The sequence below is a fragment of the Acomys minous genome, assembly GCF_964271855.1.
Source record: "Acomys minous genome assembly, chromosome: 5".
Classification (NCBI taxonomy): Eukaryota; Metazoa; Chordata; class Mammalia; order Rodentia; family Muridae; genus Acomys; species Acomys minous.
This window is the reverse complement of record NC_140494.1, coordinates 89267648-89338521: the sequence shown is the minus strand read 5'-3', so window position 1 is coordinate 89338521 and position 70874 is coordinate 89267648. Positions and strand designations below refer to the sequence as shown.

The 70874-nt window shown below is 50.0% G+C and overlaps 1 protein-coding gene and 1 long non-coding RNA gene across 10 annotated transcripts; one reads left to right on the top strand and one right to left on the bottom strand.

Annotated features, from left to right (window-relative positions):
- Positions 1-19599: 19599 nt before the first annotated feature.
- Positions 19600-24478, top strand: LOC311598088. Its single transcript, XR_014779475.1, has 3 exons — positions 19600-19734; positions 21328-21598; positions 22835-24478. It is a non-coding gene; the product is annotated as an uncharacterized lncRNA (long non-coding RNA).
- On the bottom strand, positions 19728-66899 carry IGSF9B (immunoglobulin superfamily member 9B). 9 transcript variants are annotated; one of them, XM_084782941.1, is made up of 21 exons: positions 66609-66899; positions 56172-56369; positions 54102-54248; positions 48947-49098; positions 48509-48626; positions 47336-47477; positions 46993-47138; positions 44454-44596; positions 44027-44167; positions 43825-43941; positions 43423-43573; positions 42402-42525; positions 40167-40342; positions 38533-38759; positions 37642-37726; positions 35436-35597; positions 34751-34796; positions 32552-34204; positions 31870-31959; positions 31136-31181; positions 21374-21391 (listed from the first exon to the last, which is right to left on the bottom strand). In XM_084782941.1, exons 1-20 carry the CDS (start codon positions 66670-66672, stop codon positions 31136-31138), a joined length of 4128 nt encoding a protein of 1375 aa, XP_084639067.1. In that variant the 5' UTR covers positions 66673-66899; the 3' UTR covers positions 21374-21391. The 9 variants fall into 9 exon arrangements, with proteins under 9 accessions (XP_084639063.1, XP_084639064.1, XP_084639068.1 ...); XM_084782940.1 differs by lacking the exon at positions 21374-21391 and adding an exon at positions 24506-24613; XM_084782937.1 differs by lacking the exons at positions 31136-31181; positions 31870-31959 and adding an exon at positions 24492-24613 and having other exon boundaries at positions 19728-21391.
- Between the last annotated feature and the right edge of the window lie 3975 nt (positions 66900-70874).

Below are 70874 nucleotides of genomic sequence, written 5' to 3'. Positions count from 1 at the left end.
TTGCCTAGGTTCCACCGAGATCAATTTTCAATAAGGTTGCCATTGGTTCTAAACCAACATCTAACATGCCGTATGACGCTCATATTTCATGTGACTAATATGTTAACTAGGCATAAAGCTAAGTCAGATGGTCTGTAGGAAGGTTATGTTTATGCTGCTATCTTCTTGTTCTCTCCGAAGAACCACTTCCCATTGTTTCCCTCCCCTCTTTCTGCCACTACATGGGACACATCGCTGGACTCCTGTGCTTTGTGGCTTTCGTAGGCTTCCATGTGCAGGAATCCTGGGCTGGGGACTGAAAGGGGGAGGAGCAATGAGATCAAAGAGCTTGTCAGACATCTGTGGGGTCGACTGGGGCTGTCATGCATGTTATACCTCCTTTCAACATGTCCTGCAATATGGGACTTTTCTTTCCCAATTGTGGCAAGTTCTTCTCCCATTTTAATCTTCAAGCCTAACTGTTACTCCTGGTTAGCTATTTGACAGAATTAGAATCACCTGGAAAATGAGGCGCTCAGAATGCCTTTGAAGAATTATCTTGTTAGGTCATCTGGTGTAGTAGTGGAGCCCGCCTTTAATCCTAGCACTCAGGAGGCAGAGGCAGGCAGATCTCTGTGAGTTCGAGGCCAGCCTGGTCTACACAGTGAGTCTAGGATAGCCAGGGCTATTACCCAGAGAAACTCTGTCTGGAAAAAAAAATTATGGGTGGGAACCATTCCCTGGGCAAAGGATCCTGGGAAGTACAGAGTAGAGCAAATAAGCTGAGCATCAAACTTGCATCTGCTGCCCTCTAATTCTTGACTTTGGATGCAATGTGACTGGCTGTCTTCAGCTCCTGCACTGTTGACTTCTCTACAGTGATAGACTGTGATCCTCAACAGTGAGCTATAATACAATCTTTCTCCATTAAGTTGCCTTTGTCAGGGTATTCTCTCGTAGTAACAGGAAAAGAAATTAAGAACAGTGATGACATCTAGGCACTAATTACCCCTGGTTCTGGCTCTAACAACACAGTCTCCCTGCGCCCTGCCACATCTATGAAAACAGTCTCTTTACAAGCAAATTGTCCTATGATTATTTGTTTCCTATTAAAACCCCAGCTTACATAGTGTTGTCTCATTCACTCTAGTATATCCACTTGTGTTTAACCTTGGAAGCTACTCCTTTTAGACATCGACTAAAATTCAGTAAGGTACACCAAAGTAGAAGGAAGGAAAAGGGAGAAAAATCTTAATCATTAGTCTTTGAGAGTCTAGGAATTGAATGTCCCGACAGTAAACAAACAACCTCATCAAACAGCAAGAGCTGGGACTCTGTGTAAGCAGTGTGTGGCACTCCGAAGCCTGTGAAGCATAGTGCTGGCATTTGCATCCTTCCACATTTGAATGCGCTGATCTCTATTGCATTGGCAACAGCATGAGCAGGAGAGATCCTTAGCTACATTGTAGAATCTTTGAGCTGGATAGCCTCAAAGCTTGGATTCTAGCTTGCATTCTAAGAAGCCACCGCAGAACTGCTTCTGTAACTCGCTGCAATGAGGCTGAGAAGCAGAAGAATGAAGAACCTTAGAAAAATCACACCTTCTATTTAGCAAACAGGATACAAGGACAACTAAGGACACAATGATGACGTTTACAGGACTCTCGTCAGATCTGGCCCTGCTGAGCATTCCCGGCTTTCCCTGATTCTCATCTTTCTGACCCATCTTTCTTCAGGACCCTCTCCTCTGCCTGCTCCTTAGACACCAGCATCTCCCAAGATCCTCTCCTTGGCACCATCCGTCTCTTTCTCCACGTTCTCATAAGCAAACACAACTTGGTTCGTGGCTCCGCCTGCGGCTCCATCTGCTCTTTCTCTGTAGCATACTGAATTAGCAAAATGAGTTTGGAAAACCCCAAGGCCAAACAAGGAACACAGCAAACCCAGGAGGAGTCCTAGCGTGCGGAGATACTGACCTGCAGGGGAGGCCATTACAGTCCACTGGTCTATAGCTGCTTTCTCAGTACTCCATGGAGCAGAGAAGCTGAGCAAGGCAGATGGGTCTTCTTTCCCCTGGTAACATGAAGTTGCTGCTACAATTGCTCACATAAGGGGCCAAGGTGATAGTCAGAAGAGCATAGTTCATTCCCTTTGCTACTAAAGACCCTGTCTCAGAAAACAACTGGGTAGGAGACTTTAGTCTCAAAAAAATAAATAATAAAAACCACAGAATTTAAGATGGATGAGAAAGGAAGAGCAAACAGAGAGTACCGAACACGTGGAGACTGGTGCCTGAGTGCTTGTGGTCACAGAGACCATTTCCTGCACCATTAGCTGCACACTGAGTCTGCAATCTAAGACATAATTCTTGTGGATGGAGAGGTGATTCTGCAGCTAAGAGTACGTGCTGCTCTTGCACAGGACCCAGGTTCAGTTCCCAGCAGCCCATGACAGCTCACAACTCTCTATAACTCCAGTTCTAAGAGATCTGAAACCTTTGACCTCCACAGGTATGAGACACGCACATGTTACATTTGCATAAATGCAGTCAAAACACTCATGAACATTAAATAAATAAATACTTAAAGAAAAATAATTTTGAAATTAGAAATACCCGCATAAGCAGGTTTCACTCTAATCATAGCTTAAAAGAAAGACCCTACACTCTCGCCAAAGCTGAGACTAAGATGAAGAGGTAAAGTAAACATGACCAAAGTGTTTTTGTCATGTTTTTGACATAATGAAGGTAAAGAAAGAGAAAAGAGCACTCCGTCACAGTCTAGGTAGAGGGAGCAGTCAGCTCATTGTGTCCTGGTAGAAGAAGAGTTGGCGTTTGTTGCCATTTAATAGTGGCAAAGGACATATGGTACTGACTGAGTGCTTGGAAATGAAGCATAATCATTATTGGAATGAAAATGATGCTTAAGCTCCCAAATTTAATAAGGAAGTAAACAAGCAATAAATATCAATTGAAAATAAACAGCACAAAATAGAAAAAAAATGTAAAAGGAGAAAAACCAAGAGACTTTCAAATAAAGTGAGCTAACTGTATGCCCCTTTGCAAAGCAGACACCACTAGATTTCCTTCGTGTGAAGAAGACACACAAGGCTAGCCTTATAACCCACATCTTTAATCTCAGTACTGGGAACAATGAAGCAAGAGGATCAAGAGATCAAGGACGTGCTGTACCACATAGAAAGGTCCTATCTTTTAACAACATAAATCAAGGCTGAGGAGACGGCTCTGCACCTAAGAGCACTTGTTGGTCTTGCAGAAGATACAGATTCACTTCCCAGCATCCACATGGCCACTTACAGACACCTGTAACTGCAGATCCAGGGCATCTGATACCTTTTTATTTCCACAGGCTCCTGCATATACATGATGTACATATATACATTCAAGCACACACATGCATTAGATAGATAGATAGATAGATAGATAGATAGATAGATAGATGATAGATATTAGATAAATAGATGACAGATGATAAATGATTGATTATAGATGATAAATAGATATAGATAAATGATAGATTAGATTAAATGATAGATAAATATATGATTGATAGATGATGAGGATGAAGATAGATGATGATAGATGAAAGATATACCGATGATAGATAGATAGATAGATAGATAGATAGATAGATAGAAAGATAGATGATAGGCAGATGGATATTTTCAAAATGTACAAAACAACCAAATGAAAGCATACTTCAGAGACAAAGAAAGGTTAGAGGCTTCCAGTGTTGGTAACAAGCCAATGCCATCATTTAAAAGTCTCCTGAACTCTGCAAGCTAGATGAGCTGTGACAGACTTCTGAGCTGAGCTGAGTGTGTTAATTGCCATTAACCAAAAATAAAGATGGAGCTGATGCTCCGGTTGACCTGAGCAGAGGGAGACAACAGGAGAAAGAGGAAGGCCCAAGACTGTAAAGGAAGATCTTTGCTTTTGGCACCTGGAGCAGAGTGTTAAACACACAGGCTGGTCCACAGCAGAGCTTTGGTCCTCACAGAGCCCTAACAAAAGGAACAAAACAGAGAGACAGGATGCTCCTTCTGCTTAGCTTTGATCTGACCTCCTCCACACTTATGTCTTTTCTTACATTTATTTCTCCCTTAAATTCTACCATTTGCCTGTTGTTGTCATTGTGTTTGGTTGTTTTTTTTTTTAATAGTTTGTTGTCTTCACTATTACAAAGTTACCTCATTTGTGTTGTGGTTGTTATTGCTGTTGTTGTCATTGTTGACATTAGTTTTTGAGACAGTGTTTTACTCAGTAGCCCAGGCTAGCCTGAAACTAATGATCATCCTTCTTAGCTTCCCATGTGTTGGGATAAACGGCATGTATAGCTAAATTTACCTTTTAAAATACCTATTTTTAAGCTGAGCACGGTGATACATGTTTGTAATCCCAGCAATGGAGAAGTAAAGTCAGGCTGGTTTCTATGGTTTCATTCAGCTTGTCCTGCTTTGAGAGTCTCAGGCTAGTGAGACCCTGAGGATGATACCAAGGCTGCCCTCTGACCTCACATAGCTACACCTTTATACACACATGAATATAAACAAAATACATATACATCCAGAGAAAATAAACAAAACACTCGGTCTGTTGATAAGGTAGTGTTTATATTATTAACAACTTTCCTTGGCTCAACAAACTTTCCATGGTCTCTCACTATTTCTAATAGTTCATTGTAGCTTCTGTCCTTATTAGGTTTAATTTGACACAGCCTAGGGTCATCTGAAAGCAGAACCTCACCTGAGGAATTGCTGAGATCAAATTGGCCAGTGGGTATGTCTGTGGGGGAATAGTCTAGTTTGTTAATTGATGGAGGAGAGCTCAGCCTACTGTGGGCAAAACCATTCCCGGTCAAGCGGTCTTTGGCTGTAAAGAAAGTTAGCTAAACATGAGCCTATGAGTGAGCCAATGAGCATTGTGGAGGCACGGTTCCTGCTGTAGTGAGTTCCTTGGCCAAATGTTGTGCTCTGAAAGAGAAATGCCCCTCTGTAGTCTTATGCATTTAATCATGTGGTCCCCAATTGATGACACTGTTTGAGAAGGGTTAGGAAGTATGACATTGCCAGAGGAAGGAGGTCACTCGGGGTGGGCTCTTACGCTCTTTCAGTTCATTCTGTCCACGCCACACCGGTGGTTCAAGATGTGGAGCTCTTGGGCTCCTGTTCCAGCTGCCTTGCCTACTGCTTACTGTAGCTCCTCCTCTACATGACAGAAACCTACCCCTCTAGAGTCATAAGTTCAAGTGAGCTCTTCCTTCCACGGTTTGCTTCAGATCATGGTATTTTCTCACGGCAACAGAAATGTAACTAATACAGACGTGATTCTGTACGGAGTGGTAAATATGCCCGCCTTGAGTTCTTATCTTGACATCCCTCAAGGAAGAACTATAACCTAGAAGTGTAACCCAATTTACCCTTCCCTCCTACCCCCAAATTGCTTTTGGCCATGGTGTTTCTCATAGCAACAAAAAGCTAGAGAAGATCTTAGAGATTTTTTAAATATTGTTATTCATGTTGTTCGAAGATAATGAAAGTTTTGTTTTACTTTCCAAATGTCAAACCTTTCCTCTTGTGGAAGGTTAGTCACGAGCACTAAGTATACCCATTAGACTCTTAGTACACTATCTCTTTTCTTCTTGCTTTGGACTTTAAGTGGAATGCTGCTCATTTCACCACTGATGATTTGTATGATTTAATAGGTGTCCAGATTTGAAACAGCATGTTAATCTCTCAGTCCCACGCTCTGGAAGATAACCACAGCTATGCTTCTTCTCTAGGCTGGGGCCATCTTCCTAATTCACCCCTTTCTTGGTGAATGGGTGATCCACTATCCCAGCCAGAAAAACCTAGCAAGCTGTTGAGTTGTCTGGATTATTTTTAGAATAGAACCACTTTATTGTGCCTACCTCTCTATGCTTTTTGATGCCCCTGTTCACAGAATGCACTGGAATTCTAACATGTGTTTTGCGGGGGGGGCCATCACTCTCATCAAGACTCACAGGACCTTTTGGCAGCTATTGGAACTGCCTTCCAGAGACAAGACTGATAAGGCCTGCATCATGGAAAGACGGAGCTTTGCAATCTAGTTCCTTGATCCCGCAGCCTCCCGACTTACCTGCTAACTGGCCCACGCTTTTGTTCCTGGGAACACCCTTTCTCTAGTATCTCTTAAGTATATGTCTTTGCCTGTACCCTGCCTCAGTTCCACAGAGGTGACAATCTCAGCAACTGCACTGTTAAGGCATGTCAGGAGCCACTGCAACTGGACATAGAACTGTGCCAATGTCCTCTTGCCAGCCAGCTTCTGTGAGACCCACCTTGCGTTCCATCCTTAGGGCCCTCTTGCCAGCATATCTTAGAATGGGTTTCTTATACGCAAAGGCTGAGACGGGCAGTTGGGGGAGGGGGTTTGTATGCTGAATTGTGGGAACACTCATTCCTTAAGGGAAAAGTACTTAAAGGGATAGGAAAGCTAGACAGGATTTAGGGATGTGAATACTAATGCCATCTCAGGGAAGTTGCAGGCTTGGCCTAATCTAGAAGATCATGATCGAGGTGCCTTCCTCTAAGGCCAATGCGTGGCCTTTGTTCCTGAACCAGAAGGTCACAATGGGGCAGGCTATGTAACCTCTTAGGCAAGGAGGCTTGTGTCAACGGAGCCACATGTCAGCAATGGAACCTGTGAGGCACTGGCCACCAGGATCCAAAGGATTTGGAGACTTGGCATACTCAAGAAAGGGGGTCCGGTGAGCTGCTGTTATACTTACTGTGCCCCCAAACCCTAAAGCAGGATCTCGAGAAATGTCTAGTCTGGTCTGCAGACCCCCTCATCTGCCTTTTAGCCCTGAATTTAGCTACCATCTCAACTTTCGCCTCAACCCAGTGGAGCTGGAATCGCTGTCCTCACTACTCTACTGAGACTGCCCTTGTCGAAAGCAACTGCCTCCACTGTGCAGCCCACACAGGGAGCCACTCCTCGTCCTTCACTGGGGGCTTTTCCACACCCCATCCTTCGAGACCCTGCCTCTCTACATAGGTTTTTAAAACCCACCTCCAGGCTCTCACTAGAATTCCAGGCTTGGCATTCCAGTGGCATCTGCCCTGGAAGTCTATTATTTCAAACTTGATGCCTGGATTTCCATCCTCCTTCATCTTTCCTCTTCTCCCTTGTCATCTTCTCTAGGCTGGCAGATAAACACCTGAGTTTGGGTTTTTTTTTTGTTTTTTTTGTTTTGTTTTGTTTTGTTTTGTTTTGGTTGGTTGGTTTTGGTTTTTTGTTTGTTTGTTTTGTTTTCTTTCTTTCATGATTCACCTTCCTACACCTCTAATGGCAAGTCTCTCAGCAAGTGTGGTAACACTCCCTTATAAGTATGTCTGCCATGGCCTGACCTCTCTTTATTGCCACCATAGCTTTTCCATTTAAAAGCTATGTCCTTAACTTGGGATCTAATTAGTGGTCTTTTCACTGGCCCCCTCCGCAAACAGTCTACCCCTAAAACAAAACTGTCTCTGTTTGCAAAGCCCATAACGTTTGCTGTCACATGATCTCCACCTCGCCCTACTGTTATCACAGTAATTAATCTGAATTTCCATGAATAGAAGCATCAGATTGCTCAATACTGTTGGCCTCCCAGGAGACACATGACCTAATTTGGGGAACACAGGTGTCCTTAGATTGTGTCATGTCTGAAGGAGGTCCAAGCAAAAAAAAAGTGCTAGGGTCTCACTTCTGGTTTTGCAGACATCAAAGCTGCTGTGAAATGGCAAGGACAGCAAGGAGTAAAGAGGCTGACCGAGGAACGGGGGAAAGGGAACACGAGGCCACCGACAAGTTCACTCACAGCTTGAGAGATGATAAAGATACATTTTGCTTAGCCCACGAGGTTACTGTGAGCTCAAAAATGAAACACATCTGGAAGATCTTATAAAGTATGGAGTTAGGGGAACTTAAAAAAAAAAAAAGAATAGGTTAAAAAGCTGGAGAAATGGTTCAGACATAAGAGCACTTGCTGCTTTCGCAGAGGACTCAAGCTCGGTCCTGAGCATCCACGTGGAAGCTCACAGCTGTCTGTAATTCCTGTTCCGGGACATCTGGCATCCTCTTCTCACCTCAGACTTCTGTTCCTGAATGCACACGGCACACATAAAAACATGCAGGCAAACACTTATACAGAGGTATTTCAAGAGTTTTTTTTTTTTTTTTTAAATCCCATAAACACTATTTGACACAGAAAAGATCCTCTTGGATACGTTCATTTATATAAAAAGGCAGAAAGTAACTGTGTATCTTATCTTAAAAAAAAATAAAACCAATGCATATAGAAATATCAAAACATTTTCACTAAGCCCTGCCAAGAAAGAAAAGAGAGGCCAGGGGACATGGAAAGCAAGGAGGAATGAGAAATGCAGCAGATTGTTGAGACAAAGGACAGTCGTCCGGGTGTAAGACTCCCACCTCATTGCTTATGTGTAAACTTTTTAAACTATAGCAGAAGGTTGTGAATTTATAGATGAACCCCTGTGTGGGGACCGGTTGGCCGGTGTGGAGGCTTGGAAGCATCCCTTAAAGGGCCTGCACGATAACAGCTTTGTCCTCAGCCTGGCTTGTTTTTTAGAACAGAACCACTTTATTTTGCCTACCTCTCTATGCCTTTGGACACCCTTATTCACAGAATGCACTGGAGTGCTAGCTTCCATTCTGTGTGGAGACAGGAGATCCTTTAGGTTGTAGGACTTATGGGAATATTGCAACCTTTCCCCTGCCATAGACTGAAGGAGCTGACACCATGAGCTAACGTAGCCTTCCTTACTTTAATCTTCTTGGTATTTTGTCACACTGTTGAGACGGTGACTGATAGTTGTTTGTTGCCCTCACCTAAAACAATAGGCACAAATTTTTTAAAGCTCATATTTTGGTATTTGCTCTCCACTAAGTCCCAGATATAGTTTAAAAGGCAGGACAGTTTTGAGTTCAAGACTAGCCTAGGCTACAGAGCAAGCTTCTGTCTCAAAACACAAAAACAAACCCTGGAGATGAATTTAAGAGGCCCAAGCCTGCTGGTCCCTGAGCCTCTGCTGGTCCCTGAGCCTCTCATAGTGGGATAAACAAGCCTCTCAGAAACCAGAAAGTGACCCTTGGCTCATGGGATTTCAGGCAGAAGTGAAAGAGGCATATGGGTCTTTGGCAGAGCTAAAGCGTCGTATTACTTCTTGTTCAAATGTCATCTTCCTTGTGAGGCCTCTGAAAACCTTTGTGACCCTTTCCTTCTCCACTGGAGTTGCACCTCTCCCCACATTTCCCATCATACTGACGCCCATTTTCTCCAGTCACTAGCCACTCAACGACATCCTGTGCAGTTCTTACTGCTGTCGTTGCTGCCTGTACACCGCTACAGCTTGAGCTCCTCAACCTCGAGGACAGGGACCCTGTCCTGCTTTTACCCAGGGTGGTTGAAGTGCACACTTCAGTGACTTACACAGAACATGCCCTCAGAACACAACTGCCTGGCTGACTGGAGGCAGATGGGGACCAACGGTTCAGTGTCATGTTGAGATGTGAGTTAAAATGAGCTGATGTGGGAAATGTAGGGCCAGATACGAAAGAACGAAAGAAAGAAAGAAAGAAAGAAAGAAAGAAGGAAGGAAAGAAAAAGAAAGAGAGGGAAGCAAACTTTTTTAAGCAAATTTTTATTTATATCAAAATACAAAACATTTCTGAAGCAGGGTAAAGTTACATGAGGAGCAATTAAATACTAAATGTTTTGTAATCAGCTTAGCTTGCAATGTTCTGGGGTGGGGGTGGGGGGCGGCTACCTTCACTGGCTACACATCTAGCTGTTGGATGTGCTTTCTTTCTCTCTCTTTTCCTATGTTTGCTTATGTACTGTTGTGTGTTTGCGGATATGAACATGCAGTGTTAATGGTGATGAGTTGGTTAGTTTCAGGAAGCCTGAAAGAACCAGCAGGTGGAGCCTGGAGTCGCAGTCTAGGCCAAGGCGGACTGCAGATATCCTCCCCAATACACTTGGGCTGGTGCTCAACTTTACACTGACAAGTCTAAGGCCAAAGGAATCGCTGTCCTCAGCAGCCAGGGCAGACGTTGTTGATTAAGACCACGGAGCAGGTACAGCTATGGGTCAGCCACAGTGAGGCCTTCTCAATGGGCTAAGAAGCCCACCCAGGCCAAGGACCAGGAGATACGGAGATCCCCAGAGGAACCTTTGTCCTCAAGGAGCTAGGCAAGAGTAAGAGAGAAAAAAGGTTCCTCTCAGCCTTAGGCATTAGGATTTGGTAGCTGAGGTGCCTGTCCCATGGACAGGCCCTTCACAGATAGATACTTAGTTTGGAGATTTTGACTTGGGGAAGCACCTGTTTGAGAGGGTAGCTGTTTCTGATACACCTCCACTACTAACCTAGAAGGGGAAATGGGAAACAGGAAGGGGCATGCCCCACACTCCCACAGCCACCCCACACGCAGGCCAACTGGGTCTCCCTGTCAATCCCCAGGTAGTGCGTTCACTTTGGCACTATGCACTGGTGAGATCAGGCACGCTTGCATGCATGCACGCACACATGCACACACACACACACACACACACACCAACACCCAGTTTCCCTTCCGTATCTGCTCAGGCAGAAAGTGGGTACCCCACCTCTACCATCATCTTCTGCTCCCAAGAGTCCCCTTGGCCCATGGGTCCCCAGGACCCAGCCCCTGGCATTGACACACACTGGCATTCCCAGGCTTTTGACAAGACTAGTAAAGTAGGGAGCTCCCCAGAGACAGGATATACAGAGTGTAGAATATGTCATAAGGCTTTGGTACAGCACCAATTTAATGTTCGTATACTTTGATTTTTAAGTTATCTTTTAGAAGAAGAAAAAAAAAAGCTTACTGAAAAAATAGTGTTTTTATTTACTTTTCAGTTACATACCTGAAGTTCAAAAGTATGCCTCTACTTGCCAACCAAATTCACACTCGTAGATGCTCTATGTGCAGGTATACAGTGTGTGGTTTAACTGGAATTTGGAATCAAAGTCAGCTACCCATGAGAACTGACTTTAACCAATCCATACATACATACAGAGAGGAAGAGGAAGAAGGAGAAAGAGGAGGAGAGAGAGAGAGAACACAAAAACTACCCACCTAAATCTCCCACCCCAACCCCCTAGGGGGAAAAAAAACATCAAATAGAGACAAAATACAGAAGATCTAAGGAACCAGTGAGACGAAGCTGACTGATTCTGTCCAGCTGGCCTCCTCAGGAGCAGCACCATGAAGCACCCTAGCAGTGATGTAATACTCAACATTCAAGAAATGGAGATGAGGTCTGAGTGTTCTTCGTGAGAAGACCAGGCGTGGTTGGGAAGAGCCCCAAAGAAAGTCAAAGGAAGAATACAAGTTTGAAATGAGAGCAAGAAATCTCATGGCAATATCGATAGTCACGTCCAGATATGTTAAAACTAACAGGCAAGAGGTTGCCAGGTCCGAGAGGTGTGCAGTCTGTGAGGGACTCCGGCAGGGAGCACCGGGTCCCTTCGCCACACCACTTCTGTGTGTCTACACACTATGGGGTAACAGGAGGAAAGGAATTCATACAAAAACTCCCTTTAGGTGAGTGAGGGCAGAAATATGTCCAAGATGATACAGTTCCTCCTCATGAAAGACAGAAAGGTGGCAATAAAGGGGCCACAGAGTTGCTGACCAAAGCAGGACACCATCTGCTCACTCAGGAGCTGTGTCAGGACAGGTAACTTGATAAATTATGCCCCATCCCTGCCCTCAGTCTCCAGCCCCACAAATGGCAGCAGTGAGGAAATGAAATCTGAATGGAGCTTTAAGATTTTTCTGACAGTGTGCATGGGACTCAGTGAACAGAGCACTGGTCCGTGGCTCCTTTTGCGGTCCCTCGGTCTCAAGTCGCGGCAACAAGATTGTGCTCTGGAACACCTCCTTCCAGTCACTTCCTCCTAGCAACAGAAACCCCTACTCCAATATTGTGACCCACCCCTCACCCACAAGAGAGGGGCTAAGACCCGCCCCCTCCCCACCTCATACTCTTTTACTGCCCAAGATGGTTCCCCCTATAGCACAAGGTGAGGAGTGATGGATGTTTGCCCCTTTCCCCCGGGCTCCTGGTTGAGGACAGTAGGGAAAGGACCGAGTTGCACCGAGCCTTGGGAGAGCAAGTCCCAGATCTGTTTCCACATTCGTTCCATACAGCAGACAGAGGTAGAGGAACTAAATCTCTTTAGACTCCCCCTATCTCCTACCAAAAGGGAAGAGCATCACAATTCAACAAAACTCCCATGGCCTAAGGACCAAGGTGAATCCCAAGTACACAAAACAGTTCCTGATCCTGGCATTGGTTTTATCAGAGCATTAGATATCCATCAGTCCCATTTCCTGAGAGATTACAGGATAAGACAACTTGCCTTTCTGATATATAACCAGACCTGGACCCCCTTTGCCATGTTCCCTGTGGAAAGCTGGCTCTTCTACAGAGTAGGTGACAGATGTTGGGCCACCTCCCCTTTGTCCTCCAATGTGCACCTTACACCATCCTACTGAGGTCTGGGTCATAGAAAGGACAAAGGTAACGTTTTTTTCCCAAGCCTTAAAGCTTCAAGGTGAGGGGCTTGTCCATCTTCCCATTTCCACAGAAGGGTCCAATTGCACACATGAAATAGGATGGCAATCTCATGCACCTTGATGCTGCTGAGGTGTTTAAGGAACAAGCCTTTGGCTCAACGTGTAAAGAGCCAAGTGTCAATAGCACACATGGGCTTCATGGAGTATGAGCCCTGAGATGCTAAAATGATTAACTCGGCTGCTATCTTATGAGCAGAACTGAGAAAGAGTCTACATGCAAAGAGAAGAGGTGGGCTCTAAGAACCAAAAAAAAAAAATAGTAATAGAAACCCCTCTTTGGTAAGTGAGGAGGGGCTCAAGCTAGGAAGGGACAAAGAATTTGTTGTTCTTCCTCTTGCTCAATCTCTCAGGAATTTACCAGAAACAGCTGTCTGCATCCTCCCTTGGCCTCCTGACGAGGCTGCAGGTAAGGCCAGATACGCTGCCAGTTAAACCCAGCACTAGAGTCCAGCCAGTACTACATGGACAGAGCTCACTTCCCACAATATCCTTGGGAAATTTTGAATATTTTGAGCAGATCATCAAGGGAATCATAAGGTCTTCATAAGGGTCAGGAGTTAGGTTCAAGCTCCACTCTATGCTACTCTGCCTAGCACCACTTCTCCCTCCAAATAAAAAATAAAAAGCCCTTCCCATGGTCAAGGCATCTGGGATAAGAGCTCGTGGCTAGCATCATGGTTTGCTTGGGCAGAGGGAATACTTTAGCCTTTTCTTAAGGGAGTCGCAGGAAGACTAGAAAGACTACAGCCCTGGGCCTCTCTTAGCTTCTGCATCAGCCTCAAGCACATCACTCCGATCATACTTGGCACATGAGAAGAAAGAGCGAGCACCAGAAGATGCCAGCTAAGGCTGCAAGGCACGTGGGCCTTACAGCATACGTGAGGTCTTGAATTCTCAAAGAGGTATTCTTCAGAGCACGCGGTTTCCTGCCCAAACACAAGTAAGCTCCTCCCCAAAAATCTCCCGTCCACACCACATTCTTCCGACATGTTGGTTAGTTTCCGAGTCCCAGGCTGGAGTATCAGAAGGAAGCAATGGGGCTCACCCTTCAGCCCTGCCCAAAACCAGTCTCTCATTCCTGATCTTCCATTCAGTGCTTGGGGACTAGACTACCCCCATTTCCGACAACAGTTTATTTTCCAATTAAAAATAAATGAAAAAGCACAGATGCTATATTTATACTAGATATCACATTCACACTGGTTCCCAGAATCTGCAGCAATAATTACCAGGGTGTATCTTCTCCAAGACTCAGCCCACGCAGTCAGCTTCAAAATCTCACCGCCACCTTCTGCAGGGGCTGCTTGAGCCCAGGTGCTATGAAGCAGGACAGGTGTTGCCATAAGACCGAGAGAATCTGAACTCCTACCGTCCAAGATGCTGAGCTAGACTGTTTCCAAATAACTGGGTACCAACCCTTAGCCACAGGGACACGGGTTCTTGCTGACTCCCCATCATCCCTTCTACAGTGAGCACCTCTACCAAATAGCATGGGTTAGGGAGCCCCCCTGGCAGGAGACAGGCCCAGAAGCTCCACGCCTTCAGCTCACTTGTCCTTTCTGCACGTGTGACTTTCGTTTTTCTACATATACACATTTCTATCAGAACGACTCAAGCAGCTTCAAACAGACGGTCTGTCTCAGGGAGGATGGAGAAGTAGGTTGGCATCAAGGCATGAGCTAGCACCCCGGACCACCTGGGGGAGGTGATACTGCTCAAAGTGTCTCTAAGCACAAGTATAAAAATAAAGCAAACTATGACTTCATATAGATATATAGATATATAGATATGCTAGATAGATAGCTTTATATAGGTTCTCTTTATATTTACACATATGTATGTGTGTGTGTGTGTGTGTGTGTGTTGCAGAGGGCACGAGCCCCTGCACCAGCTTACATCTCTTCCCCACCCACTCCCCCCACTCCCCACGTGGACAACTTACCTGAAGCTCCCACTGTTAGTCACCACTATTGCATCTGATTCTTGCCCTCCCCCTAGTAAGTCTCCTTTCGCCTTAAAATAGAACAAGTTATATATATATATTTATATAATTTTACATACAATCTCCATAAAAAATACACTCAAGATGGTATACTGTGAGTATGATCCTCCTACCAAAACAGAAGTTCATCTAACAAAGAGAGTCAGCCATAACTAGGCCTGATGCTACCCAGGCAAAGTGGTGTCTCTACAGTTCCCTCATATCCACACTCACAGAAAACACACACACACACACACACACACGGCGCACATGCACCCAGCACACACAGGTGCCATGCACACATCACACTCACTCACACCCGCCTAACACACTTACTTCTGAACATTGGAATAAATAGTTGGCTTGGGGTTCATATTCAGGCGGATAATCTGACACCTGCAAAGAAACAGCTGAGACCATTGCATTTCTCTGACCCAGCCAGGGCAATGTCAACCCATGACAGACTGCTCAGTTGTTCTCAGTGGGCGGTGGGACTACTCGGTGCTAGAAGGAATAAGGAATACGCTTCCCCTCCATGGTTTGCAGGGTTTGCACCTGTGAGGAGGCTTGTTCTCCTCCACCAATTAGAATAGATTCCTAAGCCAAAAAGAAGCCGAGTGCTCCCCGAGTCCCCACCTCCCATCCAAGGATCAACAGGCATTTTCCCTAACCATTCTTTATGTGAAAATCCCCACCCCCCCAGCGGTCACCCCAAAGCATGCTTAGAGTATTTTAGGGTGGAAAATGCAAATCCCCTTCCCCAAACCAACCCCTACACCCTCCCCAGTTCTCTCGCTAAGCCAACCACCTCCCTAGTGTAAGCCATGCACAAGCCTGAGATCCTGGAGCCACGCACAAGTTGGGGGGCTAAGGGGGGCGGGCGGCAAGGAAAGAAGGAAACAGCCTGAATGGTGTGAGCATGGGTCGGGGGAGAGCTTGCTGTACTTCCTTAGAACATATCCAGGAAATCAACGCCAGTGGGAAATGGGATTGGTGGGATACGTTTCTTCAAGACACAAAGAACAGCAAGCCTAATCGTCCATGTTGCCATGGAGTTAGGTTGGGTGGGAAAGGTAGGCAGCCAAGGCCCTGGCTGCGGGGAGCTTGCATTTCTTGTGCTGCTTTGGTCAAACTTCCTAGGCAGCAGTGCACAGCGGATCGCTGTTCACCAGAGCCCTTCAGTACCCCAAACTGCTGCGGAAGCGAATGTCCCAGTGACTCAATCAATGGCTGGATGCTGATCTACCCAACCATTTAGCAGTTAAGACACCCCCAACTCTTCCCCCTCCTAAGGCACGGCCAGCCACTAAAAAGATTTGCACTTACACATTTTTTTTTTTTTTTTAGTTCACACAGAAATCCCTATGATCTAGGATTGTCTTTGATCAGACTCGATGGATTAGGGATTATTGTTATTATTATTATTATTTTAAATGAGGTCATGAAAAAAAAAAGTCTACCCTTTTGGCAATCCAAGACCAACACCAAACATATGGTGCAGACAGTGTATTTGTTCCTGAAAGGCTTACTTGGAAGTAGAGACTGGGGCCCAGACATAAGGCCCATGCCGATTCAGCATCAAAGGAGAAGCAGCCGCCCCCCCCCCCCCCACACACACACACACATCAAGTTGCATGAATTGGTAAGACTCACTGGAGTCCAACCAGAGCTTTGACTGATTTCTCTTAAAGAGATCTTCCGTCCTTCCTCTTGATCTAAGAGGAAGTTAGACACAGTAAGGAGTATATAATAGATGGTCTCTGATTTCAGATAAAAATCATTTCACTCTCTTAGCTACCGTGTGGTATCTTTAACCTATCAAAGGGCGAGAAATTGAAGACCAGGCCTCTAGTCTCAAGGCCACTGTGTAGCCTCCAGGATGAAGGAATTCTCCACAGCTCAAGAAGAAAGACTGACAAGTCTAGAGGCCCCCGCCTCTTCTCCGCCATCAGCACCAGTGTCCAGTGAGCACGTTTCAGACACCGCCTGCCACTGCTGCTGGGGAAATGAGCACAACGCTCGAGAACAACCTTTCCCTCTCTACCGACAAGGAGCTGGCCCCCCCCCCCCCATCTCCCAGTTTGCCCTAGAGAAGCTCCACAAACAGAAGAAAACTAAAGAAGTGTGTGTTCAGTACTCAGCGTCAGAGGCCAGGTCTACAAGCAGAAAAGCCCTACCTTAAGCAAGATTTCTTTTGAGAAACTGTCTGGGCCTGCTTACCAAGCCCTGCTCACAAGGTGTTCTCGGTGGCTGCATCCCTTCCACAGCAGAGGCGCCTGCCTCTCACTGCCCTCCCTGGCAGCCACTCATTTCCCTGTGATGGCCCTCAGACCGTCTGCACTGTCTGGGCTGGTAGGAGAGCCCCCAAAGAGAAAAGGAAGCTTGGTGTCCTATGTGAGTTTTAACCTCGTCATCCCAGGATTCCCACACTCTCTACAACTGACTTACTGCTCTACCCCTTTAAATCTCACATACCTGACCAAAATCGGGCCATTTCTCCATGTTCCAACCCTCTGACTTCCCTTCCTGAGTCACCCCTGCCCTACCAACTCAATGCAGAATGGCCAAGAAGCCACATCCTGAGGCTGTTCCCAAAGAGACAAAGGTACTTAGGAAGACCCTGGGCCCCCATTGTATTGGGGCCTGCATAAAGGGGAGAGCCAAGGCAAAAAGCACTAGTGACCCCCAGGGACAACAATTAGTAAGAGCTCCCATGCCCCCCATCTCTGCCCTTGACTCTGTCCTCCAATTCCCATGGCCTGCAGCACCCCCCAAAGCACCATTACATGCAAGCAAAGCAAGCCCAAAGCATTAGCTTTTTACTTCCTAGAGTGCTTCTCTACATACTAATAAAATGTTCTTATCTATAATTCTCCCAGCCCACCCCCAAGCCCTCTAAGGGGTTTTTCTACCACAATCAGAAGAAATGGCTCAAACTACCATACCTCAGCCTCAGATTCATTCAGTTCCTAGGAAGCAACTAAGATGCCCTAATGTTCTGGGGGTGATTCCCCTGAAGCTACTGTGTGCCAGTCTCACCAGGAGGGGGAAACAAATGCAACCCACTCTCAACACTACCCAGTTTCTTCTGCATAAAAAGGGCAGAAGAATAAACAAATAAAATCTGTTGAACACCAAATAGTTTAGATCACTGTGCAAAAATAAAAAGAGAAAACACTTGGGAAAATACTAATACGTAACTGTTCTAACCCACCCTGCTCAAACCTCCCCCAAATGCAGAACCCAGGGCCCTGGAGACAGAATACAGATCCTGCTCACCCTATGTGATGCGCTACCCTTCCTGCTGAGAAAGGATCTTCCAAGGCTGCTTCTCTCCTGCCCTAGTTCCCCTAAGAAATCTGAGAAGCAGTCAGGCTGGCCGTGAGGTAACCAACACCCACCAATAACCAAGGGTACACAGAGCTCCTCTCAGGGCCTTGAAGCGAAGCCACCAAGTCAAGAGACAAGAGTCACTTCTTATTTTTCATCTTTTCCCCCCAAATAATTGCAATCTTTCTGGGCCCCTGGAGGACCAGCTTACTCTCTTTCTGGGCTGCTAGCTTAAACACTGAGATAGCATTTCCCGTTAAGAAGCAGAAGGATAAGATAGGAAAAAAAAAATGACTGAGTACAGAAATAGGTTTTTGAACTGGGTTACTTCTGCAAAGCTACTGGACCCAAAGGGGAGGTTTGGAAGACATGATCTCCCACAACAAGAAGAGTGAAAGCCCTAGGAAGCTCAATAGTGCTCACTGTCAAGTTCAGAGAAAGAGTGTAAAAGTCATTGGTCCCTAGAAATGGATACACCCCAACATTGCTCATTTCTAAGCAGGCTGTTAAACATGTGCCATGCCCAGCACTTGAGAGCATGTATGACACCCTAGTCATCCCATTGACCATGGGGGTTGCATCCTGACAGTTTCCTTTGCAGTCATCAAAGGAAGGGCTGATACAATTTTCTGATGTACAGGAATGTCTCTGGCCTCCAAGAAAAGCCACAAAGAAGGAAGACCTCTTAGGAGCAGAATGCATCAGAGGCCACTTTGAGATGGGTAGACCTTGTGCCCATTCTGAGCCCAGGGGGCACAATAGCACAGCTGTCACCACCCAGTGGCCAGTCAAAAGCAGTTTCCACCATTTGGTCAGCTAGGCAGAGGTAAGGGGCCCTGCCAGAGGCAAGAAGAGGAAGGAGTCAGCACCTTTGTTAGCACAGCCTGCAAGCACAGCCATGGACTGAGGCATCTCAGCCCACAAAGTTTGGCTCTTGGTCCTACAACATGCCACAGAAGCAAAGTCTTTGACCCCGCTTCTCCTCAGTTGTAACCTCAGAATACAGACTGTGGCCAGAGTTCCTAGGAGGGTCCTCAGAACAATTGGCCAAGTTCAATACAAAATCCACCAGCTTTGACACCCTACCTTTATATTCCATGGTTTAGGAGTCATGTGCTGTGAGAGAAGAAAAGACCACAGACTACACCATTATGAGCTACCTCAGTATGTCAGGTAGGATTGTTCCCAGTAGCCCCAGGAGACACTTGATTGAGCAGCCCATGGTGTCACAGGGCCAGAAGCAGTGAGCTACTTCTGAAAAAGAATGCGACTCAGCTCTTCTATTTCACCGGGGTTGAGGTCCAGAGGTCCAGTGGTCACCAACACCTCTGAGAAGCACATCAGTTGGAGAGCCCAGGATATGTGGCCCTAAACCTCAGAGTTAAAGAAACTCTGCCCTCAGCACCTCTTTTTCTCATGTCCAGATGAAAGCTATGGTAGTGTGGCTTGTGTGGTGAAATCTCGAGGGTGGAGCTCATCCCTAGCTCACTAGGAGAGAGAAAGAAGCACCAGGGCCTGGCTGCAGAGATGCAGTCAATCCCCCCAAGATGGAAGATCTGAAGAAGGACAGCTTCCCAGCACGTAGGACCTCATCAAAGTCACTAGGCCGAGTAACTGGCTGTTTCCATGGGACCAGCAGAAGTCTACCTACTGGTAGACATGGCTAATGCCCAAGGTGGTCACTGGGGAGAGATGGATACAGCAGCACCAAGAAGAAATACTTCCAGGAAGCTGGCAGTTTTTAGGCTAAGCCAGAGGGAAGGAGAAGGTGAGCCCACTCTTCCCCTTTTCTACATCCGAGGCCTAACAGTTTGAAACAGGACAAGATTTGAACAGAGAAAGAATTAGGGCCCTGGTGCCTGCCCACCACCCCTTTCCAACTTCCTTCCTGTGCCTGAGCCAGTTCCACATAGGAACAGTGAGGAAAGAGCACCCCAGAACTCAACAGTCTGAGGCACCCCCATCTCTTCATCTCATGCACTAGAGATTGGGTCCAGGGGGTGGAGAAGGACCCCAGGGCAAAGCAGAGTTGGCAGGCAGCACATAGAGAGTAAGCCAAGGAGCCCCAGGCAGCTCCCACAAATGGCAATTAATCAATCTGGAGAATTAGCAGACACAAAAGGAAAGGAGGAGCCAATTGGCTGTGGGGGAAACACTGCTCAGAGTGTCGGAGTGCCGAGCAGAGAGGGTATAAATAGAGCTCGTGGCAGCTGAGCGCTCAGCACAGGTGGCTGCAGACAGGAGGGCCTTTGGCTGCAGGGCTCCTAGCCCTGGCTGGACCAGAAGCGAATGAGGCATGACCACACGAGCAGAGGGTTGTACACCAGGCCTGCCTGTCAGCCCCACTGCTAAACAATCACTACTTCCGTGGCGAGTGCCAAACTGCAGAAGAAAGATGCCAGTCTGGCCTTCAGCCTGGCCATGCTCTCTTCACCTAGCAAGCAGGCAACAGAGGCTTGGGTTTAGTTCAGGGCAAACACGTTGCCGACAACACCCCCAACCAGGGAGCTAGGAATTATGATGGCAGGACCCCATTTCTGCTCTAAATGGGAGAGGCTAGAGAGAGCAATGGTGAGGTCAGCTGAGAGGCATGAATCCTGTCTCAGCTGGAATGATCTCCCAAGACAGACATGAGGACAGCCACCAGCACATTGCCAGCCCTGCTCACCAAGCCTGCTACTCAGTACTTCCTGAGTCCTTCACTGACCACAGGGAGAGACAGCACTTTGCCTCAATGTACATATATATACACATAGAGAAACCCACCAACTACACACAAGTGCATTTGTATCTATATCTATATATATGTGGAGTTTGGAGGACAGGATTTAATTCTAACCCCATCCCAGGACTTGGAAAACTGAAACAAACGCAGAGCGGTAAAAGCCATTGCTTTCCTCTTCTTCACTTTCTAAGACATTTGAAGAGGCGAGAAGAATCAGTCTAGTAAAGGGGGAGAGGTGCTGTTGAGACAGACGCTTTTTTCATACCCAACTGACCCACAGTTAAAAGCTCCTCCTCCAGTCCTCTGTCCTGTGGGCAAGGCTAGCTGGCTAGATCTAGGGGAGAGGCCCACACTGGCAGGAGGGAACACACATGGGACAAGGGCCTGAGCCATCCTGTGATGGACAGAGAAGGACAAGGCCCTGTACAACAGTCCTCTCTGCCCCCTTTAGCCTAGCACCCCACCTTGGGGACACTTAGAGTGATGTCAAGTCAGAGCAGAGTAGCATGGCCTGGGTCATCATGATCCACGCTGTTGAGGATCGCCGTCTGGTCTTCCGGAAGCTGACGGTGGCACAAGTCTGAAAGCCTGGCGAAGGGATCAGGACGAGAGTGTCTCTTCTTCTTTCGGAGGCAGACAGCTTCGTCGGGCCACAGAACCTGAGAGTTGGGAAGCTGCTGAGCCTGGGAGGCAGAACCGTCTGCAGAGGAGACACACAAGAGAAAAGGCATGAAAAGATGGGTCAGAGCCTCACATAGTCCATGCATCTCCCAGGGCTGAAGTCCAAGTTGCCATAGAAACCAAGGGAGCACCTGTGTGTAAGGGCTCTGAGGACAAACTTCTGCAGAGAACCTCCTCTTTCCCCATGGGAGCAACCAACAACCTAGCCTTGAGTCAGCGGAGTAAGGTAGGTATTTTCCCACCTATGATTTTTATGGATCTCAATGACCAAGCTGTTTTAGCAACTGGTCTACAAATATCTGCTGTGCTGTCCTGTGTTGTGCCTCTTGGATACCAGGTGTCATTCTAGGTGGCAGGAAGCAGGACTTCTATGTCTTTCTCACCTACTCCAAGCAATGACAGACATGACATAAGATTTTAATCATGAACGCCTATCAGGCCCACACACCTCTTCCACTGCCTGGGCCATTCCTCTGCCCCAGGGCCTTTTTGGGGATACAGTGGGAGGGTTTGTTTTCTGGATTATACTTCAGCATAGAGGGAGGGGGAAAGAGACAAACTGTCAAGATTGGAAAGATACAGAATCTGCATTCTCTGGTGCGGCAAGAGCAATTACAAAGGAAGATGAAATAGGAGTGTACCAATGGCCGGACCCCTGCTTCTGCCTCCCCAAGTGTTAATATCTGGCTGGAGTCTTGAACCAGCATTATTCACCAGAGATGAGTGAAAATGGCTGCCATCAACAGGACCAGCCAAGGTGGAAACGCCAAGTTAAGAGCAGGTGTATGCCAGTATGGTGGCACATGCCTGTAATCCCCATACTTGGGACACTGATGCAATAGGATTGAGTTTGAGGGTAATCTGAGCTACATAGTGGGTCCCTGCCTGTAAAAAACAAACAAACAAACAAAAAGGATAAGAGGCAAACACAGTATGCTCCAGAGAAAGAAAGATGGCGGTTATGTTGACAGAGTGTAAAACTCCTTGTTGCAAGGAAAAGCTTTTAGAAGACTTTTGTGTTGGGAGTTTGTGTGTGTGTGTGTGTGTGTGTGTGTGTGTGTGTGTGTGTGTGTGTGTGTGTGTGTAAACATGTTCAAGGGGGGGCATAAAATCTCTACAGCTCACTCTGGGTGCTTTCATAGCAGTCAAAGGGTGGACGCAAGAGGAATGGAAGTTCAAGCCCAGACATGGCCACTTTCAGGCCAGCCTGAGACCTTGTCCCAAAACAGTAACAAACTAATGTTCTTTTCCCCTGCCTCAGCACTCCCATTCACAGACTGACAGGGGACCCTTCACCCCCCAAAGGCTAAGTGACTGAGGAGTGACTGCTGTCTCCCTAGGTAAGGGTCAGAGAGTCACCTCTATGGGATACTGTAAGAGAACAGATGGGGCAGGAGGGCAGCTACAAGGTACCGCAGCAGTTCAAAAGGAGAGAAGGTGACTGGAGCCTCATATTTTGCAGCAAGGGTGACCAAAGGAGGCAAGATGTTGAGCCAACATACTTCAACAAAAGGATCAGGTGTGAGTCATGAGAGCAAAAGACTCAGGGGGAGAAGTTGAGCCCAAATGAAGCAACGCCGTTTACACAACTGAAGAGAGGTGGGGAGAGGCGGATTTGATTATTCAGTCAAAAACATTGAAGTCCAAGTCCAGTGGCCAACTGGAAATATAAGATTTGAGCTTCGAGAAGCCAGCTGGGCTAAAGGCAGTCACCTGAGAGCTATGAACACAGATCAGGCAAGAGAGAGAGAGAGCATGTGTAGCTGACATGGCCTGTTCTATAATAACTAAATGAAAAACTTACAATCATGCACTACATAACAGCATTTTAATCAAGGAAGGTTCATACATTCAATGTGTCTCAGTTAATATAAGCGCTGTCTGTGATGTTTACACAGTACCCAAATCATCTAATGGTGCAGTTCTCAGAACACATAAATATCATTAAATGACACGCATGCATACACAAAAGGAGTATGTATGTGTGGTGTCTTATGTATATGTTTAAATTGAGTGAATTTAAATTGAGCTTTGAATTCCATCCTGACCCAAGCCCCAGAAAATAACATTTCTATTGTTGTTGTTGTTGTTGTTGAACATGGCAGCACCCACCTGTAATCCTAGCTGTCAAAGGGCAGAAGAGAACCAAATGGTCAGAGCTAGCCTAGGTTACACAGCTAGTTTCAGACCAGCCTGAGCTATCTAGCCAGGCCCTGTCTCAAAGCAACAACAAGATAATTTTCTTTTTCTCTGCCTTTGTATTACTATCTACAAACGGACAGGAAACCAGCCATAGCCAAAGGCTAAGTCATCAATGAGCTCGTGGGCTTAGCCATGGAACACTTTTCCACCACCTGGCTCTACAGTAGTCACCAAAGGATCTGCAAAGAAACTGCTGCACATTCTTCCTTGACAGGCTGTCAGAACATTCCTACAAACTTGGTAGAAAGAGAATGTCTGATAAACACCACCTGCTTTTCTAAATGAAAAGCTCAGTTCTTTCTGCACTAATTCATAAGCTCCCTAACATTGCTTGCATCAGGTACATCTCCATGGACGTACCCTTTAGGAGACTAGGAGATTTCACACAGCTCTCTCTACTTAGAAAAGATTAGTCAATGCAGAGGCTGGCCTAGCCCACGCCACAGGAGCCCTACACCCCACCACACCTGCCCTAGATCACCCAGAGGGCTTGAAATGGTGGAGGAGAATCAATCCAAGAAGACAGGGTAACAGCAAGGGGTGCTGCAGAATGGTAAAGAATAGGGTACCAGTTATGTTGCTCAAAAACACGCTGAAACAACATGGTGTACTTTCTAAAGTTTTGAGTAACAGAAAAAGGCTCTATCCACCCCGAGGGCACACATACCCTCAGAGCAATGGCTCCGGGGGTGGGAGGAGATGAACTGGGAAGGGAAGGCAGTCAGATATATCGTTCTTGTGTTTTTCGCATGAAAACCATTTGTACATTATTGGAAATGAATGTTTAAAAGGAAATCAAGAACAAGAGAAGCTGGTTTGGCTTCTAGAGAACACCCAAGGTTGGGATCCTGGGCCCACAATCCTTGTCAAATGGGAAACGCACGGTGGAAAGACGGGCGGCACTTCCCACCATTTACCGGATCGTTTCTTTGACTTCGAAGAGCCCTTGGATGACTTTTTGGGCTTCTTTATCCGTTGGTATCTCAGAGCCTCCAGCCTCTCAGGCACAGCAGCGTTCCCGGGTGCAGGTGGAAGTATTCTGCAAGGAACAATTAGAGAGGCACAGGTCAGCTCCCAGAAAGGAGCCTTTGAAGAGGGCTGGAAGAAAGCCAAAGGACTGCCCATAGAAGGATGGAGCCCAGGGATGGAGTCCGGCGTGCCCACGATCGTTCCTGGACACTTGCCTTCCTATTGCTCCTGAAAGAAAGAAAACGCAATGGAAAGCTCCAGCAGCAGGAGGCCTATCTCAGGTGGAAACCAACCTGTGGAGCAATTGGAAGACCCTAGGAAAGGAGAGAGAGAGAGACTTTAATGTAAGCCCACCACACATCACTTAGGCTGGGATAAGCAAGGGCCAAAGAAGAGTCACTTCCTAGAACTCACCACCATCAAGACCTTTAAGTAAAAACTGAAGAGCAGATTAAAGCAGGAAGCGAGCAATTCCAGTCCCAACAAGCTGCCTCCTGGGTCCAGAGACAGGAAGGAGTGAATAAGTAGCCAGTGCCCAGTGAGGTGTGGGCTCTGTAGAACCCGACTCACAGAGCCATTCCCTCCGTCTGCTAGACTCATGTAGACAGATGCTCACAGCTAACTGCTGTGACATACCAACATCAGCAGGCATGTCTGCACGGCACTCTGCAGCCAAGGCTCAGATTTCCTCAGTCTCATAAGAAAACAGAAGAGAGCAGAGGTAGATTATGACAGGACCGAGTGTTCAAATCTGATGGCTTCACAGAGTCCTTGCTGTGTGTCACTGGTCTCCAGCAAGTTCTGTATCTTAAGATGCAACCTGAGCGTTCAGATTGTTGGGAGAGGAGACTCCTTATTGATCCTTCTTTCTCCACCCCAGTTATGGGATGGATCAAGTTGCCATCTAACTAGAGCCTGTCAGAAAGGGAACCAAAGCAAACTGAGAAGAGAGCGGTGTGTGACACTGTGCCTACAAAGAGAGCTTTGCAAGAGTCATAAAAGAAGAAAATGGAGAAGACGTGTTATAGGTCTCAGTGTTTTCTCAAAGTAAGACACCTTGGAGCCTGAGGAACAAAGAGGACAAGAGAGAGGCAGGGCATACTTTCTTCCCACAAACACTGGTATTGGGATGAGACAGGTAATGAAGGGACACTCTAGAGCCATGGTAGACAAAGATAACTCTCTTCTGTCCCCAAGTACCACATCTCCCTTCCCCACGCCCATCACAGTGAGGTTTTTAGCAAATCCTGGTTTTTTAAAAGAAGGAACCCAGATAGTCCTGTGAGAGGCAAAGAAGTCCCCAGAGGTCCACAAGCTATCCGAGGTAGGAGGGAAGAGAGCGGGATCAAAGAGAAAGGGATGAAAAGACTTAGCATCTCTCCAGCATGGAAGGCCCCTGCAAGCACTGGGAACAAGAAACTTACAGACTCCTGGTTGGTAAGCCTCTGGCTTCTGGAAGTAACTGGCAGTGGAGGAACCTCCATCTTCCTTGATGGATGCCATTTGCTCCCAAGTCTCTGAGTGCATTGGGTATCAAGAAACTCTCACAAGTTCAAGTCAGAGGCAACTCCTTAACATCCCATAGCCCACAGCATCACCACACATACAGAGGTACCCACACCCCATGGAAGAGGAGTCTAGTTCACACTGTAAGCAAGTCTCCCCAAAGACCCAATATGCCAGTGTCCAAGCCCCTTCTGTTCCCCCAACCCAGTTCTACCCAGAGATCTTCCCCCAAAAACAGCAGCTGGAAGGGATTTTGGAGGAGGTCTGCATCACCACCCCTCCTCAGCTTGGTCAATGTTCGTTGTGTTGCCTGAAAAGAAAACCAAAGGCATGAATCCTCTACCATTTGCCATCTCTACTCCAGAGCCAGCGTGCAGAAAGGCCATGACAGGTGACATAAGTAGTCAGAGGAGACATGGGACAGGCAAGAGCAGCACTCCCCAACACAACACTTGATGCCCCACAGTTACAGCACAGGTCTTCCTTAGTCTCTAGCCAATAGGCAGAGGTAGCTTGGGAGCTGCCTCCCCTTTACTGTGGATGGTAGGATGGGAAAAACAATTCACTAACACACCATAGACGGGAAAAAGGTGCAACCACATTCTATGTGCCCCGTAGACAGCCATGTGTTCCAAAGCCAGTGCCAATTCAGCCAGCCACAAAGAGATCTTTCTGCAGTGGGGCCAGGGTACCGCCTATAGAAGAAGCGGTACAGAGCACCCCTAAAAATTCCCAAAGATTCCTCAAGGTAGGTGGAATATTCAGGGAATAGGATACCAGTAGCACAATTAACATATTACTACTACTATCGTTTGTATGATATAACATGTGCTTACTCACCACTTACCATGCCAGGCACATGTCTGTAATGTATCTAAGAGGTGGAGACGACAGTAGCCTTATTCCAGACAAAGAAGCTCCACTTTAGTGAGGGGAGCCACTTAGCCAGGTTCACTCAGACAGACTCTTCAGTACTAAGTTAAACTGCTCTTTAAGTAAAATAGGTACAGAGGCTAGAGTAGACGAAACAGAGCTTCCCTGATCCACCCGCCTGTTCTGTAGTACACTGACCCCCGACCCTCTGCAGCAGTGTCACAGACAAAATAAGACAGACCAGGAACAGGGCAAACTGCTAAAGTTTCATCTTCAGGCACAAACTCCCAAACAACAGTGACATATAGAGGAGGAGAAAACTTTTCTCTTTAGCTCTTCCAGGATACCTACTGCCCACCTGCTTGCGCTGCTGGCTCAGGACTCAGACACTGCAGCCCAGCGGATGATGTCTCCTGGAGGCACCAGGAGATACTTGCCTAATGCCAGAGGCAAAAATAAAAGCAAGTCTTTAGCAGGACATGTGGAAAAAGAGGGGCAGACATAATGGGTCCGTTCTGAGTGAGCCATACAGAAAAGACAGGAAGTATTTTCCAGTAGTCTTTATGAGCAGCCGCAGAGAGCCCTTGGTATCAGCCTGCCTCCCGTGTTCAGGAAGGATAACCGCGTCCTATGCCAATACCAAGTCTGCCTGGCACTGTTCCAGCTTTGAAACGTTTAGTGCTGCTGTCTGGGATGGGCAGCAGGGTGAAGAACTTGCAACTCTGGCTAAAGCTCGCCAGCAAAGCTGAACGTGGCCTGTAGTCAGACGGTTACAACAGACTCCTCCAGCCCTGGCTTCGCAAGGCGTGTTCCTCAGTTTCCCTCGGGTCAGTCTTGACTTTTTTCCTCATACAGAAACGCTGCAAATTTCAGTTCCCCTTCTCCCAGGAGGTGACCCAGGTATATTATTGACAGACAAAGGCCTCCGAGCCTATGAGCTTTTCTGGTCTCTTGAGTTCTGTGCCAGTAAATGCAAGTTCGGTGATCCATTGGTATTCTTTGCAGTTCCAAATTATCAACAACAACAACAACAACAACAAAATTGCCAACACTTACTTTAACATCCACCCCCATGCCAGACCACACAAAATTCCCACCCCCCCCTCATTCAACCCGAGAAGTTTTATCAGCCTAGCATCCTGCTCCCCAGGATAGAGGAGAAGAGAGGTAGCAGATTTACACAAGCAAACTTTACTTAGGCCAGGAAAGCCAAACTCCAGCTAGCCACTTCCTTGCTTTAGTGCCCTACGAACTAAGCCACTGAGACATGTGTGATAGCAATTACTGACACATCTGGGAGGAGGGACCCCTGGCTGGCTGAAGAACTGCCTCCATTAGACTAGCCATGTCTTGATTACTAAATGTGGGAGGGTACAGCCCACTGTGGGTGGCAGCATTCCTAGGCAGGTAGGCCTGGCCTTTATAAGAGTGGCCACTAAAACATGAGCCTGGGAGTGAGCCAGTAAGCAGTGTTCCTCCATGTCCTCTGCTTCTGTTCCTGCCTCTGAGTTCCTTCCTTGAGCTTTTGACCTGACTTCTCTGAATATGCTATAAGCCAAATAAACCCTTTCCTCCCATAGTTGCTCTTGGTTATGGTGTCTATCTATCATAGCACCAAAAAGGAAAACTAGAACAACACAGCTCTCCGTTACTCCCCCAGATAGTAGGCAGAAAGAAGTAGCTAGGAGGCTGGCTCCTGTGACCATGCGTGAAAGGATGGGGAAAGCTATTCATATACATATTACAGCCAGGGAAAAGGTGAGAGAGCGCCCTCTATGTAACCCCCGGACATAGCCAGGAATTCACAAGCCAGCATCAAGCCAGCCCAAACACAAATGGCTCCCTCTCTGGTAGGGTCAGTGTGCAGACTCTGTGTTCTGCCTCAGGTCTCAGGAAAGGCTTGTGTCCAAATGGAGACTCCTTCCTACAGTACGCCTAATAAACAGGGATCCAGTGATGCTTTCCAGCCCGCTGCATCACAGAGGGCACAGTGGGTAGTGAGGGGAAATAGAACAGAGGTGGGAAACCTGAGTCCTATCCGCGTCAGAGGGAGCACTGGGTAAAGTGACTGGGCCCCCAGCAACCCACAGAAGAATAGAGCCACATTCTGCAGCTCCCCACACTGAGCTGGGAGCTGGGAAGAGGATAAAGAAGGAAGAGAAGAAAAAGAGGACAGGGTGGAGGAGTGACAACAGGACTGAATGGGAGGAAAGGAGAGAGACTGGAGGGGGAAAGAAACAAAGCCAGGACAAACACAGACAAGAAGCATCACAACTTCTCCAAGCAAGACCAGGGGGACACATGCAAAGGCACAGCATGAAGACAGACAGCGTCTACAGAGGGGCCACAGCTTCCCCATGGCCCAGCAGCTCTTTCAGCAAGCAGGAGGATGAGCAGAGGTTCCTGTTGCCTAGCACCACAAAGGCCTAACTTGGATAATATAGAGGACTTGGTTCTTCTGGCCTGAGGGTATTATCCAGGCCTGGGAGAGGAACAATTGTCCCTCACTGTTGCCCCTGGTTTCTGGGCTTGTCACAGTGATCATGTGGCTGGGTCCTCTCAGATCTTGACATGATGAAGACATTGGGAAAGACAGGGTCAGTGGAGTTGGGGGTGGGGAGGTGGGGTAAGAGGGATGGAAATGACAAATGGCACTAGAGTCCAGCCACTTTCCAGGAATAGGGGAAGAGCTGTCCCAGGGCTACCAAACCTCATGGGCAATAAAGGAGCTATTCCAGAGAACAGTAGAGAGGACAGACACGGGGCAGGGAAGTTAATCATTCTCCCTGCTCCATAACAGCCATCCAAGGAGCCACCAGAGGCCCCAGAAGCAGGTGAGCATTATTGTGACCCTGATGTCACTGGTAGCTGCAGGCTGACATTCAGTCAGCCTTGCACACAAGGCTAGGGCCCCTTGGATACTGACAGTTTTATAGCTGCAGGTCATAAAGAAGTGTCCCTGCAGTCTCTTTACGGGAGCCCGCTCTTATGACACAATGAGATTTATAGGCCTGAGTTGGGAGGAGCAGCTTCCCGTGGTATATGAGAAGAGAGAAGCCTGTGCTTCTCACATGGAAAGCCAAAGCACCAACACAAAATCTCCCATTCTTCCACCCAGGGGCCTGGTGCAGTTTGCCAGCCCTGAAGCGTGGGCAATGGAGCATACAGCAAAACAAGCATCTCTTTAGGCTGTCCTGACAGAGAGGGAGCCCTGAGCATCCCAAGCATCTTTAAGAGATGCCTGGCCCTCTTCACTAGGAACTCCTTCTTTCGGACTCCACCTGGAAGGATGCCGGAGCAGCCAGCAACGGCAGGGGAGGGCAGTGCTAATCGCTAAGGTTTTCAGCTTTTTTGCCATCTCAGCTCCCTTTCCCCTACCCGCTATCCCCGCGCCCCGGCATGAGTTCTCCCGAGGCCTTTTCCCAAGAACATGACCTACAGGAAGCCAGCTACTGCAGGGACCCTGAAAGCAAATGTGGCTCTAAGGACAAAGTCACATTTCAGTCCTACAATAACCATGAAAGGGCTGAGGAGTGCAAGGATGATGGGAGAGTGGTTATGCTTCCCACCTTGGAAGAGCTGAAAGCCACATGACCCCAAAGACCCAGATGGATGTGGAAGCGAGATCTCTATCGTTAAGATTCCCAGGAAGGGGGAAAAAAAACTCCCAGGAAGAGTGAGGGACCAGCAACCCCAGGAAAAGATCTGAGTTTAAGGGGAGGCATTGACAAGGAGGACACACTATCCCTGGGTCTGCTGGGGAGACACAGCGCTGGAGCGTGGAGGATGAGAGAGCCTTGGATCCTATTATGGACCCAAGGGTAGAGATGCAAAGCTGATCATGGAAATTCTGGCTCCCTTGGGGTTCATGCAGGCTCCGGAAGCTGCTGTGGAGGTCTATGAGGAGGGTGTTGTTGGGCAGCAGGATGGCAAGGGTCTGAGTGAGAACAACGGCAGTCTGTTCTAGAAGGGCGGGTGTGGGCTTGGAGGTTAAAAGCTGCAGCTAGGCAGTGTCCCGGCATGGCCAGCTGGGCAGTTGGAGCGGCAGAGCAGTGCGATGTGGGAGTCCAGAAGCCATGGCAACCCAGCAGCGGCTGCCCAGGTCGGGCAATGAGGGGATGTGTCTTAGATCCCCCTATCACGGAAGCAATGGCCCTGCCGAAGCCCCATCCGCCTGCCCACCCCACCCCGCCCCGCCGATGAGCTCCCTTACCTATTGAGCTGAGGAGAGGCTTGTCTCGACAACACTGCCCAGATAGCTGAGATAATCAGAAACAAAGCAGTTACCAACGCTGGCCAGACGAACCACCCACGCACACCCAGAGGGGAGGAGGGGGCACAGTGAGCAAAGACCCACAGGCGAGGTCAGAGAATGGGTAAGGGAAAGAAGAGAGAGAGAGGCAAAGAACCAAATGCATGATGGAACAGAGAAGGTGAGCGGGGTGTACAAAGGCACAGACAGGGCGCAACAACAGCATCTCCTGCAGACGGAGGCAGGCATCTTAGCTAGCCTCTTAGATTCCCCACACAGCCTGACCACCAGGAGCTCCCACCTTGGCACAGAGGTAACCTTGCAATTTCCAGTGACCAGAGTGGGGGAGAGGGGGAGGGCTGGTTCACTCCTCTCCAGCTACCTCCCATCCTCCCACCGCTAAGACAACCTCCTCTAGAACTCTGCTCCCTGACACAGGCCACCGCTTGAAGAAAAGACACCAAAGTACTGAACCCAAGAGAAAGTCAGAAAGACGAGGGAGAAAAGGATGAGGTCAAGGCAAGGGAAGAGGGGAGGGTGGGCAGGTGCTTCAGAGCAAACCGGGTCAACCTCAGGGCGATGGAGAAGGAAAAGAGGAAGACAGACTGACTTGAAAAGGCGCGAAGGCTAGGAGGAAGGGGGAGGGCAGGTGGACAGAAGAGGAGGCACAGACAGGCGTCCAAGCTGACTGGTACCTGGAATACCAGCCGCTACAGTACACAGTGTGCTCTCTCAGGCGGGTAGATCTCAGGAGCTTGTCTGTCTGTCTGTCTCTCTGTAGCTTCCTGTGAGGCACACAGGCGGGCAGGGATATGGCTCCCCACATACACAGGTCTGAGCTTGTTCTCAGCCTCCAGGAGCATCTTCCTGGAGAGACTGAGGATAGGGCCTGTAGTCCATCACTTGCTGGGAATTCTAAGGGGGCAGGTATTTGAGCACATGGGGCCCCTGATCAGTGGTCCCACATGGTACGGAATGGCTACACACGAGGAGACACAAGATCTGTAGGCAACTGCAGGAAACCACCACTTTCCAATAGCACAATCACAGGGATGTGGCCAGCCTCAATGTCAAGGGCAGCCTTCACAGGCATCACTGCCTTCCTTTCCCCTTCCCCCATTTCCTGATGCACAGAGAGCCTTCATAGAACTCTGGGCTGGGTGAGCAGATGCCTGAAGCAACTGGCAGGGAGCCAGCAGGTAAGCCCATCCATCCCAGTGAAGACACTCTGCCAATGTGTGGCCAGCATTCTTCTCCCAGGGCTACTGTAGTGTGTCCCAAACAAGCCCTGTTGTCGGGATGACAGGGAGGTAGGGGACAGGGCAAGGCATAGGGAGACTGACCAGAAGCGAACTAGAGACAGTGACTTACACTCACCCTGAAGTAGGTAAGGTTGTTGGGGGCTCTGGCCGGAGTGGCTCTTCCCCCATCCTCCTAGGGGAAGGTGTCTGTCCAAACACATCCAAGTTGTCCCCTGGTGCCGGAGGGGCAGGGCCCGGTGGAGGTGAAGGGTAGCCTGTGGCCAGAGTGGTGAAGCCCATGGTCGGCCTGTAGCTGGGGCTCCCACTGCGGCTGCTCTGTGAAGGAGATCCAGTGGACGGCGTGGACTTGCGCGAGAAGCTAACCGCGGCTGGCGGCTGCAGGGTGATCTCTGACATCTCTGCCTGCTGCAGGAGGCCTGGTCGAGGTCGGGCACGAGCAGCGAGCTCAGGGGAGCCAGTACGGGAACTGAGGGGGCTTTGGGTCAGAGGTGAGAGCCTGGAGGGCTGTAGCACCACTTGATGTAAACTGGGCTCGGCACGCCGGGCCTGCCGGGGGCTGGGCCGGGGCCGGGGCTGGGGCTCGTACCACCGGGTGTCTAGGCCAAATGTGCTGGGGCCACCGTGCCCCCCGGGCTCGGCTGGCTCCGGGTAAGGCAACACCGGTATCCCCATACCTTGGCTGGTATGTCTTAGCTGCCCTTGGCTGACCAGAGGTTGCATAGGTCTGTCCTGCCACTTGGTGACAGGGGGCGCCGGGATGGGACCCCTGCCAGGTGACTTGCCTACCCAGCCCTTTGGTGCCTCCAGAGAGAGCATGCCTGGATAGGCTGCAGGCACCTGGAGGGGGGTTGGGGGCAGTCCTCGGGGCAGGCAGGCCTTGGGCTGCAAACTCTCGGCCACATCACAGGGGTGCAGCTGGTGGGGGAACATCATGCCTGGGGTCTCCAGTCCCCCAAAGGGAAATTCTGGCCGGCCCCAGGGTTCAGGGGAGCGCCCTCCTGTAGGTGTCTGAGTCAAGGGTAAAGTGCTGTTGGAAGCATTTTCTCCGTTTTCCTCAGGGATGGTGGGGTGGCCAAAAGGCCCCTCGGTGTGCAGGGGTGGGGACGACATGACGGAGCTCAAGGGGCTGCCCACTTCTGGCATATAGAAGGGCGGAGGTTCCACCTCCCCAGGGCTGCTGCTGCTGAGGTACCCATAATACTGGCCATGGTGGAAGTGTCGAGGAGCAGGAGGCCTCGCCTGGCCAGTAGCCTGGAGTCGTCCCCCGAGTCCACTGGGGCCCTCGAGCCCTCGAGGCTGGAACCGAGGACTGTATGCTGGTGGTGGCAGGTAAGAGTCCTGGCTGGAAGACATAGGGGTCAGCTGAGGCTTCAGAGCAGCCACAGACGTGGGCACCAGTGGGTCTTCGTTTTCCTCATCTGACTGCCGGAACTCGGGGTACATATCCGTCTCCTCCGCGAAAGGGAAGCCCTCGATTCGCCGGCCCTTCACAGAGGGCTCCATTTCCGACGGGCCCATGACAAAGCGGCCATCGGGGCCTCTACTGATCAGCTCGATGGGTGTGGTGGCCTCGGCTTCGGCCTCAGCCTTCGCCACACTATACTTCCTGCTGCTGATAGCCCTCTTGGTCTTTTTATACAAGGATAGCTCTTTCTCCCTTGTTGGGCTCAGCATCCTTTTGGCTGCAGGCTGGCCCTGGTCGTCAGAGGACTCAGATGGGGCTCGGAGTGTACGGATGCTCTCAGGACTCACCTTGCCAGAGGACAAGCTGTCAGGGAAACATACAGAAGGTGATGAGGGATGCTATACACAGCTGCCAGCTTCCTTCCGTGGTCTTAACAGTGACTCTAAAGGAGACAGCTATGGTTGGGCTGAACATTTTGGTCAGAAACTCTGGCCAACTCTCTCAATTGTCTAGACACGTATGGTCCGTTTTTGGAGTGAACACCCACACTGCTACTTTTCTTCTGGCCTGCCCCTAAATTTGGTATACCCTGCCTTATACACAACTGCATCTTTATTCACTACGTGTTCAGAAACGCAAGCTAATATTAACACTGACTCTAGAAAAGCAAAGGACCAAAAAAAAAAAAAAAATCACAGAAATAATATCCGCAAGGCTAAACAAATAAGTCGAGAGCTTGAATTATCTGTACTACTCTCCCTTGATCCATGTGGGCAGCTTAAAATGGGCCTGGCCAAATCAGCAAACATGAAACACCTTAGGGAAATGGGGCCAACTAAAACTAATAGTTTACCTATGCCCAGCCTCCCCCCGCCACCTACAGACCACCCAACAGCCAGAGAAACTTACGGAGACTCAAGACTCTTCCTACAGTGAGTGATGGAGAGCGGAGGATCTGGAAGGGAAGGGGGGGGGAAAGGAAGAAGCCTGAGCCCCCAAAAGAAGAAGAAGAAGGAGGAAAAAAAAAAAAGCCTGGTACTCCATACCCCAGGTTTAACAGAGAGCCTGACATAAACCACAGAGGGAAAGGCTTCACGTGCCTGGTAGCTCTGTGTCCAGCTCAGAGACCCATGCAACCGCCAGGCCCTCTACCCCTCTAGCCCTGGCCCAGCCTATTCTCCCCAATACCCTTGCTCTCTGTTTTCCTCCCTTCAAATCAAGCCCCATTGGGCATGGAGGCACATGCCTCTAACCCAAGCTCTTGGGGGGCTCAGAAAAGAGAATCTCAGGCTTGAAGCAAGCCTGTGCTGTATAAGCAAGATCCTCTGTCAAAATAACAATAAAGAGGAGGATGGAGTTGGGTCCTGGAGGTAGGTAGGGAGGGATAAGATCAAAATACTTTCTATATATGTATGGAATTTTCCAGAAATGAACAAAAAAAAATTTTTTTAAATAAAATTCAATCCCACTGGCAGCTCTGCCTGCAAGATCCCAGTGTCTCTGTTTCCAGAGTAGAAATACCGCAAGTGGTCTGCCTGCTTCTTGCAGAGAGCACCTGACCTTGGCCAGGCAGGGAGAGCAGGTCAACACCTACCTTTTTTCCGCTTGAGTTTGCGCTTGCGCTGCTTGTTGACAAAGCAGGCAGCCAGAGTGCTGAAGAGGATGGCAGCCGCCAGGAAGCAAATGGTGGCCACTATCCCGGCCAACACTGGCCGGGCCAGCCCATCATCGGTCAGGTCCGGCTGTGGGAAGATGTCTGCAAGGAAGGTCAGAAACGCTCACGGCTCTTGTGGTTGCCAACGTGTTCTCCACCTACTCCGCCACCTGGTCCCTAAGGGGCTTTTCCCTCCAGCAGACAAGGCTGGGGTCATTTAATGAGTTTGGGGCAGCAGTGTAAAGAGAGTTAAGGAAGGGACAGACTATGGCAGTCAAGTAGCCTCCTCGTAGCTTAGAAAGAAGAAATGACACCCGCATTTCCCCTGTGAGAATAACCAGCAGTCGCCTACAGCTGTCATGTCCATCACTGCGAGTGCGGTAAAGCGCTTCCATGCATGTTATTTGGCCCTCCCAAGTAACCTTGTGAGCTGCACATAGACACCCCTTGCCCCCCCTGCCCCCCCATCTCTAAACAATGACACGAGTGACTGGCTCCCTGTCCTATCGGTACTCTAACAGGGGCACAGTGGTTCTGATTTCCAGTAAGGATTTCCTGCCTTCTCCTATGCCATCTATATGATTAAGACACCTTGGGGATAAAATTCTAAATCAGGGAGAGGAACTATTAGGATAGACTCTAGGCCCATCCATCTTCTAACTCCTCATAAGACAGGTTGGCAGCTTGCTACAGAAAGAACTAGTTCATCTTCGTCACCCAGGCTCTAGAAGCAGGCTGGAGCTGCAGAAAGGGTGGGATGGCCTCAGCTCTCACTTCCACAGTTAGAGAAAAAGCTACACCTCGTACCCGATCCACAGACCAGTGAGTGACAGAGCCAGGGCCAACTCACTGTACCGTACGCATAGGGCAGTGAGATCAGTAACCTGCATTCTTAAGGAACACCAAGGGAAAATACATTGTGATACGGCTGGCTGGTGTTCAAGGCCACGGCAGCAATGATAACGGATAAAATGGACACTGATGGGACCACAGACGTAGGAGAACTGGCTACAGGGGATGCTATTGCTAGAACAGTCTCGTTCCCCCATACAGGAACGCCTGACTAGGCATGCTTCCGTTACTTTTGGGAGCGAGGCACAAGGCTACTGAGTAAGAACAGTTCACAGGATTGAGCGCTCAAAACACTCAAGTTGTCTACTTTGGCTCTGGCTGGGATCTATTTTTCTATGTTCTTCCATCTCCCTGAAACTCTGCCCTGGAGAGAAGCCAAGACAGAAACAGCTGAGTTTTGCTGCCTATGGGAGACAACTTGATTTTACACAAACACCCCAGGGTACCTAACATACAAGACAAAAATCACACTTTCCTCTTCCCCATGTGCCCTTGGCTCCACTTCTCTTCTCCCTTTCTGCCCATATCAATGCTTTTGTAACTCTAAGAGGCTCCCTACAAGAGCTTTCTGGCCAAGACCCTTGTAACCTGATCCTAGGGGCCTAAGTACGTGCTACACCCACAGAAATGGTGCCTTGGCTGGCTTACTAAGCCAGAGCCTCTCCCATACCAAGGACACCACTTCCCTGAAGAGGGTTTCTGCTGTGTCTCAGGAACTCTGGAATAGAGAGAAGACATTTGGAAATGGGACCAGTGCCAAAAGAAAAAAGAAGAAGAAAAAAAAAGATAAATGGAGAAAATGCTAGGGAGTTGGTTTTATTTAGTCTGGGGGGAAAAAAAATCTAAGGAGAGGAAGGAAGGAAAACAACACCAAACAACAATTTTCCAAATAAAACCCACATAATTATAAGGAAGCCTATAATAGGCATCCAACAAACACTTGTTGACCTGCCGCATCTTCCCTCTAATTCAGGGTGCCCGCCCCATTACACAGCAGAGCTCAAGAACAAACAGGAAATGTTCAGCAAGCAGCACATGCTGACAAGATCTAGTGGATTTCCTTCCTCAGCTATCGCACATTAGCCCCACAGTGGGATAAAGCATCATGTGTCATGGGAACACAGATCTGTGGGGTTTCAGAAATGGTAGGGATGTACAAGGTTTCAACTAGACTCCTGCTGAAGTCTCCAACCCAGCCTGTCCTCCCAGATCAGCTGTTTCACAAAAGGACTCTTGGCGTGCCTCTGAGGCTTGTGCCCTGGTTGTTGTTAGACAATCTTGGAACCCAAAGTACCTGTGCTGGAGACACCGGCGATGTTGCTAGGCTCGCTGATCAGATCCTGCATGACAGCCAAAACCCGGAACTCGTACCAGGTATCCTACAAGCCAAGGAAAAGACACAGTCAGCTGAGGAGCTTAGGACCATCCAACCCTGTGCATGAGATCCACATAACAGGGTACCCAGAGTGCCAGTGTTTAATGGTGACGGTTCACATTGGGTGACGTTATAGTGTACATATTGCCACCTCTCTTGAAGCTATGGGCTACAAGCTATACACATGAGGCCACTGGATGACTGCAGAGACAGAAGCGTGATGTGTTAACACACAGCATCACGAAGAAATTCCATCTAGCCATAAAAAGCACCCAGAGAGGGGAAATGGTAGGATGGAGGTCTCTTCCAGCTATGAGACACCATTTTTCTCTCTCAAGAAAAAGAGGTGCTCCTGCTTTACAGATGTCAACCAGAAGAAAAAAAAAGAGGCAATGTGTTTTCTCCCTGGTCTCTGAATTATTAAAAGAAGAACCTTTCTTTTGGCTGGCCTAAAAGACAATCTTTCTAGGGCTTCCTCAGGCTACCCTGGCTGGAACCCAGGAAACGAGGCCTGGGATCTGAGGATCCCTACTAGTTTCTCCTTGCCTTCCCCTAGCTAGTATCTGTATTTGAGGGAAACAATCTGTATAGCACTGGTCCCCCATGCCACTAAGCTATCTCTGGTCCGGGGACCAATTCCAACCTGGTAGCAGACTAGAGAGAGCTCAAGACCACAGATAAGGAAGGCCTATGCAAGGCTTGACTCTATGCCCCTGAGGTGGGTGGGTCACATGATGCTCAGTAGCTTTACAAACAGTCATAACAATTCCAGCAACTGGGAATAAGAGGCAAGAAAACTACAGTCCCCACCTGTGACAGATCCTTGGCAAAAAAATCTCCATCAGTGCCCGGGATGGCATCATCTAGCATCTCCCAGCGTTCCCCAACTCGGAACTCCATGATATAGCGGTCGATGGGGAAGCTGTGGTTGGCAGGTGGGAGCCAGGACAGGAGCACACCCTGCTGGGTCCGGTTGGCTGTGAGGCACCTTGGTGGGGTCACCAGCACCAGAGGTTCTGGGGTTGTAACAGGGAATGCTACGGAAGGAAAAGGAAGAAGAAAGATGATGACCACAGACTCCTACTCCAATGTGGGAAGCAGAGAGCCTGATCAAGAATGAATTTGGTTCAGAGAGGCAAGGGAGTGGCACCTACAGTAGTAGCCCTCCTGGTGCTAGGAAAGAGAAGTGTAATGGGCCAGAGCTCTGTGACTCTTCTCAGAGTAAGACAACTGCAAGGTATTTAAGCACCTTCTCCAAAGGGAAGATGCAGAGGGCACCATAGAGAAGAGAGAAGAGCGTAGTGAAAAGCACAATCATGTGCCACACAACATCTCTGTCAGCAGCATCCCTGACGGTACCCCCACGAAGTGATGGCACTGAAAAACTCCTATCGGCTAGTAAGAGGGTATCCACTATAATATAGAGCAGCACGTTCCTCACACATCTGAGGTAACATTGGTATGAATAAATCTACAGCATGGCCGGTCATATAACGTGCAGCTGTGTAGAGTGCAGAATACGTGGCAATAGTAACACTCAACCATGCTGCAGGGTATGTTTTTTATAGCTACAGCATAGTCCAACAACAGAAAAGGTTCTGGTAGAAACAGCCCACTTCGTTCCACTAGCCTCGGCTCCATTGATCTAATGTTCACTGAATTTCTTGGTTGCGTCACTTTCTTGTGTGCCATACCATCTACCCAATGACCTCATTGCCGAATGGCACACTTCTCAGTGTGGAACATGCAGCTTCCTCTGATGGCTTCCCCACTGTTAGGAGGCACAATCATCTTTTACTCGCATCTCAAGAACTAGTATGATCTGCTCCCAACACATGAGTCACACTTTCTACTCCTTTGAGCTCAAATGAGGCCCAGGCCAGGCTTGATGGTACACACATTTATTTCCAACACTTGGGAGGCAGAGACAGGCAGATCTCTGCATCGAAGGCCAGGTTGGTCTACAAAGTGACTTCTAAGCCAGGTAGGGTTTTTTGAATAGTTGAGATCCTATTCAGAGGAACTTTAAAATTTGGGGTGTGCAGTTTACATCTGCTGTCCACAGGGCAGAAGGGGCGCTGAGAAGCGACTGCTTTCCAAGGCTGTCCTTGGACCCCAGAAGATATACAACTACAGTTGGATAGTGCGGAAGACTCTCTGTCCCCTTATAAAACTGCCAAACATGTCACTGACCCTTTCTATTCCATCCGAGGGTGCAATAGGAGTATTGGCCAAAATGTCATGACATGGGACCAGACAAATCTTACAAAAAAACATGTCAAATCCTTACTGGGAAGTAAAAGAAACCATTTCGGAGAGCAGTTAGTAGACGCTGGCACCCACTAAGGCCCTAATGTCAGTTCTAGCATTGTCAACCCCATTGCCCTTGGCCAGCTGAGATCTGCTAAGAAGTAGCCCCAATTCACACCAGCCCAGGGCCTCACCTAAAGTGTTCACAGTGACCACCTCACTGAAGGCGCTGCTTCCCAGCCTGTTCTGGGCCAGGACACTGAACTGGTACGCAGTCTCGGGCTCCAGGCTGTCTACCAGCAACCAGCTGGGGCCCGGTGGCACTGACAAGGACAGCCAGTCGTGGGGCCCAAACTGAGCCCGCTTCATCCTGGCCAAGAGAGAGAGAGAGAGAGAGGGGAGGGGATTGGGGAGAAGGGGTGGGGTGGGTCACACTGGAGAGAACGGCACGCATGCAAGGTCTTCAAGGAAAAGGCCGTGAGTGTACACGCATTCCCAGGTTCAAGGGCAGGAAGAGGGATAACCAAGGTGGGGTTACCTGCCCAACTCTGGCTGTGCCAACCTTCCTGGCACCAGGGCACACCCCACTGTGGTACCTCTCCAGTGAAAAGGGGTCGTCGGGTATAAATCATGCTGAAGATACTAGTCAGATTACCAATTGCATTGTGGGAGAATCCCACTCTAAGTGCTACGTTATAAATGGGCTCTGTCTTAATAGACTAGGGACACTGGAAATAAGAATGAACGGCTGGGCAATGCCATGATTAGAGGAGGAACTAGATGGCCTTGGCTGTCTGCCCTACCAGGGAGGGACAAAAGTGGGGCCCAGACTATCATAGGATGCTCCACTCAACCCACTCCGACTTAGGTCATCTGAGGACATCCAAGGCATGTAACAAAAAATGGCCAGAGGATTGTCCCGTGGCAGAACCAGGGCTCTTAAGGCACAGAAGGCTAGAAACCATAATCAAAGGAACAGTTACGATTGCAGAGAGTGAGGAGTGTAGGTATGAGGTTTTCTACTCTAAAGCCGCTCCCAATAGGCAAGGAAGCCACTGGCTGCAGGTGCAGTTCCAGATGACACCACAGGGAGGAGACATTGTGCCGGGCAACTGGTCCACTCTATTCCTCCCTGAATTGTACTCAACAGATGCCCACAGGTTCCTCTCTAGGTTTTAAGGCTCACTACAGCTACACCAGGTAAGCTGAATAATGTGAGCTGCGGCAAAAGGAAAAAGAAAGGGGAAAAAAAACAGCAGGAGCCGAATGTCTGTATCAATATAGTGAGTGAGGGTCTTTCAGAAAGAAGAGGAAGACCTTCTCTAGCGTGGCGACTGCCTTTCCCTGCCACAGCAAGTGAGCGGAGCGTGATAAAAAGTAACACCAATGAACAGCAGCGTGGAGCAGCACCACAGACAATGAGGAAAGCCCCCATGTGTGTGCAAACATCTGTCTGTCCATCCCCAAAGACAGCTCTGCCACACCAGATGTCACTTAATGACCCACACCTCTTGCAGCATCCCCTAGGCAGTGGGGCTGGGCGTCTTCCCCCATTCAGAGGAGCGCAGACAAGGAGTGGGAGATTGTTATGACTATAGCTCCTGCCATCCAGATATAGTTCACCCACTGGAGAACTCAAAACTCCCAGGATGCGCATTCACGCTGAGAACTGCTGGGGAAATGGAAGGGCCCCTCAAGCCCTCCCCCACCTGAGGCTACTGTCTGCAAAGCTGGAGGCTGTGGTCCCCAGCTCAGGACAGGAAGGAGTGTTAGGAACGAACAGCCCTACAGAGGTGGGAAGGAAGGGAGTGCCCCCTAAGCTCCTCTCCCCACTGGTCCAGGCCTTGGGGTCTTATTCTGGTCCACGCACGCGTGAGATCTACCTACCCTGAGGTTTGAGCAAGGATCTTAAGTCATTAGTCTGGTCAAAAACACGCATGGGAACAACGCGCACAGATGCTATAGAGAAAATACCGACAGGGCAGGGATGGGGGCACTGGTTCTCCTAACTAACTGGTACCTGGGCAAGGAACAAATTACGAAGTAGACTCTGCATCCCAGGTGCTATTCACAATGCCCTCAAGCTTGAGAGCCTAGAGAAAGAATGAGGTAAAACATGAAATGGGGGAGGGGCACTAAGAGAAACCAAAAAGAGACCAGAAGGGGCCACAACTTAACCCCAAGTCAGCATCCTAACCTCCAGGGTGGTAACATAAGGGTACACTGAGTCCCTTATAGACACCCCTAGCATCCTTAAGTACTCAATCACTGTCTGGCCCTCTTTGCCAGCTTCTGGCTGGCAAGTACAGATTCTAGCCTCCTTGGGCCTACCACCCACCCCAGGGTAGGCTAGCCTAGGGCAGCCTGGATGCCCTGAGTGGGGCAAAGGGAGGGAGAAGCAGAGAGCAAAGCATGCGGGGCTGACTCACAGAGGTCCGTACCAAACTGAGAATGTCTGCTCGTAGCCTCCATCATAGCCTGGCTCCCAGGACACATTGGCAGTTGTCATAGAGACCTGGACCCGGACACTGCCCGGGGCATGGGGACTGGTGCCTGGAGACCAAGGAAGAGAGCTCAGAGAAGAAGGAGCCAAGCCTATTTGCTAGGTCCTCAAAATCATCTTGTAGGAGATTCGGGAGACGACAGAGCATATAGCAGCAATACGCATCATAGGAAGTGGCAGCAGTGAGGACAGGATCCCAAGTCCAGCCTAGCCCTGCTGGGGACAGAGAGAAAAGCCCACCCACTACATAGGCTAGCGTAACTAGCAGGAACACAGGTGGGGGAAGAGGGGGGTGGGGGAGGGCGGCACAGGGTAAGTAAGGCAGAACTTTTCCCATCCTGACCAAATTCCCATGCCTCTTGTGAGGAAAAAAGCAAAACCATTCCCTTCATACCTTGGAAGAAACCAAAAACCACACCCCCTTACTAATCTCTAGCCACAAGAACCAGCCACGTTCCACACCACAGACAACAGTAGCCTCAGGTATGAGGTACGAAGGCTACGACGCTGGGCAGATCGGCCATGCACTTCCCTGAGAGACTGTGAGTGACCAGGTGCACACCACTTTATTAACAGACTAAGCTGGCAGTGAAACAGTCAGTGTTGGCCTTGGGTACAACTTTGGCTGCCAGGCCCCTAAGGGACAGGTTAGAAAAAGTGGGGGGTTGGGGGGGTGACAAGTCCTACCCAGTCAGAACAGGAAGTACTATTCACTTCCTACTGTCCCAGGCTATGGACACCAGCCTGATCCCAGGCAGCTCAGTGCTTGGTTGAGGGGCTACACGGTCTGATTCTCACTCATTCTCTTCCTGTCAGTTTCCACATGTCCGCCTTCCCCGATCCTCCCTGCCAGAGCCTCCTGAGGTCCAGGGTTTCAAGTTGTCACCCTCTCCCCCCCCCCCAGTCTGACTTAGGAAAGACCCCAGCTGGCCTACTCAACCACGTACCGATGACAGTGAGGTGCGTGCTGGCAGTGATGCTTGTGACCACATTGGTGGCAACACATTCCCACTCCCCGTGGTCCTCCTTACTCAGGGCACGAAACTGGAGACTCCCGCTGGGCAGGGCGTTGTGCTTGCTTCTGCTGGGCTTCCCTACCTTAGCCAAACAAGGGGCGGGGAAGAGGATGGGAGCAGGGATTCAGGTTAAGGGACCAGTGCTCACAACTCAGGAGTCTAAAGAGGATGAAGATGGTGGGGCGATCCCGGAGCCCATTGCCAATGCCCCGCCCCTGTCCTCTAGTGTTGCCTCCCCTCCTAACATCTGGCCTGTCCACACGGGTCCAAGTAGAACCACCACGGGATCTTCCATGCCTCCCCCACAGCGCAAGAGCTTCAGAGCCCAGGTACCTTCCTCCAGGTGATGACAGGGAAGGGGTCCCCTGCAGCTGCACAGGGGATGAGCAGCTCCCGGCCAGCCTCCTGCCTGTACTCCCAGCCAGGTAGCACCGTGAAATACGGGGGGTCCTAGTGGAAGCACAGAGACAGATGTGAAAGGTTGCCCGCACAAGACTGCCCACCACAGAGGCCACGTACAGTCCTGGGGACTCACCTTCAGGACAAGCCGTGCAGGGGCAGACTGGCCCATGGTCCCCAAAGTGTTGTAAGGCACACAGGTGTAAGTGCCAAGAGCCTCCTCTGTGGCCTCCTCGATTCGAATAGAGCCATCCTCCATCAAGGTCCAACCCAAGTTCTGCCAGACAGAGATGGAAGAGCAAGGAGCCATGGTCAAGACAGAGGAACTGCATCCCAGCCACTTCCAGGCAGGGTCTGAGAGGACAGAACAGCAGTTCAGCCAGTGCTGGCATCCCCTGTGGGCATGGAGCACAGCCAAACTCCTGCCAGACCATTGCTCTTTGTTTGCCTCGGTTTTCTTTAAGAGGAACAGGGCTGGCAGAGAACCAGAGCCCAGAGGCAGCATCTTTATTTTCAGAAGGATGCTCCCCATTCTGAATCCCCAGCATGCATTTCACTCATACCTTCTCTACCTGCAGCGGCCGGCCATCCTTATTCCACTTCACCACAGTAGCAGGTGGCTCGGCATCCACAGGACAGCGGATATAGCCATGGATTCCCACGGGCACATAGATGACAGGGGGCATGTTGAGGACACGGGCTGGGTCTGTGAAAAGGGGTAGTGTGGAGAAACATGAAAAGCCGGTGCCAGGAGCCAAGGCCACCATGGTTAAAAAGACCAACAGTCCCAGCCCTCTAACACTTAGAGGCTAGGGGCCACACACAGCAGGCTGGGGCAGGCTGCGTACATCTTTCATCTGTCCAAGTTACTATACTTTTAAGACCCTTAAGACGTTGAAGAATGCTCAGAGGCACTCAGAGGCACATTTGAAACTGCCCTGGTCTTCAGAATTTGGAAATGACTCTCACACCAGACTTTAGCCCAGCCCTGCCAAGCCAATAATGACCATGCATTTCTCCAGCTATTTTGGCTCCTGAAGTTTCTTGGGAGTAAGCAGTCAATTAATCCACATCCTAAACCAAAAAGAGCAATGTCAGTTCTACGCACGATGCGTCCCCAGTATAACGGTAGGTATTTCTTCTGCTGGGTGTCTGGGCTCCCTTGGCCTCTGTACTGCACCTGACTCTGCAGTTAAAGGTAAAAAAAAATTCTATCATGGCCCCAGGACAGATGACAGGAGGCCTGTAGCCCTTGTGCTGGAAATTTAGGCACCTCTTCTCATTTCTCCCCAGGACCCCTAGGGCTACAAAGGCGAAAGATCCAGAGCTGGGAAGGCTGTGATGAATGAGCTGACACCTTTTAAGCATTCTGAGCTCTTCAGAGAACAGCCTTACATAAATACCAGGCCGAGTTATATATTTAGATGTAGCTTCCTACTTTGGTATGATAGTCTTTTTTTTTTTTTAATTCCTCCAAGGTTTTCAAAGGGTTTATGAATGAGAAATACTCTGAACACTGCTTTTTAGCAGAAATAAAGATCCTTGTCTCACCCACCTATAAATCTCAGCTCCCTGGATTCTCTTTGAAGGGAGGAAGAAGGTTAAAAAAAAAAAAAGGGACGAGTGGGAGTGGGTGGCGGGGCTGAGGAGAGCCAGCGAAACCAAACCGCCTCTGCAAGAGAACAGTGGCCCACGGCTCCAAGGATGGAGCCTTCATCTCAGTTGGTTCGGCATCCTTCGGAAGGCAGATCCCTGTGGGCCTGCTCACTCCGGCATCATCCCTGCCTTCTAGCTCATGTGGCACTGCCTGCTTCCAGCCTAGAGGGAGAGGCACGCCTGCAAGGTGAAGCGGACCTTTCCTGTATCCCTTTCCTCTCCAGTGCTGCTTGAACGCACCCAGTCTCCTGCTTTTCCTGCTTTAGGTCTAGGTAGGAAGTTACACCCAGTATCCTGGGCTCCCCAGCTCATGAAAGTCCGGAACTTCCAGCACAGCATGCTACAAACCCTTGTGAGTTGTCAGCAGTGCAAGAGAACGGAGGCCGTTGCTTCCACCAGCAAAGCTATCCCACAGAAATGAGAAAGCACGCACCATGAGGAACGAAGTGGGACACCGCAAACCCAACTGAGCTCCGCCCGTCTTACCTTACCCATTCACAGAAGACCCAAGCAAACACTCAGACCTGTGCAGCCAGCAGGGAGAGCTCCCAAGGCTGCCAACTGTTCCTCTACTTGTCCTCAGCTCAGAGGCTGCCTTACATCACCACACTACACTGTTTACCCCTGCCTCTCTATATCCTCGGGTGTAAGTAATTCTCCCACACCAGCATTCTAATAATGGAGGCCTGTCACCTATAGCAACAACCTGCAGCCTTTGTTGCCCGAGTGACAGGGCTATCCATGAGCCAAAAGGAAGACATTAATCTTCAATACCCATCTTCCCATCTCACTGGACCGCAATATCCAGCTTGTCACGGGCTGGGAAAGCAACACAGGGCACCCAAGTATTATTACTAGGTAGAATCTCAGGCTCGCTCAGAAGCCCTTTATGGGTCTGGCTAAATATCATCTCTTTCTTTTGAGTCTCACAGTCCCAGAGCAAAGGGAGTAGGTAGCCAGAAGGAGCCAGGTGTGGAAGCAGACCAACTCACCCAGGAAGGGCCAGTGCGCAATGTCCATGTGTGGAAAGGCAGAGTGCAACTGGCAGAGGAACTAAGCCTGCATCCTGAGACACCCAGGAAAATGTGCCTAGCCTAGCAGCAATTAGTTCAAGGTCCAGGTATAAACCAGTACTCGATAACATAAGGACCACCATTCTGAACAGTGAATGCTCAGAGCTAAGGTCCGTTTATCCTTGAACCTGACCTAAGCTCGAATCAATGAACTGGCTAATAGCCAGTGATGGCCAGCCCGCAGAAGACAGCTGCCAATATCAGTTCACCCTATTGGCCAGGCTGGTCATGGCCTCCCCTGAAGCCGTTCGTACATATTCTCTCAGCTGATCCTGTAGTCCTCAGAAACATATTGGGTCCTCAACATCCAATCTAGCTAGTACACTTTGCACCTACGAGAATACCCAGAACCCTCTCCCTCACCCCTACTCACACTGCACAGTCAGGTATGCTGAGGCAGAGGGGGAGCGCCCCAGGCTGTTGCTAGGGACACAGGTATACTTCCCAGCATCCTCTGGCTTCACTCGGAAGATGATCAGCGTCCCATCAATCAGGATCCGCACCCTTAGCTTCAGGTCACTGCAAAACAGTGACAAGCAGACAAAGAGATGAGGGACCACTGGCAGAAATTTACAAGCAAGGTAGCACTAAGTCCCTTAACCTCCCCTAGAGGCAGCAAGGAAACTTTGGGTTCCCAGGCACTGCCGGGACCCCTCCCTCAAGGCAGGGGCCTGTGGGGACCCATGTGAGAGGGTTGGAGCAGGGGTGCTGCTCACTTCTGGAAGTAGACGTTCTCATCCTGCCAGTACCAGGTGTAGGTGAGGTTGCCGGGATACGCCTCTGCCCTGCAGGTAAGCAGAGCATCCTGGGAGATGTTGACGGTGATGTTCTCAGGAGGGGAAACAATGAAGGGAGGCCCTGGGGGAGAACAGGGAATAAACATCACCTCTCCTGACGGGGAGGGCTACCACGCCAGGGCTCCCAGGAAGCTCTAGGATGCTCAAGATGGGGTATCTGGGCAGCAGAGATGCTTCCAGATGCTGTGAAGTTCAGGTACCCACTCTATACCACATCCCCAGCTGCTTCATGATTTGCAGAGCAGCCATCTATAACCTCCACCCCCCTTTCCTGCCCAATGCTCTCCAACAGAGCTCAGAAGGTGCAAGGCCTGATCTTGTCCTGAAGGAGCCAGAGCCTTGTACTGTTCCTCCAGACAGAGGTTCAGAAGGCCACGCAGGAGAGGAGGCTGGGGAGCAGAGAGGCAGAATCCAGCAAATCTGGGGACTATTTAGCCAGACCTCAGCGGAGCTGGGCTTTGGCCCTCCCATAGGAGATATGCTGCTTCCCACGGTGTGCCTCCGCTCCTGGGGAGCTCTCAGAGGCCACAGGACAGAGTGTCATCACAGTCGCCATGCCCTAAACCCCCGCTGTCACCCCAGCACGCAGAGGGTGGGAAGGCAGAGAGCCCACCCTGACACCCTGCCCATCTTGGGCAGTGAACGCTCAGCCCTTTTCAAGGCACTCTGGCCAACATCTCACAGCTGACTGCAGAACACAGTTCTAATCAATGTCCCTGATGTTGCTTAAACGTCAGGGGCTTTGACTATAGCTCTATCTTTACATATTGATGCTGTCACTGACAGATAGATGACCCAAGGGTGTCTCCCCCTCTGAGGAAAGTGAAGACGTGGCAGGAATGCACTCTCAACAGGAAATCAAAAATGGCTCGCCATGGTCCCTGTCTCCCTGCCACACCAGCTGACCAAGGTGAGAGACACAGAAAGTGATATATATGAGACAGTCCCCACCCACCTCCTCTACCCGGCTCCCCTCCCCTACCCCCCCCCCTTGGGCAGGCTGTGCCATGAGAAAACATTCTCCATGGTTCAGCAGGCCTGGAAACCTCCTGCCAAGCTCTAGGGATAAAGAGGCTGAAAAAGTCCCCCTACCTTGAACAAGCAGGTGGGTTGTGTGCACAGCCTCACCCTGGATGCTATACGCTCGACAGGTGTAGGCGCCTCTGTCTTCCCGACTGACTGATGTCACCGTCAAGCTACCGTCACTCACCTGGGGGCACAGAAAGAGTGCAGCATCAACCTGTGGGCCTCACTAGCATGTCTCCTAAGCAAAGAGGTGAGTTCTGAGAGGCTGGAGATGGCCTCGGGGACTCGCTGGACAGGGACAGGGAGGATAACAGCCTTCTTGTTCATCTCCCTACAAGAGGCAGCAGAATGCCTTCAGTCGAGTTGAGCCATTAATTTGCCTGCCTCCACCCTGGGCCTGTACACAGAGCATCAGTGGTCATTAGATGGGAGATAGGCAGGGGTGGGGGTCAGAGGAGAGACCAAGAAGAGAGACTGTGGTACCCAGGTGAGAGCTGCACTCACCTGGTACTTTCCACTAGCACCGAGGAGGGTCCCTTCCTTGAGCCAGGTGACGATGGGCTTAGGGTTCCCAAAAGCAGTGCACGTCATGGTAATACTTCCACCTTCCTTGGCCTCGATGTATTGGGGGGGTGTTTCTGTAAAGGTGGGAGGGGCTGCAAAGGACACCAGGAAAGTGAGAGGCGACCCCCATGCACCTGCGCAGAGCTCTGCCGCATGCAAGGACAACAGAACAAAGTGGGCAGAAACTACTCTCCGGTATATCGCAGGAGTAGGGAGACCTAGGACTGACCTACTGATGCCCGGCAGGTGTGAGTAGCAGCCCATCCCGTTTGGATTACGAGCTTTTAAGAGAATCAGCACCTTTTGCCTGAGCTGCTTGCAGAGACAATGCGGGCAACTTTGGACCTACGCTCCGGCTGGCCAGCTACAAATTCTCCATTCATCTGGCTGAACTTAGCTTCAGTAAAGCTTCCCACCGGGCTAGGAACAGGACATAAACAAGAATCTCTCCAGGATTATCACACTGCACAGGGGCTCCTGAGTGCCCCAGGTCCACCAAGCCCATCATTTGCTGATTTCCTGACTGAGTGCCATCAAAGCCTAATGCCTGTCCCAGGCTAAGGACGCAGTCTTACCGTTACCTCATTCTGTAGGTTAAAAAAACAAAAAACAAAAAACAAACAATAAAAACCTCCCACCTGCCTGCCTCCTCTTTGACTCCAGTGGATAAAGCTGAGTAGTGAATTCTGCGGGCTACCACTTTCTTAATTCTTCCCTGATTACGTGCAGTAGTCATCTCCCAAGCACTGAAGGTGTGATTAACACTCTATCCTGTTTGGATAATCGGCTTTTAAGAAATTCAGCCCTCCTTTGCCTGAGCTGCTTGCAGAGACAATCCGGTCAGGCATTAACCTCTTGGACTACTGGTTCCATGGTCTTCCAAAATGGCTGTTTTGAATACCAACACCAACACCAATGGTACCAGGGTAGGCCATTCTGGGTTCCTCACAAGCACCCAAGTTCAAGTACTAGCCTGCCATATAATCTCAAGCAGGTCCCTCAGACTCTCTGGGCTTTATCTACATCCTCTGCCCTCTGGAATTGATGTAGGGGATAAATGACATAAGGATTATGGATGATCTTGTAAAACCTGCAGGCAAATGTTTACAGCAAACTGACTGCTCTGCCATCACTACTGTTGTTGTCGTCATTCCTAGGGGCTTTGGTCTGAAGACAAAGAACAAGCTTCAGAAAGGGTCCTTCCTGCCCCCTGTAGCCATGCTCCCAGCGTCAGTCGGTCAGAAGGTACTAGGATTGGCTCCTGCCTGCGCCAGCTTCCTGTCCCCGACACTTTCTCCTGCTGACTCAAACAACACAGGTCTTCTGTGCCTCCCTGTGCAAGAACTTCCAACCTCAACACCGTCCATTTGAAGAGCTCTTGCGTTAGCCTGGAACTCTATATCCAGACCCCATTTCTGTGCCCCATCTGAGCATGTGTCTTTTCCTGGTGACACCAAATACTCAGATCTCCTGCACTTCCTGGAATGCAGCGTGTTCAACAAACATTTCGTGAATGGAAGGCCGGTGAATGAAATAAGTGAATGAAGGCCTACAGCATACACATCCATAGTCTAATACAAATGCAAGTACACACACCCTCTTAGAAGCAAGACCACGCAGGGCCACCTTGGCCACCAGTCTCCAGCACCCATAGCTGCTGGGTACACAGGGACATTTGGAACTACACATAAAATACACATCCTCGAGAAAACCAGTGTTCAGAAGGACACTAAACGCAATGATGACGGGGCCCTCCCAAGTCCTTGTAAATCTGTCCAGGGATTGCAGCCTCTAGACACTGAGAATGTGTACTAGTGCCAGAGCCCACACCCACCCACCCTGCCCCCGAAAGTCAGTTAACTCAAGCACAGCCTCTATTACCTCTAGTGTCAAGCTTAAAAGAAAAGATAATAAATTAAATTATGTCCTGAAGTGACAAATTAATTACTAATTACATAATTACTTTATTATTTAGGTGCTAATCAGGAAAGTACATTGAACAATTTCAAGTTTTCAGGAAAATAATGGTTTGACTCTCAATTATTTACTGAATTAGGTGTTAGCTTGCCAGCTGCATTTCGAGGCTTAATTCCTCCTGCAAGCGCCCTATAATTAATAGCACAGGTTAGAAATAAGCTGGTCTCTCCTCCAAGCCATAAACCAGACCTACAGCAAGACTTGGCTTGGGCTGTGGAGGTATTTTGCATGTGATAAAGAAATGACTGGGATTGTTTCTACCCAACCAGTCTTCAAAGAAAACACAGGGGGAAAATGAGAACATTTGTTGTAACTCTTATTTTTGCACTGGCCTTTCTCCTTTGAAAGGTGCCCGTCACCAAATGCCTGACACTATACATCATACTCTGGATGTGACAAAGGAATGGCACCGGCCTCCTTCCATCCAGAATGGAAATATTTACACAGGAAGAAATTCTGGAAGAGAGGAAATGGGGGAGCTGAGAGAAGGCGCTCTCTCTCTCTCTCTCTCTCTCTCTCTCTGCTCATGGGTAATAGGAACTAGACTCTGCTAAGGCCTGGTTCTCAGACATGGAGCAAATGGTTGCTCAGACTCAGTGCTCTGCCCAGCACTAGTGTGTCCACAGCCTACCTGCCCTCCATCTGTAAAGGCGCTCACCTCCTTCGGACTTGCAGATTCACTTGTTCCCTCTAGTGAAGGATCCTCACCACCTTACTCCCTGCTCTTGCCTAAGTCTCTCTCTGGACAGGATTCTGGACATAGGCCATGCCCTCTGAGAGGCTTTCCCTCCTTGGTGCTCCCAAAGGCACAAGGCAGATCATTTCTTAACATGATTGGAAAACTTAAATACTAGGGTTGGGTCATGTGCCCTGCCTGATATCCAGAGCCTGCCACCGAGAGGACATCAGGAAATATGCCTCCTTGTATGGATAATTTTGGGTAGATTCAAAAGGATTTTTATTTGTTTATTTGTTTTGGAGTTTGGGGACTTGTTTTTTGTTTTGTTTTGTTTGTTTTTTGTTTTGAGGGGGTTTTTGGGTTTTTTGTTTTGTTTTGTTTTGTTTTGTTTTTCAAGACAGGGTCTCTCTGTGTTAGCCTTGGCTGTCCTGGACTCACTTTGTAGACCAGGCTGGCCTCAAACTCGCAGCGATCTGCCTGCCTCTGCCTCCCTGTGCTGAGATTAAAGGCGTGCACCACCACACCTGGCCAAAAGGATTTTTAAAGGACCAAAGTCCTCAGTGCCTTCTAACCAGCTATCCCTGCCACCCACGTTTGGATCTGCTTGCCCTTTCCCCACTGTGAACAATGTGGCTGCTGTCTTACCCATAACTGCCCTTGGATAATTTGTGCCCAAGGCACAATCTCACATAGCAGCCACAGAACCTTGGAACACCCTACAAAGTGACTCTGAGGAAACTGAAACTCAGAGAGATGACCCAACGAGCCCCAGTGACTTAATACGCAGTGGGTTCAGGAAAAGAGCCACATCTTTGGCGGACCTCGGTCCACATCTCTTCCACCCTGAGAAATTAACAAAGCCTGAGTCCTCACTTCATGCAAACAAAGACAATACCCGGCAGAACACAAGTTCCCCACGACTCCACCTCCCTGAACATGATTCTTGGCTGCGTAGCTGGTGTCTGGGTTCCCAGAATAGACACTATCAATCAGGATGATGGGAGAGATAGGCCACACCTCAAGGCAGTGTCAGGCAGTAGGAAAAGGCACAGAAGGGAGAGGGGGAAAAAAGAAAGAAAAAAAAAAAAAAAGGAAGCGATGATGCAGAATCTCCTGGCTTGGCGCTCAATCTTGAAAGGCCTGAGCAGCAAAATCTACCTTCAGAGTTATGATTCGCTTGGGTTCCTATGAGAGGAGTTTTCCCTGTGCACACAACAACTAGCTCAAGTGGTCACGCCAAAGCGGGCTGACACTGGAGAAAAGCCACACAAGATTTAAAATCTGCCTTCAACAGTAGGGAACAGCAAGCATGTAGTGACTACCCCACCTCTGACCTGGAGCCGCCAACTTGAAAGTGTCCTGCACTATAGGCCAGCAGCACTCTTAATAAAACAATCTCTTCTGGGGCTCAGAACATAAATATCTCTGGTACAACACGTGCCTGGCCTGCCCAAGACCTTGGGTTTGATTCCCAACTCTGGAAAAGAAAAATATTTATTTCTTAAGAAAAAACTAAAATACTCTGTTCTCCCCAGACTCTGGACAGGCTCCCAGAACCAGAAAGAGAAGGAGTCTCTCCCAACCCTAGTGAAAGGGAAACATAACCATTCTTCAAAAAAAAAAAAAATCTCAAGAGAAATTTCTAGTCTAGGAACATCGATTCTTCTTTTCTGGCCACAGCATTTATAACCCCAGACTTATGCCGAAGGCAGCACATCTCAGCATGTATGCTATTAAAGCCTCACCCTATGTGAAGACCCTCAGACCACTGCCACTGTGAACCTAGGACACCCCAGCCTAGACCAAGCATAGAGCTCAGCAAGCTCACCCAGGCCTCCCTGCCCTAGTCAGGCACACGAAAAGCATCTGTGCATAGCACAATCCATTTAACGTGAGCTATAAATAACTGACAGCCATTAAAACGGTTCCTCTTCCCAGGATTCTCACATTTTATTAGCTGGTAAACCCTGTTCAAGCAGGAAATGGGTCTGGGTTTACTCAACATTATTTACCTATCACCCAGTGTAGGGCTAGGAACACAAGACCCTTGGTACTTATTACCCAAATAAAAAGTGGGCAACCTAGAAAGATTCATGCTGAGAGTCAAAGAACTCCACCTGAGAAGAGACACTACCTGAGCTAACAGTCATCAGAGGCTGAGAAATAACATCAACACTGACCAGTTCAAAGCCCCTGATTCCCAGAAGCAGATTTCTTCCTCGGAGGAACTCTGATGTCACCCTGCACATTGGAGACCTGCTGTTTCCATGCCTGCTACTGACCCATGAATGCCAGGAATACTTCTAAGGGGTGTTAAGGAGACACCAACCAAGATCTTATGGGGCACGGCTTATTGGGGTCCTATTAGTAGAGGGGCTTCCTCCAGCGTAGGCCCCAGAGGCCATCTTCCTTGGCTATTCCCAAGAGACATTTACGCACCGTTAATGGTGAGATGGACCCAGCTGCCGTTGTGGAATGTGTCATACTGCTGGTCCAGCATGAGTACTTTGCACTCGTACCAGCCCTGGTCCTCAGAGCGCACCTGCTCCAGCCGCAGAGAAGCTTTATCGTGAAGACTGGCCCGGCCTGCGGGAACACAGCAGACAAAGCCCAGTGAGTGAGCCATCAGGCCAAGCCATGAAGGCAAATCTATCACCTCTCTCACTCTTCCAGCCAAAGGCAAACCTTCAGACCACTTTCCATGGCAGTGTACCAAACTGGCATTCGGCACCTACTATAGGCAACAGGTGACAAAGCACAAGCAAACTGCCTTGATGATGGAGCCACTGCCCTTCCCCAAATGGCCCTGCACCAGCCTACAAGGGCAGCTTGCTGTGTGTGGCACTGACAAGAGCCTCTGCTCCTTCAAATATGCCCATTCTTTTGGAGATATAGGTCAAAAGAAAGGTACAATGGGCACAGAGATGAGAAGAGAGAGAAGGATGTAGAGATAGAATGAGGGAGCCCAGCAGGACTCAGACTATCCTCATCTCAGCAGGGTACCAAGGACTTGTCTGTCCCAGCTCCCTTCTATCTGGCTTCCCTGAGCAGGCAGAGGGAAGACAGGCCAGGGCCAGATGCTTGGCCCCTCCCATTCATGCTACCCATACCAAGTTGAAACATCCTCCACAAAGACCAACCTAGAAGGGGCAGGCAAGGCAAGGGTGGGCAGCTCTTCCTTAGCCACCTCTGTGACACGCAGGGCATACTAGAGTCCCTGCCCACGCTGCAGTGGCCAAGGCAGCCCAGAGACCCCTCTAGCCCACGTTCATCGAAACCCAAACCACTAGGCCTCTGTTTGCCTCCCTGCCTCAGAGTCAAGCCTCCCTTGTAGGAACGCTGATGCCGCTCAACGTCAATCCTGGGCAAAAGGAGGGTGAGAGACACCAGCTCAGAAGAAAGCCAACCAGGAAAGGGCCTGGCACAGTGGTACAGGCCTGTTATCCCAGCTGCTCAAGAGGCGCTGAGGCATGGGGAATGTGAGTAAAAAGCCGAATGGGCAATGTAGTGAGACCCTGCCCACAGAGACTGGGGTGGAGTTCAAAGGTACAGCAACTACACGGGAAGTGTGATGCTTTGAGTTCAATCTTCAGCACCAAAGGAAGAAAAGAAGGAAAGGAATGGGAGAAGGGAGAAAGGAAAGGAGGGAGGGAAGGAGGGAGGAAGGGAGGGAGGGAGGGAGGGAGGGAGGGGGGTGAAAAGAATGCATGCATTCTCAGAGAAGGTAATTCGGCCCTCAGAAGCCATAGGAAAAAGAAAGGTAGAAGGAGGGTCCTGCCTGTCTCCTCACTTCCTCTCAGCTCCAGCACACGTTCACACTCACAGACACACATATGCACACACCCTGTGCCCTCTTCCCTGGCAGCCTGGCAGGCGGCAGCAATGAGTCACAGGGAGACCACACTGGCAGAATAATTACAGAGCAAGACATAAAGGGGGGGGGCAGGGAAGGGGGGGTAGCGGCAGAGGAGGTGAGATCAGACGTCTGCCATGAGCATGAACAGCAAGAAGGGGAGATGCAGTACCAGGCTCGGCACTGGATACCCCAACTTTAGAGCCAGGAAAGTGGAAGCACGCAGACAGCCAACCTACAGCCTCGGCAATACCATGCCTAGGAAAAGGTGGAGCTATCTGAATCTCCTCGCCCTCTACCCCTTGCTTCCTCCAAAGAGACCCGCTTTCTAGCCTGCCCCAAACTCCTAGCCCCTCATCACATCCCCGAGATGAATAGACAGGCTTCCTGTCTGCCTCGCCTCCTACTTCCTCTCCTACTTATGGTTAAAATCCCACCAGAGGGCAAAGAGAGAAGGAAAAGGGCAAAGACCATGAAAGACAGAGATAACAAGGCCAGGCAAGAAAAAGATCAGACGTGACAGAGAAAAAAAAAAAAACGAAGAGTACCTGGGACTTTGTGGGTACCACTGAGGCCTGAACGGAAGGCTCAACACAGCCCAAACCTAGAGGGTGATGGAGAGAAAGAGGGGGCAGCTCTCGTCGCTCACACGTTACCTGCATACTCAGGGTCCACATGTGGGGGATAGTAGCCAAACTTGATGAAGATAGGGATGGGGACCCCAAACTTGAACCACTCTACAACATAGGGTGGGGGCTGTCCCGTCACTGGATGGATTACGTCGCATCGCAGAACCACACCCTCGCCGGCTCGAGCAGTCACAAACTCGGGTTCCTCTCGCAGGCCGTGGGCACCTAACAAGGACAGCCAAGGTGACACATGAAGAATTGGTTTAAAAAAAAAAATCCTGCTCCTACAGTTTATGCTGATATCCAACCCTCCCTCCCACTTCTGGTCCTACCCTTTCCCTCTCCAAGGGTCCTTAGCGCACCCTGAATACCCACATCTTATGCATATCTCCCTCTGCCCTTAGGATATTCAAGCTTCCTGTATAGACTTGGAAGAGAAGAAAGGAAGGGATGCCCCATTTTCTCTAGTCTTACAAGGAAGACTTCCCACCCCAGACCCAAAAGCAGCAGGCATGATCATGTCTGGCCTGAAGCACAGGGCATGCAGGCCCTTCGGTCCTGGAGGCCCTGCCAAGCTGTAGTCCCTGTGAACATTCTGCAATCTTTCTGAAGCAAGGCACTTCCCACTGGAGCCTGGTGGGCGAAGGCAGAGCCAGCCTCCTCTGCCGCTCCACCCCCAGCTCAGCCTGGTGTTACAGCACTAAACAAGAGGGCTCCATACAGGAGTGGGGAATCCCTAACAAGCTAAGGAGGCTGCTTGGCAACACCGGAGGGAAAGCCCCACGGGCCTGAGCGGCCTCGCCAGCCCCTCCCCCAACCCACTGCGCCAGCCTTGCTGCAGAGGGGAGCAGGAGGCACTGCAGCCCTCCAATTTCCAAGCCCTGAATCTATTAAACTCTCACAGTCGCTCCAGACATCACCACCAAGAGAGAAAGATAATGGTGACAAAGGAGGGCACCCTGGAGCAATCCCCTACCTTTCACAGAGGACATCAGAATCAGAGCACACCCACATGGGGAAGAGGGTAAGGAATGGACAGAAGGGGCCTCCAACCTACCCAAACTGCAGCCTTGAGGAGCTAGGAAAAAAACTAACTCTGGGGACACTGTCCACACATCAGAGCAAACAGAACCTGAAGCCCACCTCCAGCCCCATACCCCTCTCACACCAGAAAAGGAGAAGGGGACAACAAGGTCACCTTGATCATTTCTTCCAATAAGAAGGACAGCCTCACCCGTGCCTCTCTTCAACTGCCCACGACTCCCCCAAGCTAACTACACATTTTCCCTTCACCACCCTCCAAGCCCAGCTCTTCAGGGCAGCACCAAGGACAGCAGCCACAAAGGGTGGTTACAAGCCTGATGCCTGCCTGCTGGAGAACAAGAGAGCTTTGTGGATCCCCCAGTCCTCTTTCTGCACCTCTGACCCTGTGAGCTCATGTCTCTGTCTGTCCTTCATATCTGTGTGTCTAGCTGTGTGTGTGTGTGTGTGTGTGTGTGTGTGTGTGTGTGTGTGTGTTTTCCTGATCCCTGTCTACCTCTGTGTCCTCTGTACCAGTTTCTCTCCTTTCTCTATGTCTTGCTTTTCTCTTTCTGACTCCTCTACATCTCTGTCTTTGTCTCTTTTTAGTGCACGAGGGGTGTGTGTGTGTGTGTGTGTGTGTGTGTGTGTGTGTGTGTGTTGTATACCCCTGCCTTTCTGTCTTTCTCCCCTGCTCCTTCCTCGTGTCTCTCTGTCAATGCCTCCATCTCTGTTTCTTTATCTTACTCCCACTCTATGATTCTGTCTACCTGTCTCTCTCTCTCTCTCTCTCTCTCTCTCTCTCTCTCTCTCTCTCTCTCTCTCTCTCGCTCTCTCTGTGTGTGTGTGTGTGTGTGTGTGTGTGTGTGTATGAGAGAGAGAGAGAGAGTGTGTGTGTGTGTGTGTATGAGAGAGAGAGAGAGAGAGAGAGAGAGAGAGAGAGAGTGTGTGTGTGTGTGTGTGTGTGTGTGTGTGTGTGTTGATGAGGCCTATGCATTTCTCCTGGCCTATAACAGGAGAAGGCGCTTTGCCTGTTTTTCAGAAATGGGGAGCTTTCTTATGTGCATGTGTGTTTCTCGTCTGTACCTCTCCAAGGAGTCAGTGTGTGTCGCCTGTGTCTCCTTCTCCCCCCCCCCCTCTTCCTCCCTCTTCTCTGCAACTTGCAGAAGGAGGAGGCAGAGAGGGAGGCAAGCCCTTGCAGAAGCCTATTGGCTCTCGGTGACATCACTGTTTTCTAGAGAAAGAGCTAAGATCACCGAGTATTTTTGGAGCAAAGCAGAGTGTTGCACTCACCTGCCAGAGGCCCAGGCAGGTTTCCCAGCCTCCCCTCCCCCAACCTGGCTCCAGGATGTTTTCAGCCCAGGCCCTCCAGGAAAGAGGAGGCCCAGTAGCAGGGAGTGCCACCCTGCACCCCTCACATCCCATAGGACACATGGGCAAAAAGAAAAAAGCCTACTGAATCCAGGCATACAAAGACCAGTACTAGACCAAGAAGAATGAACAGCCCACAGGATAGGGGAAGGGGTGGGGGGAGAATAATGCAGGTTGTGTGTGTATGTGCATGTCCGTGCACACGTGCAAAAAACTATTTGCAGCATAGCCTGTGAGGAGATTAGGAGACAAACGACAGGAGCCTGAGAAAGGGGAAGGAACTTTCCCCAGAGCCAGGTTATCTGGAGGTGAGCAAAATGGCCCACTGAAGGTAGTGCCTTTGGCCCTAGAATCTAGACAGAAGGGAGGGAGCTGAGCAAGGCTGGGAAGTTCTAGTAGTCAACAGTCAACGTCTGCTCTGGACAACAGGCTGCCAAGTTCAGGGCTCTGGAGGGCAATGCCCAGAGGTAGGTCAACCTTGGCATGGGTCCCCACAGTGCCAGCTGCTCATTTGCACCCACACTGATTGCTTCTCACTGCATCTCAATAAGGCCAAGTTTTCCCACCTTCCTTCCCACCTGAAAGGAAGGCTGCATGTTCACATGCCCCGGCCTCAGCCAGCCCCTGGTCTGGGCCCTGAGCCCCAAGCATGAAGCACACCCTAACAAGCACTCCCGACCAGCATCTCTTCTCCAGGGTATTCCAACCACCGACAGTGGCTGCAAAGTGGGTGCAACCCAAAGATGACACACAAGACAAAAATGAGGCAGGTTTCTCCGCAAGGAACGCGACGAGGTTGGGGGGTGGGGGGTGGGGGGGGAAAGCCATATCTCAGCCTCCACACTCAGTCCAGGCTCTCCTGAGTTTCTGGATCTCAAAATAGTCATCTTCTCTTTTCCTTCTTACACGCAGACAGAAACAGACACACATGCACACCCGAGAGCACATGCACACACGCACACACACTGGGTGCGTAACCTCACTCCATCACCCCATCACCCACAGATACTTCTCTCTAGCCTTCATCTTCTCTGAGCCAAAATATGTCTAGTAAACACCTCTCCAGAAAAGCACAGTGTGTGGGGCGGGGCAAGCGGAGAGAAGTTATTAGCCCAGCTAAGGTATAGTGTGTAGTGGGAAGGAGGGGCTTGAAAAAGGAGACATTGGGAAATCAAACAGAGGGGCAAGCAAATCCGAGTCCAGGTGCGAAAGGGACTCAGATCAGGAAATTAGGAAAGGGGAGCAAACGGACCTCATGCAAGCTGAGTGCATGCCCAACCCAACTAGAGAGACACGCCGGTCAGTTGCCATAACAAAGAGACACTGGAACTCGAAGAGCCCTAGAGCTAAGAATCAGAGCAGAGTCTGCAGAAGCTAGACATATTTGTGCCCAGCAGGACCATGCAGAACAGCTAGAAGGAACCAGAGGAAGGGGGAGGGCAAAAGAAATGCCTAGAAATAGTGACCACAAATCCCTCCTTCAGACTGGCTTTGCCCGGGGAGCAAGCACGATAAGAAAGAGGCTAGTAAATCTCCCGGGCCCCACACAGCACTTTTCAAGAGAGCATTAGGATGGTCTTGTATGTATGCCTACTAAATCTGAATCCTGAGTGTCTGCCCAGGCCATTTTAGGGCTATGCCATGCTAGCAGGAAAAGAACACGAGAGGGAAGGTGGATGGAGCGGGGCCCCTACAGATTGGCTGACCTTTTGGGAAACCCATAGGATACAAATCTCCCATTCTCTGGGCCAGGTGGTACCCAGTGGGTAGCTGAGTCCAGAGCTGCCAGCAGACACCCTGTGTGCACAGAACCACAAGTCATCCAAGGCTTGGCACAGACCCACACTCAACCGTCACAACCCAGAGCCAGCAAAGAGCTGGGGGAGGAAGGGTCCTGACCATGGAAAACCACTCCTGAGCACCAAGAGGCAGGTGTAGAAACCCTTGGCCGCCGCTGGGAGGCAAATATAATACAGTGCCCAGCTCCACTACAGACAGAGTCTGTGCTGCGAGTGTGATGGTACATGCCTATAGTGTGGCCTCTGACACAACACTGCTATCTCCGTCTTGCAAACAGGGACAGTTAGGCGGCTCCGGCAAAGCTACCTAGGTAACAAATGGTGGGTCAGGATTCCTTCCAGAACCCTGGGGACCAAGGCCTCTCTGCCCTATGCACCACTCTTTCCCCCAGATCAGAGCTTCTATCCTCATTCTCCAGAGGCTCTCAGAGTCCAGACCCTACGTCCTAAGGCCACAGACAGATGGGCCTTCCTCCCAGAAGCAGTTAAAAGAGACGCAGCAACGCTGGCTGACTCTGGTGAAGGTCACTCTACCTGGTCCTTGGAAGCCCTGCTGGGTTTGATTATGGCTGAGAGGAAGGAAGAATACCCAGCCTCCATGGCTCCTCGCTGCAGCCTCCTCTTCCTCCTCCTCTGGGCACCAGACTCTCAAACCACAGGCCTGTTGTCTAATAATACCAGCGACAGCCACCGCCACCTCCATCTGCCAGCCTGAAAATAATCCCTGCTGAGTCCAAAAAAGACACAGCCCCCAATAGTCCCCCCAATCCCTCCTCCTCGACAGGCCAGGAGGCTCCAGGAGATTCCAGGAAGCCAGCCGACTTGGGCTCTCTCACCACGTGGGAGGCACACATCCAGAGGAGGAGGGGCCTGAGGACAGCAGAAAGTTGGCTCCTGCTACCGGAGTACCTGGGAAGGGACATACAGAGAGCCTGGGCTGCAGAGGAGACCAGTACCCAGGACGTGAGGATGCCCCATCCTCGACATACGCGGGATGGGTGGGTGTGAGGCTATCTATGGCATAGTCCTCTGCCTAGGAAGGACTCTCACATTCTAGAAAAGCCCTGATTTGCCGTGGCCCTCATCAGTATCTTCGCTGCCTTTCTGCACCCCTCCCAAGAAGCCAAGGGATAGTGAGCCAAGCCAGATAAGCCACAACTTTAGGAACAGCAAGGTACTAGGTGGGCTGAGACCCCTCTCACCTCCAACCTTCTGGCTGGATTGCCAACCCCACCCCACCCCCAGCCACCAATGCTATTAGTGACCTTAATTTGCTGGGCTAGATTATATTTCCAAGAGCCCTTTCCCCAGGAGCCACGGGCAGGAAGGAAGTCTGTAATTGAATCTCAGTGCACGGCTCCTCAGCAGAAAAGTGAAGCCATGCCTCCCATAGCCACAACCCTAGCCCTACCAACTGGATGGACGCCTGTCCTCACATAGCCTGTGTGCCTCCCAGGGCAATCTGCTATGCACAAGTCAAGGCTGGCCAGTGAGGGCACCACAGGTCAGGCGGGCATAGGAAATGAGTGAGAGGTTACTCCAGATAGAGCGACAGCATCCCTGCTCTGAACCAGGATGAGGCAATGTTTCACAGGTACAATCTGTGCCCAAGTACCAGTTTTATGCCACACCCCCATATCTATGGGCCACTTGGCCAGGAAAAAAAAAAAAGTTAGAAGGTCAGGTTATCGGGCCCCCTCTTTGTCGGAAGGTCTGGCAAGCTGGCTGAGACCTCTGTCATAGCCCTGACCCTCCTGGAACTTTCAAAACCCTCCCAGAGGCCCCATCCCTACTCACCACTCTGCTGCTTACTCATGCAAGAGGAACAGGAAAGCAGGAAGATTTCTAAGAAAAATAGGTCAGTTGCCTCAGGCAGACCAGGCCACACCCATGGGCAGTGCCCCTGGGGCAGAAGCCTGCCTGCAAGCTGCTCCTCCGGCCCCAATCCTCCTGCATCTCCCCAGGCACCCAGGCTTTATCTACCCTGGTCTGTGCCAGGCCATGGCAGCTAATGCCTCCTAGCAGGAGAAGCAGTCAGCTTTCCCACGAGCCCAGGCCTCTGCCCCATTACTTGGGCTTTCTCTATTGGAACCCAAGCAGTTCTTTAGTCCCAGGTTTGACCTGGAGCCTCCAACTCGAAGAACATCTGGGCTGCCTGGATACAGGTGTGGAACAATGCACAGGGAAGCAGTTTGCCGAGCAGTCTCCCTGCATCCCATAGACTCGAAAGAGGGGCTCCTTCCTAACACTTGTACATAACTGCTCTGTCCTGATGTGATACATGTATGTGCATACAAACACACTTATAAGGGCGTGTGTCCATGTGTAAACACCAATTACAGAGGCATGTATACATTCGTACAGGCGTATATATATGTATATATATACATATATGTGTATATATACACATACAGTGTATACATATATTGTGTGTGCAAACATTTAAAAATATACACTCACACATGCAAATAGGAATATACATAGCACCAGGGCATACACATACACACGCACACAAGATCTTACCAATTATACCGCATTCAGATCCTCACACAAACTGCTCAAGCCACCCCTGGAAGCAGAGGGAAGTGGGGTCACTCTCTGGGGCCCCAGCTGAGAAACCCACAGAAGGGAGCAGCTCTCATGGCAAAGGGAACCAGTTAAATCTTGCTGTTCACGGTGCTTGCCTAACTGGGCCTCCCCTCCTACCTCCACATTTTCAGTGCAAACTGGAGGACTCAGGGAGACCTAATGAGCATGCAGTAGAACTGGGGAAAAGGCAAAGAAGAGAGCTAGGGGCTGCCCTGCTGGGGAGGGGACAGAGAAGAGACCTAGACCCTGGAAAGTGCAAGGCACAGCAAAGAAGGGAGGGGCCAGCTCTCAGCATCTAGCCAGGCAGCCTTTGCTCCTTGAGAAACCAGATCCCAGCTTTCTGTCTCAGAGGTATAAACGTGAAACCATCTGAACCTGGGAGCTAACAACTCCAGAGACTGGTGTGTGCAGGCCCATAGGCCCAGAGTGACCAGCTGACTCTTTCCAGTGCCCAGCATCATGCTTCCTCCCACACAGACCCACTCTAGCCTCTTGCCTCCTACCCGACACTCCCCACCCCCACCCCACGCCCACCGCTGCCACCACCTCCATGTAAGTGTCCTGGACACACTCATACCAGCACTCACTAACCACTTCCTGAACCAGGTCCTTCTCAGCTGGAGAGGCTGCCCAGGGGTTTATAACACATTTCTTTCTGTCTCCATCAACAAGGGATGCTGGGTGGGTCAAAGCCAGAGAGAGAACAGAGGGCAGAGCTCCAACTGCAAGCAGAATCTGAGTCAGACTCTAATTTACCTGGGCACACAGGAGCCAGGGAGGCCACCAACCGACTCCAGCAGGCGGGGTAGGGGGATGGGGGGGTAGCATCAGGAATAAAAAGCAGCCTTCCCTCTGTTACGGGAGGTTGCCCATCAGTTATACCTCACTCAGGACTTTCCACATGATGTGGAAACTCCCCCAGATTGCTGGGCAGATGTCTGTGAAGCAGGAACTGCTACATCAGTAGCCTTCCTCTATTCCTCTTTTTTTTTTTTTTTTTTTTAAGTTTAGTTTTGAGACAAGGCTTCTCCATGCAGCTGTGGCTGTCCTGGAACTCGTTCTGTACAACAGGCTGGCCTCAAGCTCACAGAGATCCACCTGCTTCTGCTTTTCCTGTTTTCGTTTCCCTTCCAACTGGACCACGCTACCAACCTCTGTTACTTCCAAGATGCCTGAGCAGCACCCAAAGGAAGAGTCCATGCCCACCTCTGTCCTAGACTTGCAACCTGGCCGTTTGATGGGTCCTACTTCAGATGACTCTAAACGAAGCCTCTCACTGTCCCCGGGGCTAGAGGATTTCTCCAGAAGTCACCTCTGCCACTTACAGAACATCTGGATCCCATAAGGCCCCTCATCAGCACCGCAACCCCAGCCTCAAAGACAAGCAGGTACACTTCTCCCTCTGTAGGCGGGGCTCCGCATCCTTCCTATAGCATCTGGCAGCCAGCAATACTTCAGCTTTGCAGACCTTGTAAAGGACTTCCAAGCAATTCTGCATGCTCCACCCACACTTCACTGGGATGCAGGAAACAAGAGGTTCTACCAGACAAGGTCAGCCCAGCAAGGGGTCTAGCTTCCTTAGAGGCAGCCTTTTGCATGTCCCCTCACACACTCCTACCTTCCAGCTCCCTCAATCGCCCAAAGGAAAGGAAGTGATGAGGAGCCAGGAACCCCACAGATGCTGAACTACTAAATAAGATGTTTTGGTGAGCACATTCTTCTCAACAGGCAGCCATCCACTTCTCCATCACAGTACTGAGCACACACACACACACCCCAAACCTCTACAAGTTCCTACAGCTAACCCACTTTCCACTGAGGTAAGTGACATTTAGAAAACCTGAGAAATTTGCCCAAGGTCACAGGGTCAGCAAGTCGGACAGCCAGGATTTGAATCCCAACAGTTTACCAGCAAACCTATGTCTGTAACTACTTCCTAGAGCCATTTTAGACTAAAAAGACCCCCAGGACCCATCAGGTCACCCTTGCCCCCCAGACAGAAGCCGGAATTCTAGACGGAAGTGCTAATAACCTTCGCGTCCAACAACCTTCAACGTTGGGAAGTTCCTCCTCCTGTCTAGCCACTCTGAGAATCTCTGGAATATAAACGTGATTTCTTTTAGTCTGTGTTTAAGTTAAAGAAAAAAAAAATCTGTCCATTCCTATACCCTCGCTGAGGCTGGGAGGCTAGTTCAAAGCCTTCCTTCAGTGTCTCTTCAATTCTGATCCTAGCACAGCCTTTTGTGCTTTCAGAGACAGTCCAACAGCAGAACGTACCAAAACCTAGAGGAGAGGAGGAGGAGGTCACTGAAAGACTGCGTGGGAAGGGGGAAGGGGAGAGGCACAGTAAGATCCATCTTTTCCCCCATAAGCTCCTGAGGTCACCCTGTGTTAGTTTTCCCACCCGACAAATGGAAAGCTCTATAGCCATCCCGACCATCAAGGTGATGGATGGAAAGCCGTCTTTCCCTCCACCCTCCTTTCTTGTTCAGAACCCCCTCTCAAGTAGCAGAGGAGACACATTCCAATCCGGAAACTTTCTCAAACCACTCCTCCCCACCACACGCCCCAGGCAAGGTGCAAAGAAGCCGGGAACCCCGAGCCTCCAGCAGAGCCCTACTAAATGGCTCCCTGGTCCGCAGGTCCTCGCCACCCTGCCGCCTTCCACCCACAGACCATTCCTCTCCCGCCGCCATCTCCTCCCTGCTTTGCGAACTTGCCCGTAACCGGGTCCATTCCACCCGCAGAAACCGTGAGCTCAGAGTCCGGGCGGCTTCCAGGCTCGGCTCTGACTTCCATACAAGGGCCGAGAGCCGGATGCCACCCAGAGCTCTGCCATCTCCAAAACGAAAGCTCTCGCGCTCAAGTATGCACCATGCGCCCTGGCTTCCCCCTAGCTTATTCTTGGGCTCAGACCCGAGAAGGCAGAAAGAAAAATTCTGCTCGACTTTGAAACGTAGAGGAGCAGACCCCTCCCTCGAGGCCCTCGCCCCCTACCCACGGCCGCGGAGCCTGGCAGCCTGGAGCGCAGAGGGGAGACGGCGCCTCCCCGGGAACTTTTGCCTGGCCGGGGCCCAGGTGCGGCTAGCTAGGATGGGCGCTGGCGGCCGCCAGGGCCAAGAAAGCAGATGCTGCTGGGAGCTGCTAGGTCAATTCTGCTTGTCACCTGCCAAAGGAATCTGACCTCTCCCCCCCACCACCAAGATGTATGGAAAGGAAGAGCGCGAGGTAGAGAACTAGGTCCCTTAGAGGCAGCTGCGGGGAGTCCCAAGCTCTTGGTCGCGTCTCCCTGCAAGGGCTCCTCCATCGTGCAGTGCTGTGAGGTGCTGGAAGTCACGGAATCCCGCCTGAAGACCCGCAAAGTCTCCAGCAGCCAGAGTTAGAGCACTAAGGGTTCCCCAAAGCTCAGGTTCGACGTACGGTTGTGGACCACGGGGCCCAAGGTGGGCCAAGTCCACTTCGATTCGAAGGCGTTCGTTCTCCGCAGCCCATGGGCTCCCGCACCTTCCCGCCGAGTTCCTCCCACCCGCAGCTCCCCGGCCCTAGCGCCAGTGCGGGTAGGTGCGCCCGGCCGGAGCCGGAGCCGAAGCCGGAGCCTCGCCCCTGGGGTTCGGGAGCCAGAGCCCCGAGCGAAGGTCTGAGAACACCAGGAGGGTTGGAGGATGAACGCTGCACTTCAACTCACCTTGAGCCGCAAGACCTCGGGTGCTGATCACACTTGCTATCAAAGTGGCCACATACCAAATCATAGTACTACCGCGCGCCAGCCAAGAGCCTCATCCTATCGCGAAGTGCTCTTGCGTCTGAACACTTCTCGTGCCCCAGTGCCCGCTTCTCGCCTGCCTACGCCCCTTGCCGGTGCTCCAGTAGCCCGGGCGGCCCGCTCTCCATCCCTCCCTGGCTCCGCTCGGCTCAGCGCGCGCAGCCTCCCGGGCCCCGGCGCAGCGGCACCTGCACTGCCAACCGAGGCAGAGCGCAGCCAGGTCCACTGTGAAGCCTAGCCGGGCCTATCCTGGTGGCCCGCCCCTGACGTCTGCCTATTGGACGTTGCTCACAGATCTAGGGTCTGATTGGCTTAACTCTTTGTCCGTCGCTGCTCGAAGGAGGCGAGCCCATTTCAAGGTGCGTTGAAGTGCAGCAAGGACAGAGCCGCAGAATCATGCGCATTGCCTGGGAAAAGGCGTTGTAGCGTCTTTGCTCTATTCTGTTCTCAGCTCAGACTGCATGGCAAGTTTCTGATTAAATAAATGGTAGCTTCCCGTACTGGCCAATAGGACCCTCGGAGTCCCAATAACCTTTGACAGGTCCGAGGGAGATAGAGCCCCCACCCACCTTGAGAATCCAACATCCGGTTTCTGTCACGGAAAAAAAAAAAAAAGCAGTTCCCGGGAGGACCACGCTCTGACAGGGATAGGGAAACCCAAGCATCCTCGGGAAACTAGGGGACGTCCTTTGCTGGAGATCGGTTCAAAGAGGTCACGTGGTGTCTCCCTGCCCCCCACTCCCTTGCTCACTATTCTCTCAGAACACACCATCTCCACCAAACGTGGTTGGCGTTAAGTTAGGCATCCTCCAGCCCAAAGGCAGGAGGATGACTAAAATGACCTCTAGAAGTCGCTAAATTTAGAATGAGTCATTGGCTCAGCTGCTGCGAGTCACAGACCCCTCTGGAACACATGTGCACACGTACTGCCACCCCCTACTGCTGGTCATCGTTTCTCATGATTACTAAATCCCAACTCTGAGCCATTAAACTTTTTCCTCCTCTTTCTAAATAAATGCTTCTTCTCCTGCACACAAATGCCGCTTCCCCCTCCTACCTCACTCAGAGCCAAGCCCCATTGTAGCCGCTTAAAGTCAAGGTGGAGTGGGTGAGGATTAGGGGCTGGGGTGGAGAACCAAGGAAAAAAGGAAAAGATCCTTCTCATCCCTGCAGAAGAAGATAAATAAGGAAGCAGAAAGAGCTTCCTACGTCCCAGGCTCCTAGTCCAGCATCACTTCGTCTCCTCCCCCAACACAGTTGTATGTACACAAGAAATAATGAGTGTCGTGGAGATGTCCACAAGCGTCTCACACCAGCCTTCTGAGGCCTGCAGTGAAGGCGTTTATTCTTTTGAGGACTGGGAGCAGCCGTGAGGAGGGGCGGTTGGCCAGAGAAGGAAATGGCGGGACAATGAAGGAGAGCTCTAAAAAATAAAAATAAAATAAATTAAAAAAAAAAAAAACACAGAGCCCTGCTCTAGGGCACGAAGCTCCCCCACAGAACAACAAACAGCCTTGCTGCTGGAAAAGCAACTATGTGCACGTGGACGCCTACATCTCACACAGAAAGTGGCCTTGAGTAGTGGAGGGCCATTCTTTTCAGGGGGAACTCCCGCTCTCATGGCCACCCAGAAGGTGAAAAGCTGGGGATCCTAGGCAGAGAAGCAAACACACGGATAAACCTTTATCTTCTGGATGTAGTAATCCTGAGAACCAGACTTCTGAATAGCTCCCGCTTGCCCATTTGCTCCACTCACGTGAACACACTCGCTCATGCTGTATGAGTCTGAGGAAATAGTTCATATGCCCCTGCTTCAGGCTCCCTTTCTAGGCCAAGGTGCCTTTCCTGGGGCTGTGACAAAGGCTGCAAACTCTAGACCTCATTGATTCACAGGCAACATGCACCAGGATAACAATTCTTCCTCCAACACAGCATACATATGTGTACCGATAAACATGCTTGCATGCATTCACATACACCCATACATACTTTCTCTGGGTCCTAGGTCTATCAGGACATACTGAGATCCATTTGCTGAATAGGGCATGTGGCTAGGATATGGTTTAATTGTGGCCTCACAAAAACTCATGTTGTTGGAAACTTGATCCCCAAGGTGGCAGTGCTGGGAGAATGGAACCTTTAGGGGGGGGGAGTGGCGTCCTAGGGGCTGGAGAGCTGGCTCGGCAGTTAAGAACACATGCAGCTCCTCCAGAGGACTTGAGTTTGGTCCCTAGCATCCTTATCAGGTGGCTGACCACAACCGGTAACTCCAGCTTCAAAGGATCTACCACCTCTCTACCTGCACTAGGCACACACATGTACACGGAGTTTAAAATAAACAAGGAGGTGAGTTCTACTGAGAAGTCCTTAAGCCACTGGGAGGCCTCCCAAATCCTCCTGGTAGTTCTCATAAGAAGGTTGTCATGAGCAGAGCTGGATGGCTCATGTCAATTATCCCAGCATTGGGACGGTGAGGAGTGCGAGATCATCCTTAGCTACTCAGGAAACTTAAGGTTACCCTGAGCTACAAGAAAAAGAAAACAAAAGGAGGATGGCTGTTATAAAGGGAGGAAGGCGCCCCCCCCCCCGCCCCCCGCCCTCTCTACCTGCCACCTGGCTTGAAATCCAGACACTTGCCAGCACACTAATGCTGGTGCCATTCTTCACCTGTCTTGGGGCCTTCATCAGAAATAACCCAATGCAGGTACCACACCTCTGAGCCTACAGAATTGTGTGCTAAGTAAATCCTTTTTTTTTTCTCTTTGTGGAGTCTACCTCCTTGGATATTTCCTGATGCCAAAGAGGAAGCAAACAAAAGCTAGGTGATACAACTGATGACCCCAGGATTCTGCCCCCTTCATAAGTTCTTGGCAGCTATTTGCCACCCTGTGGGATGATGTGCTGTGTCTTCTGAGGCTGGGGTAAAGACAATGTTGAACCCTTAGGCTGGTCCCAGTTCCTTACATCCATGAGGTAGAAGAGACATACCTGTTTAACATCTATGGAGCCTCTACTTTGAGAAAGTTTCTTCTAGCGTCCCAAAAGCTAAGGAAAAGATGGAACAGGCCCAACCTCCATCCCTTATCATGTTTGCTTGTCCTCAGGGGATGGTGGTTTCTGCTAGGAAGTTAAAATTGTATATCAAACCAGAAAGGGGGGGGGGGAAGAGCATTAGAACCTAAAACAATAAACTGAACTGGGGAGAGAGATGTTCAAAGGAAACTGTCTAAAGATAATACATTTCATCTGGAGAGCGCTACTGGAAACAGAACACAAGAGTGAAGGCAGAGAGGAAAGGGAAGAAAATTGAATGGCAAAGGGAAAAATTAGCATCATGACCATTATCATACAACATGTGTCGGTTCATTTCAGATCAGCTCAAGAGAGGCATGTTGTAGCAAATGGCAGAGAGGAATGAGGCCATTCGGGTCTTTCCCTCCTGACATATGGCTGAGCATTTGACTCAGGAAGGATGGCAAACTCTCCATCCCTAGCAGAGTCATCAAGCCAAATACTCAAGGGCAGTATGGACCCCTTCCAGAAGGCATGTGAAGGAGGAATGTAAGCCAATCCCCATGAATTGGTAGACCTGGTTCATAGTGGATGTCCCTAATGAGTACAGCTTCCTGGTACTATACAGGTTGGGTATAGGAATATATGTCATCTTTTAGCCTCATGAAAATGTTCACTTTTGGAAATACATAATTCTACTCTGATCAGTTATTCCAAGAAAAATCACACTAGCTACTTACTCTTACATGCCCAGAAGCCCTCAGAGAACACATATAAAAGGTATCCAGAGGCAGCTAAAGTTCCCTCTTTACACCCACTGAGCAATCAAACTAAAAACAGCAGCTTGTACTTACCTTCTTCAGGGCCCTTGGTAGGATTTGAGGTAGGACATCAGTTGGAGGAGCTACTAACAAGGAAGAGAAGAAGCTGTAAACCAAAGGAATTTATCCAAAATAAATTTTTAAAAAAGCATTGGTGTTTATACAAATTGACAACAGTTCTAATGATCTTGCAATATTTTATCTTAAAAACTCCAAAATGATACAGTGCCTTAAAATAACAAGCATCATTTATTTGCACAGTGCTTAGTGGGAACCCCAAACATCAGCTCCTGTGGAGATGCTTTCAAGATGGCTCACGCACCTGGCTCTTAGCTGCTTGTTAGCCAGGCTAGTC

What these genes read in the sequence shown, in the direction of transcription:
- IGSF9B (XM_084782937.1), bottom strand. Translation starts at nt 66,672, where the DNA reads ATGATTTGGTATGTGGCCACTTTGATAGCAAGTGTGATCAGCACCCGA. An exon ending in AACCCACCTGCTTGTTCAAG is followed by an intron (nt 47,478 to 48,508) that starts GTAGGGGGACTT and finishes GTTCTCCCCCAG; the next exon opens with GGCCTCCCTTCATTGTTTCC. An exon ending in TTGCCAAGGATCTGTCACAG is followed by an intron (nt 37,727 to 38,532) that starts GTGGGGACTGTA and finishes CTTGGCTTGTAG; the next exon opens with GATACCTGGTACGAGTTCCG.